The following is a 72,089-nucleotide window of genomic DNA, read 5'->3' as shown; positions in this document are numbered from 1 at the left end:
GAGGTCAAAATTATTTTAAAAACTAATAATAACTCAATATTCTCGTTTCGACACAAAATTACAACAGGAGCTAACAAGTCATTTAATTCTGGAATGCATAAAATTTAATTTAACGTCTGTCGCAAACAGTACATTGGACAAACGTGAAGTTTTAAATTCGCGTAGGAACCATCTGTAAAGGGTGTACATTAATAAAAACCGACGAACTGTAGAGATGGATTCTGGATTCCTAACTGGAAATTGAAGAAAAAAAAATTCTATGACCATGTGTGCGGAACTGGGCGCTCTGCGTGCAACGACAACAAATCGTTGCCGAACACAGTATAGAGCTGCAGTGTATCCACACCTCAGCATATGTTCAAAGTGGCCTCCATTGGATGCAATGCATGCGTTTACACGTCGCGTCGTGGATTGCCGACTCATTCGCACGTTCCGCCCTCTCTCCGAATAGCATCAAAGGCGTCCTGAATACGCTGTTTAAGGGTCTGCACTTCTGGAGTCGGTTCGTCATACACAATGCTTTTCAGATGCCCGCAGAGGTAAGAATACGGATGGTTGAAGTCTAGCGATCTAGCAGCGCATGCTACAGAGCGTTTGCGTCCTGTCCAGAGCCCGGGGAAGATGTTGTTGAGGTGTCGGAGAACAATAACCCGGAGCAGAGGGGGGAGTTGCTCCATCACGCAGAAACCACATAACCTGTCGTATTGCCAAAGGCACACTCTCAAACAGCCCCAAGAAGTCCAGCTACGTTCCTCTGTCCAGCCGTTGTGGAAACAATTCCCCGAGTCTGTAGTCCACGGATGACGATTATTGTGGTGTGCGTACTGTAAGACCTTCGGTACACACACCATCAGATTATTTGACTTGTCGCTCTAACGAAGTAGGCGAATGTCAGCAATATGTCTCGTGGTCTTATCGTGGCGTGTTTATCTTCTGCCGTTAGGTCAGACGATAGAAATGCCACTTGCACGCTTAGAGTAGCGGATTGACGGTGACCAACTTTAAACAGAACTTGATTAATTTTCACACACATTTATTAAAATAATAACAATCATAAACCTCACTTAACTTGATTCTGGATGTTATTTACAATTGACAATCTGTAGTTCCTTTGGTCTTGGTACGTTAATCTTATTCTCATATATCTCTGATACTTGACGAAGTGTCTATACATTTCTCTTCATGGCTGTGTACAGGAATATGACAATCTTATTAGGCGCAGACTGAAACTTGACTACAGACTAGTGCAGACTAATGCAGACTGATGCAGACTGACTAACCGGAGGTCTGTACACTCGTTATAATACCTCGAGCGTTCAGGTATCACTGCGCGAGTGTGATCCGCGAGGAGAAAAGGTTCTACGTTAGCAGCAATCTCATTGGCTGCGAGACATATTAATACCCGGATCGGCGGAAGCAGAATTTGGTCCGTCTTTAAGGCAGCGCCATCTCGTAGTGCGGAGACGGACGAGTGCTGTGCCTGTGCTGTTGTGCTTAGCGGGGCGCGCTCTATTGGGAAAGTTGTGTACGCGCTGACTACGCGGAACTATGTATACAACAATTATGTAAATTGATGATGTCAGTTCTGCTAAAGGCTGCTTCGTCAATAAAGAGGACTGATGTCAAAAATCCCATAATTGTGGTGGTCTGGTGGAAAAATCATTGACAAAATCGTTTCCGTACAAGGGAATCTGCTGCTGATAATCGTTGTACTCGTTGCAGGCGGTGGAGATAGAAGCAGTTGTCATTCAGGGTATGCATTATCTTACTTTGCCTTACACCATGTTGTCGGGCCAGTTGCCTGGAGCTTCTACTAGGATCCGCTTCAACATCCTGTAGAACCAGGTCCTCCAAATCGGGTGTACGCACAGTCTAGTTCCTCTCTGCACGTTCGTCTGTGTGAAAGGACCCATGATCACACAAACGCCCAAAAAGGGCTTGAAATATTGTGTGATGTGGTTGATGTCTGTGAGGGAACTTGTTTTGATATAGCCGTGTTTCTCCACCGTTTCCGTCTGCTTGGCCATACACGAACACCATCTCGTCTTGTTCCCGACATGAATACCGGATCATTCTAGAGTGGCCGAGCGATTCTAGGCGCTTCAGTCTGGAACCGCGCGACAGCAACCTAATGACATCACACACATCCATGCCCGAGGCAGGATTCGAACCTGCGACCGCAGCGGTCGCGCGGGCCCAGACTGCAGCGCCTAGAACAGCTCGGCCACTTCGGCCGGCACCTCGGGCATGGGTGGGTGTGATGTCCTTAGGTTGGTTAGGTTTAAGTAGTTCTTAATTCTAGGGGACTGATGACTTCAGATGTTAATTCCCATAGTGCTCAGAGCCATTTGAACCATTCTTCACCGGAACATTCTCCTGCTTACAGTCCGCTGTGGCCAGAAGAACTCTCATTCGTCAGTGCCATCTATCGTGGCAACGATGCATTTCCGGACACATGTTCAGAGGACCCTTTGTCCTCCACTTCCAGGCGTGAATCCGTCCCTACACTTTGTCGTTTTTATGAAAGTTCACGTCAAAAATAAAGTCGTTCCAGTTACCCATGTGCTCACACAGTATCATAAATGACTGACGTCTACTAGGTTTTAAATATAATACATGAAGCTAGTATGCGTAAGTGCACTACTTCCACGTAGTGAAGCAACTGTTGTACAGTGGAATGAGAATAGCTCCACAAAAACTGGAATGAAAAAATTCAGTCATGACGCTTCGCATTTAACTGTGTGTACAGCGGTGGGAGTAGGATCACGCAACGTAGTACGAGAAGTGTTCACAAAATCTCGGAGCCAAGTGTACACACACACACACACACACACTCACACACACACACACACACACACACACACACACACACACACGAGCGCGCGCGCGCTCACGAGCGCGAGCGCACGCACGCACACACACGATTGGATCGTTCAGATGGCTCTGAGCACTATGGGACTTAACATGAGGTCATCAGTCCCCTAGACTTAGAACTACTTAAACCTAACTAACCGAGGCAGGATTCGAACCTGCGACCGTAGCAGTAGCGCGGTTCCGAACTGAAGCGCCTAGAACCGCTAGGCCGCAGCGGTGGACACAGGATTGGAAGCCGCCTGGAAGTTGCTTCCAATAGTCTAGGAAAGAATAAATGGCCCTATATGGTTTCGGTTCTTTTACATTGACGACCCCAGAAAGTAACAATAATACAGATTTTTTTCCCGCACTGGAAAAGAAAACATCTTTCAAATGTCTTTCGACCGGGTCAGATGTTAGTTGACTTCCGCGATGTTACAAGGACATGTGGGGCATCAAAAGGGATTCTCGAACTCCTGGTCCAAACTCGATATTTTACTACATGAAAAGGCTAGTAGTCAGTGTGAAAAACGGACCTGAGCGTCGCACCAGAGGACAATAAATTTGTTCATCTGGTTATTCCAAACGGCTACGCGGTGCAGATACAACCGAAGGCCGTTGCAAGAACTTGTAATATTTCTGGCTTCGCTGCCATCATATTCAGGTACAAGAAGCTCTTCTTAGAGCAGCTGAGAAGGCAGATGTGGTAAGATGACGTAATGTGGTGGGGCGTACCAGTGGCAGATGCTTTATTCGGTACGGGTATCATGAGAAAGACCGCCTAAATTGTGGGCCTTCTCCGCGATTAGCTGCTGCGTTCGGTAGTTGCGTGCGCGCCAAAATGACAATCTTCTGTTATTAATATTAGACAGTCTAAACGGCGTACTTACTTGCATTTAATATTTAAAGCATTTCTCAATAGCGTGCTATCATTCCATTACTTGACAAGTGTTAATAACAAGTAGAATAATAAACAACTGTTAACTAAAAGCCAGACGAAGGACTTCGGTGATTTTCGGTTTGCGCCTTACTTGGATGGCGAACGAAGTGGTTCGGCTGCAACATAAGAGCTATTTCGGCGGTGTCGGAGGACAGAGTTGTTGTCTGACCCGGTTGGTGTTAGTTAAGTCCTTGTTAGTAATCTATAGTTTCTTAATAGAGCTGGTTGGGAAACGTCGGAGGACAGACATGTTGTCTGTCGCGGTCAATGTTAGTAATGACTTTTATTAGCAATGTATGGTTAATTGGACATATACAGGGTGTTACAAAAAGGTGCGGCCAAACTTTCAGGAAACATTCCTCACACACAAATAAAGAGAAAATGTTATGTGGACATGTGTCCGGAATCGCTTAATTTCCATGTTAGAGCTCATTTTAGTTTCGTCAGTATGTACTGTACTTCCTCGATTCACCTCCAGTCGGCCCAATTGAAGGAAGGTAATGGTGACATCGGTGCTTGTGTTGACATATGACTCATTGCTCTACAGTACTAGCATCAAGCACATCAGTACGTGGCATCAACAGGTTAGTGTTAACCACGAACGTGGTTTTGCAGTCAGTGCCATGTTTACAAATGCCGAGTTGGCAGATGCCCATTTGATGTATGGATTAGCACGGGCCAATAGCCGTGGCGCGGAACGTTTGCATCGAGACAGATTTCCAGAACGAAGGTGTCCCGACAGGAAGACGTTCGAAGCAATTGATCGGCGTCTTAGGGAGCACGGAACATTCCAGCCTACGACACGCGACTGGGGAAGACCTAGAACGACGAGAACACCTGCAATGGACGAGGCAATTCTTCGTGCAGTTGACGATAACCCTAATGTCAGCGTCAGAGAAGTTGCTGCTGTACAAGGTAACGTTGACCACGTTACTGTATGGAGAGTGCTACGGGAGAACCAGTTGTTTCCGTACCATGTACAGCGTGTGCAGGCACTATCAGCAGCTGATTGGCCTCCACGGGTTCACTTCTACGAATGGTTCATCCAACAATGTGTCAATCCTCATTTCAGTGCAAATGTTCTCTTTACGGATGAGGCTTCATTCCAACGTGATCAAATTGTAAATTTTCACAATCAACATGTGTGGGCTGACGAGAATCCGCACGCAATTGTGCAATCACGTCATCAACACAGATCTTCTGTGAAAGTTTGGGCAGGCATTGTTGGTGATGTCTTGATTGGGCCGCATGTTCTTCCACCTACGCTCAATGGAACACATTATCATGATTTCATACGGGATACTCTATCTGTGCTGCTAGAACATGTGCGTTTACAAGTAAGACACAACATGTGGTTCATGCACGATGGAGCTCCTGCACATTTCAGTCGAAGTGTTCGTACGCTTCTCAACAACAGATTCGGTGACCGATGGATTGGTAGAGGCGGACCAATTCCATGGCCTCCACGCTCTCCTAACCTCAACCCTCTTGACTTTCATTTATGGGGGCATTTGAAATCTCTTGTCTACGCAACCCCGGTACCAAATGTTGAGACTCTTCGTGCTCGTATTGTGGACGGCTGTGATACAATACGCCATTCTCTAGGGCTGTATCAGCGCATCAGGGATTCCATGCGACGGAGGGTGGATGCATGTATCCTCGCTAACGGAGGACATTTTGAACATTTCCTGTAACAAAGTGTTTGAAGTCACGCTGGTACGTTCTGTTGCTGTGTGTTTCCATTCCATGATTAATGTGATTTGAAGATAAGTAATAAAATGGGCTCTAACATGGAAAGTAAGCGTTTCCGGACACATGTCCACATAACATATTTTCTTTCTTTGTGTGTGAGGAATGTTTACTGAAAGTTTGGCCGTACCTTTTTGTAACACCCTGTAGTAGAGAACAGTGTGATACTAATTACGAAAATATGCAGTTCATCTATTTGTTGAAAAATAGAAATAATTTGTGACTCTAAAGTGAAATGAAATTTTGTCTTTTCTCGTGTTCCACTAGTAAAAAGCGAGTGTGCATCCGGTGTAAACAAACTCGTTGGAAATTTAATCTTTTCTAAAACAACAGTTCTTCGCTAAGAGTTCCTTAAAGCCTCAACATTACAGATTCACGACCTGCGTGCTGTTTTCTGCGCAGGAGCAACAACTGTAGCAGACGGCAGGTTGGTGAACATTTGCTAGAACTTAGGCATTCCACTCAGGGCGGTGGAATCAAATAGGCGCCCCGCGTGTACTGCAGTCTTAGTACAAATGAGATCAGTGACACGTCATCTGTGGTAACAAAGAGTAGGTACGAAGAATAGAAATATTTTTGAGAGAAAGGGCTCATCATATGCAAGTACATACTACTTCTCCCTCACTGTCTTTTTTCAACTTACCTTAAATTTTGTTAGAAAATTTTAGTTTGTTGAATGACTATGACGTCAGTCACCACTTGAGAAACAATATAATCAAATTGCAGTCACTAGTTCTATTTATGGATCGTATGTGCAAAACGGACAGAAATAAGTTTTGTGGTAATCTGTAGCAATTACAGGAAAACAATAATGGATTATTATTCGGCAACGGAAGCGCTTATGGCTAAACAGTACCACCGGAATATTTCAAAGTTTTTGTAGAAAGCATTAAAAGCCGGTCACCACATTTAAGCCGGCCGCGGTGGCCGTGCGGTTCTAGGCTCTTCAGTCCGGAACCGCGTGACTGCTATGGTCGCAGGTTCGAATCCTGCCTCGGGCATGGATTGGTGTGATGTCCTTAGGTTAGTTCGGTTTAAGTACTTCTAAGTTCTAGGGGACTGATGACCTCAGATGTTGAGTCCCATAGTGCTCAGAGCCATTTGAAGCATTTGAACCACATTTAATTTTAACCAATTAATTCACAAGATTCTATGATCAAGATTTTAGTGTCCTAAACCATCTCACTTTATACGGAGTGCACAACATCGCGGTCTGACCAACTTTAATTTATATACTGTAGTGACCAGGAACTTTCTTACAGTGCATTGCAGTACTGAAAGGGGAACTTAACATAAACTAAACCGTAACAAATTGAATCCATAAGTTTTACAACACCTCTCGTGTACCTGCTTCCCATTTACGTTAATGAATAATTTTTTGCAGTAGTGATTCATGCAGTGCAAATGTTCTAGCACATTGTATGCTACAACACATAATAAATTGAAATGCGTTTTTGCGATGGGGAAGTATCGACGTCTTCGTCACTATGACCACGTGCCTTGATGGTCAACTGCAACACGCCATTGCCTTGTTAGCTGGAAAAATGCATTTGAAAATAAAAATCTCCTCTGTACTGAACGTGGTTTATTCTGTTTCCTTCCGAAACGTAATAGAACATAATGTAATTTTCTCGTAACGAGGTCCTTAAATGACCAAATGTGAGGATATGAATAGAGATCGGAAGAGTGGTAAATCACTTCGTAAGAGCCGCAAATTATGTGAACACTGAGTAGGCATGTATATGCAAGGGTGTTTCAAAGCTCGACAGCAAATCTTCAGGAATGAAATCATCATACAATCAGAAGAAAACAGACTATGTGAACGTGCTTGCGGAAATTCATCATTACAAATTTATTCGACCTTCAGTTCCTACAATCTGCCCTGTACGACTGTAACGATAGCCGGCACATTCTCGTTACGTATCAGAGAAAATCTTCACAGTGACTCCTCTTGCTTGAGTATAGGCCTCCGTTCGTCGCTTGACTGAAATCCGCCCGCGATGAAGAGTGCCTGCCATAGTTCGTGCTGTCTAAACGGCTTCCACAATGTGTGCATGGAGAGTAGGTTCATCCATAGCAGCAGTCGAACACATGAGAGACTTTACCTGTTCCCGCATGTGAAGGGCCAGTGGGTCTAAATCAGACTAATGAAGTCACCAAGCAATCGGTTCATCTCTGCCTATCCAGCGCCCAGGAAATTGTGGATTCAGGTGCTTGAGCACCATCGTGCATGAAATACAATTGTTGAGGTGACGCAAGTGCCATGAGTTCTACGTAGAAGGGCAATGCCGCGTGCGAGGAATCTGTGTAGTTCTGTCCAGTAAGTCTCCCATGAAGGACGTAGCGCCCCAACAAGAAATTGCCAACGACGACTGCCCGGATTTTGATAGAGAACCTCTGTTGGTGAGATGATTGGATAACTGCATGGTGATTTTTGTTTGCCAACACGTGCTGGTTATGCAAATTCTGGATTCCGTCCCTTGTGAATGTCGCTTCGTCTGTGAATAAAACCACAGCTGCGAAGTTGAGCGTCATGGCCCATTCCTGCAGGAACCATTGGAAGGAAGTTACTCTAGGGGGATAACCCATGGTAACAAAAGGATTGTACACGCTCCAGATTGTATGGATACCGCTCATTTTCACGTAAACGCGCCCAGAATGTCACTTGTGCTACATTTCTCTGCAAGCCTAGTCGTTTTGGGCTAATTCCAAGACTTCCCTCCACTGCAGACCTTCGTCATTCTCTGGTGTTGTACACGTCTTGACCTGCTGCCGGGTGGGCGCTTGAAACTCCTGTATTTAAAGAGGCAGCGATTAATACCTTCAAATGCCTTTCGCTCAGATGGTCTGTGTAATGGGTAGCGTCCAGGTACAGGCGACCTGCCTGCAATGCTTTGCCATGCACCAAGTCGCACAAGTCGTGCACGGTCACGGCCTGTTGGTTGGTGTACATTTCCAATCAGCAAACCATGGCCACAGGTAACTACGCGCCATCCCCTTACGCATCTTTGCTAATGACTTCTAACATCTTTAACGTTTCAGGTACCCACCTTCGTGTGTGTTACTTTATAGCAGACTGTACACAACAATTACGACGGATACGGTGATAGCTGCGTATTTTATTATCTATCATTCTATTTTGTCTGCGCGTGCTGAAGGATATTCAGGCCATGTGGAACACCTGTAAGAAGCGTCGTACATTTTCCTCGGGCAAACAGCCCTTGTCAACATGCTCAGCGTCCGTCCCCGGTAACTGGGTGGTCAGCGCTACAAAATGTCAATCCTAAGGTCCCGGTTTCGATTCCTGGCTGGGTCTGAGATTTTCTACGCTCGGGGACTGGGTGTTGTGTTGTCCTAATCATCATCATTTCATCCACATCGACACGCAAGTCGCCGAAGTGGCGTCAAATCGAAAACTTGCACCCAGCGAACGGTCTACCAGACGGGAGGCGCTAGTCATACGACACGGACTTAACATTCTCAGCGCAACAGTAACATACTCGAATAACTAGGTACCTATGCATTTAAGAACGCATGTTAACATAGCCGTTTTTTCGTCTTGTTATGAGGAAACCATTCCTGCAGTTTTGCCAGCTCATGATAGATGATACCCTTCTGATATCACCAGACACAGAGCATTGTCTTCTTTGCAAAGCGATTTGGACTTGCAGTCGATATCGATGGTTTTCCTGGATTCACCCATGACTTACGATGCTTAGGATTCTCAAAATATATCCATTTTTCATCACCTGTCACTATTTGATGGAGAAACGACTCTCTTTTGTATCTGGAGAGCAGCGTACCGCAAGTGGCCTTTCGATTTGCTTGCTGTCTTTCATTCAGTTCATGCGGAACCCACTTTCCCACTTTCTGCACCTTTCCCATAGCTTTCAGCCGAAGAGAAACGGCTTTCTGTGTCAGATTCAATTGTTCTACGAGTTCCTGTTGAGTCTCAGTATCATATTCATCCAGCTGCAAGTCTTCGAACTTTTTCGGTAGTTTCCCACGCTCGTCGTTTCTCACGTCAAAATCACCACTTTTGAATTTTTTAAACCACTCGAAACACTGTGTTTTCCCAAGAGCATGTTCGCCGAAAGCATCGACAGGCATTCGATACGATTCTCAGATATCTTCAAATGATAACAGAAAACCAGTGCTGTCTGCAAATCGTAGTTCGTAGGCACACAACTCGACATGTTTATAAGTTTGAAACAAAAACTTACTATGGAACTTGGGTACTGCGTGTTGACATTCGTCGTCAGCCGTTACAGGCGGCAGATGGTGTTGCAGATGCGATCTCAAGAGCCCCACATCTTCGGCTATCACCATCTATAGGGAAATTAAGGTTTTCTAAGGTTCTTCTACACCTGGTAAGTGCTTATCCGTCCCAAGCAATGCAATTGGCTGGTTAATCTCGGTAATCTCAGTGTTTGGATGAATTGCTTAAGGCATGCCTATGCGGTTCCCAGTGAAAGATATAACTGATCTAGCATGCAGAGAGTTACTATAGGTTCCTTGAGACATGCAAATGCTATCGATATGTCGTATAAATGCACAGCATGAAAGCTGGGCAAGGCAGATGGCTTTCAAAATCACCGAGAAAGCCTCTAGAATATTGTGATAAGTTTTCGAATGAAGAACAGCAGCTTTTCAGGTGACAGTACGGATGCAGCTCGGAATGGCTGTCGTCCTTACACCAGCCTGCTGCGAACGAATCCTGCGGAGAGAGGCGGCACATGTCTGAGTCGGCCCCGTTCCCACAGTCGAGCACGTGGCTACGCCCCTCACCCCTCAACCCTCAACCCTTACTCCTCACCCCTGCGGCTATTCGCAGCTAGGTCAGGGATACGCCACAGACGACTTAAATAGCTCCACCGAAAGACATCCTCGTGACTGCTATTGGAAAGCTATTCCCGTCACGGTATTTGATAGCAGCGTTCAGCGACCCGGGCCGTTGCCCGGCGGAGAAACGCCGCCCCTGAAAGATCGCGCGCGTTCACACACTGTCCACGTTACGAGCCACAGCTGCCTTCTTTCCTTTTCGCTTCGATATTTTGTCTTTCTTAACTAAACATAAGGAATCACTGAACTATCGCTACTCAGAAAACATTTTTTAAATTAGAATATTTCTTAATGAGAACCATCAGAGATGACTTGTTGTTACAAAATAAATGTTCATTATCAGTCTAGATCGGGAGCATACAGGTCAAATCGATATTTTGGTTAAAATGACCAAATGAAAAGTTAATTACACACATTAAGCATGAGGCTTAATAGAGCAAACGTCTCAAGCTGAACTTAATTGCCGAAAGTTTCATTTTGACAAAACATTTGTGTGTATCAAATAAACACGACTTGTATATATAACCAGAACTCCCTCCCCCCAACCGAGCGAGGTGGCACCGTGGCTAGCACACTGGACTCGCATTCTGGAGGACGACGGTTCAGATCCGCGTCCGGCCATCCTGATTTAGATTCTCGTGATTTCCCTAAATCGCTTCAGGCAAATGTCGGGATGGTTCCTTCGAAATGGCACGGCCGATTTTCTTCCCTATCTTCCCCTAATCCGAGCTTGTGCTCCGTCTCTAATGACCTCGTTGTCGATGGGACATTAAACAATGGTCTCCCCCTCCTCCTCCTCCTCCTCCTCCTCCATCCCTCCCCATCCCTGTTCACCTGATGCTTGAAGGAATGGAACTCCCACGTGTAAAACAGCTTCTAGCATCTAATTACTATGGAAATGTGTTCATAGTTTTAGTATTTGACGTTCAGCATGTGAAACTTTCATGGCTGAAGGTAAAAATCTTAAATATGTTGGTCTGATTAGTTTCAGATTATTCATTGGAATAGTATAGCCTCGGTAATTTCCGATCCGTTCTTTTTAAAAAAAAGCTAGTTTTTTTACGTATCTTTGTGTTTATGACGTCCTGAACTATATGTCGTACAATTATACAATTTTGCGAGTACGTCAGTGGTATATGTGGATGTTGTCTGCAAAATGTGTTGGGATTAGAGTCCGTAATAAACAAGTAATAAATTAAAACGTCATGACTCATAATGAAGTTTTAATGTATGAACGGCGAAAATGTAGTAAGCGTTATACATTTTTTCCTCTCATTATTTTGTGTCAGCAAGAAAAGTTTCATAATGGTTTGAAGTTATGCGTAAAGTTTCCTGCTAGTTGGTGAGTGCTTTCATTCTCAAACACTGGATGACAGTAGTCTGGGTACTTTGTGCGTAATGAACAGAATGTAATCCTCTCGTAACGAGGTCCTTAAATGAGCACACGTGAGGATTTGAATAAAGATCGGAAGAGTGGTAAATGGATTCGTAAGAGCAGCAAATTGTGTGAACACTGAATAGACATGTATATGCAAGGATGCCTCAACTTTTATTCACACTTACTGATTTTAATTCTAGACTTATTGAGATAAACCTTTAACACAAGATTATACCTTTTAATGGGTAGATCATAACATTTTACATTTTTAAATTCGGTCTGTAATTATATGAAATATTAAAAGCCAGTTTTTGTTGCCCCTGGAATTGATTAGGCAGGCAACCTTCTACTGCAACCCGGCTAGTGTTTTAGTCGCTTTCTGACATAGATTAACTCGTTTCGATCTGAAGACGGTAATCATTACGAAAACCGGCCATTAATTTTGATCTTGTGATCAAGAATGTTAATGAATAATTCCTACTACATTAAGTACTGTAACGGAACTGAAATGATGGTGGGGTGACAGTAATTTGGAGCCCGCGCGTCGGAAACGGGCGCGCTGGTGTGAGACTGCCAGGGAGTGCACCCTGATGCCATCTATTGGCGAAACTGGGAATTAGCGCTACCTGTCAGACAATGCACTAAGCTCTCGGAGTCAAATGTATTCTTTTTCTTGGTAATTATAAATTATTACTGTATGATTTAATGTTATAAAGCACTAGTAGTAAATTATTATGACTGGTATGAACTCCAGGGTAATAAATATAAATATTCTTAAATACTAAATGATTTCAGTAAAAAGGTGGTAGGGGAACGCCCCCACTCTTGGTGATACGAGCGTAGCTAGGGGTAGCTGGAGACACAGGGACTGAACAATGGATTGGCCTGTGGAGTGTTGACGTGATCGGACGTGCGTAACTGTGCTCACGCAAAAGCGATTGTGCAACAGCGAAGAGGCGAATATCGTCGCCGTTTGTGGAGTACAACGCGACGAATGGTTGTTGAAGCCGCCTCTATGCCACTGGGGCTGATTGTAAGAGTTCCTGCGCCCAGATTTTATGGCGGACATGCAGTAGCTAATACGAGTGCTACAGCTCGTAGTTCCAGCCGCCATTAAGGGCATGAGGCGTGAAGAGCTGCGTTAGCCACATGCATCTCACCACCAGCACCGACACGTCTACCCAAGGCAAGACTGCTTGCAATTGTTAAGTCGAACTTTGTATACATGTAAAAGGAGAATACCAGTTTTCTTTTATACAAGTGCAGAGAACTGAATATAGCAATGAGTAAAATTACGACGCATGTTGTTCGTTGTAAAGTGTAGTAACCTCAAACATAGAATAGTGAAATCAGACTGAGGCCACCATCGCCTCTTTCATTTACAATTCTTTAGGTTGTAGAATACTTTAGCGTATAAGAATGTTGAAAAGAGCAATGGTCACACCAGAATGAGTCGCCTATTTATAGTTACTTAAATTTTTCAGAGTAACCTTTCAAGTAAAGTCACTTAACTAATTCTATATCAATTGTCCAAAGAGTATTATCCAAAATCATTAAATAAGTTGAAGGATAGCATTTTGTTAACCCAAGTTGCATAAATTGTCTTGGTAGTAATTACCAAGCCAACTCACAGAAATTGAGAGAGTATTTGCTTTGTAGAATCACCTAGAATGATCAGAAATAGTAATATTCAGAATTAAGTTTAAATTCAACTCAAGCTGTTTCACTTTGAAACGAGCCAAAAATTGATTTATTCTTTTGCTCCTTCAGAGCTGGCGACCGTAGTTATAAGTATTTTTAGGAGGATTCGACGGTAAGTCTGCTGCTCTCGTCGTGCTGATAGGATTATCCACTGCTGCTAGCAGTGGTGATTGGATACATAAGCTCACTACCAAGTTAAGTGGGTCAGGTAGGCAGTGTTACCGTGTGAACTGTAGGGCACTGTAGGCCGTGGATCTAACCCGTTCAATCATCACAGCTCTTTGGGAAATAGTCCGGTTAGGAGTGTACTAATCATTAGGCAAATACTGGCGAGTAACGGTCAAAAATGTATACGCAAGTGAATTTAGCAAGGTCCACGTAGCACCTAGTTAATGTGGTGCAATGGCGAGGGTAGGAGTGGAGTAAAAGTGAGCTGAGCTTGTGGCAGCTGTGCTGTATTCAAATATTAACAACGTGAATTCACTACTACCTCTTACCATTAGGACTGAGCTATTTACGGTTAAAATACGTAGCAGTAAGCGCAAAGGCGTGACAGCTACAAGTCCGTATTGGTTTTATAGATACGGAATTAGGAAGCGGGTCATTCCGTCAGTGGAGGGGGTTAAAACAACCGAGTCAGTTGAGAACATACCCCAATTACTGATGGAAAGATTCGGCGGTTCGGTCGCAGTATATTGGTAAAATTCTTACACCTTAAGAGACAAAAGAAACGACGTGCAGCAAAGGAATTATCTGAACGGGATGGAAGTCGGTAGATGTGATGTACAGTTACAGGAAAATAAATTATTAATTTTTCAGAAACATTGCATGATTTACTCAGGAGAAAGAGGTTCACAAATCGAGCATGCCAATGACGCGTTGGTCCACCTCGGGCCTTTGAGTAAACAATTATTTGGATTGCCACTCATTGGTGGAGTTGCTGGATGTCCTCTTGAGGGGTATCGTTCCACATACTGTCCAACTGTCGCGTTAGATCGCCAAAATTCCGAGAATGCTCCAAACTTTGTCAGTTTCGGAGAGATCCGGCGACCTTGTTAGCCGAAGTAGGGATTGGCATGCACAAAGACAAGCAGTAGAAACTCTCGTTGTGTGCGGGCGAGCATTATCTTGCTGAAAGGTAAGCCCGGGATGGTTTGCCATGCAGGGCAACAAAACTGGGCGTAGAATAGCATCGACGTACCGCTGAGCTGTAAGGGTGCCGCGGATTGCAACCAAAGGGGACCTGTTATGAAATAAGTGGCACTCCAGAACTTCACTCCTGGTTGTCGTGCCGTATGGCGGGCTACAGCCATGCTGGTACCCCACCGCTGCAAGGTCGTCTCCAAACACGTATATGGATTGGAATCTCTTTGACTGGAGCAGAAGTGTCACCAGTGATGCGTCCCGCTTCGAACTGAGAACTGACGGCGGGCGAAGACGTGTCTGGAGATGCTCCGAACAGCGGTGGGATGCCAGCCTATTAGTGAAGCAATTTCTTAGATTACGCTTTCAAGGACGTGATATACTACAACAATTTCTGATTTCGTAGGACACACAAGATGCGAAAGTTTATCAGTTGTATCAAAAGAAACCCAACAGAGTTGAAACGTATGTTGGAAGCATTGTTGCTACAGAGAGGTTTATGAAGCCTGTCCTTTCAGGACCTCTCTCATAGGACGATAAAGAATTGGATGTAGATAGGCAGCGAGTGCGGTGACACAGTGCACTAGCAAGCCGGAGAACACGGGATCGAATCTCGGTCAGACCATCGAGACCTGCGTTCTCCATTGCTTCCGTAAATCGCTTTAGGTGATTGTCAGGTTCGTTCCCTTGAAAAGGATTTCCTTTCGCATCCTTATCCAACCCGAGCTTCTGCTCCATCCGTTATTGTGTTATCGTACACAGGAAGTGGAACCGTAATCTTCACCTTCTTTTTTAAAAAATCCCGAAGTAGGCATCTAATCATGAGAAGGGCAGTTAACTTCACTGCTGTGCCACTTTTGTATTGTACTCAAAAATGCCGGCCGCGGTGGTCTAGCGGTTCTGGCGCTGCAGTCCGGAACCGCGGGACTGCTACGGTTGCAGGTTCGAATCCTGCCTCGGGCATGGGTGTGTGTGATGTCCTTAGGTTAGTTAGGTTTAAGTAGTTCTAAGTTCTAGGGGACTTATGACCTAAGATGTTGAGTCCCATAGTGCTCAGAGCCATTTGAACCATTTTCTCAAAAATATTAACATGGGCTGAAATCTATTGATTTGTTTCTTTCCACGTTCGCGATTACGCGATTTCCCTTGTCACTTACTCCACTATTTTCTACTCGAAATTTTCCGAATCTAACGAGCCTGTGGGTACAACTACATCAGCAAACAATAAGACTTTGAATGTATCTCTCCTGTCTTCTAAAATAAGTCATAACGATATTCCCACAGAAGCGCTGAAATATGTATGACACGATATAATGTAACGTCAACAGCGTGGCCGATTGAGACAAACCATGATGTAGGAAATCGGGAGGACTGTTGCAAAGAATCCATCGGACATGAGGTTGATGTGATTTAGAGAAATAATGAAAAACCACCGTCAGGGTGCCCGTACGAGGGTATGAATCCGGTTCCTCATTAATACTCGCTCAACTTGTTAGCCACTACGTCAGCATGGCGAGTAATATGCCGCAATACCCATATAGAAAACTGTATTTTCCATCGTAAAACTCTGGCATTATCATATTATTATACTTTGTAGCTCGAGCATTTCACAACTTGATCATTTGTAAAGGCTGCCTGTTCATTTTGACCACCCCAAATATCTTTTTGTCCACAAGCAAATTTAAAAAAATCGGTGAAGCAAATACTGTTTGTCTACGAAGGGAACATTAACCACAATGACTGCCTTTCTCGTGACTTTGTTCGTTACGAAGATATAAAAAGCAATACGTCTTTTCCAGATACTACCCTATATTTTTTATTTGGTAGTCACTTCTTTCCCTCAAGTAGTTTACAATACCATATCACACGTATTCGCATGAACATGACGTTATTAAAAACATAACACAAAACTGACATTCACTCTCCGGTGCTAGAACACAGTACAGTAACTTATCTGCCTGCTGCAGTTGACATTTAACAAATGAAAACACAAGAAAAGTGCACATCGATGTCATATGTCGACGGTTTTTGTTAGTACAAAATAGACCAACGAGGCGCAAGCAGAAATCACAGTCTAACATAACAGTCGCGACACTCACTACTGTAAAAGTTGTTAACGTTTGACAGCTGGAGCGACACTAGCGCTCCAAGCGGTGAGAAAGGAGAACGTCACATGCGTTTCTAAACATAGTGTTTGTTTTGCATCCCTTTCCTGCGTATTTTAGGAAATATTTCAATTACTTTCTTGCCTCCAAGAGTTTGTGTAATATCAGACGATATAGATATTTCTAAAAATGCTTCTAAAGTAAGCGCGAGTAGGGATAAAAATCATGAATGCCATGGCAAGCTACAACACATAAGTGAAGAAACACTTGACTTTGGATAGAACTGCACCTTGCCACTTTGATATCAAAACATTATAAACACACAGATTCACTCGTAAGAAGTACAGACTTGTACCACTAAGTGCATAAGGGATCGGCGCCCTAATTGTCGTTCCGTAGGCCTACTGTGTTTTAGTCACTTTTGCCTGTTGCCACATTATGCTATTTTAAGTGGGACAAGCAACTGCCAACTAGTGGGAGATATATGCTGTGAGTGCAAACCCTAAGACCTCAAAGCCAATAACACTGTCATAAGTGCTGTCGTATGTTAAATTTGTCATTAGAGACATTTCATGCAATGATATATTCACTAGTTTATCAGTATCGGAGAAATGCTGTACCTTCTGCTTTAAAAGGTGGAATGTATTGTCAGCTATACACATTTCATTTGTATGGCGTCCACATACCTCTGTAATGTACGTAATAATGGAAGCATAAAACATTCTGACGAAAGCTGTCTGCCTGAGTGCTGTAATATATAATCAATTTTGAGCAAGCAACTTATTTTCCTCTTTCTATCTTACAGCTTGTACCTCCTTCAATGGCATTCCAATCTGGCTTAACAACAAGTGAAGGGCATCTTTTTGTACATACCAGGGGATCCTATAGTCTTCGCAATTTGTTTGTCCTTCTTCACTTGATCCTTCCTATGCAGTTTCTGTTGCTGTCAGTGCTAGGCACTTTCCTTGTCCCGTAATAGTTTTGCACGAAGTCTAGTCATCTGCAGATTCTGACACTTCACACGCTTTTGCAAGGCACGAACAACTGCACTTAATCTAAACACTTCATCGTCAAAGCAGGTCTGTGTTGACGATTCAGATGAATCTGGCACTGATATATGAAGACCTGAACTGGCTGCTTCTTTGCCATAGGACTGTTTTACAGCTTTAGACGGATTGTCGAAACTTTGTGGCAGTTTTCTCTTCATCGTCAGTTGAAGTGGCTTATTCGGGATGTAAAACAGTGTGGGTACTGCATTTCTCACGATTTTATTACTGTAGTCTTTCATGAACTGCTTTTGTTCGAAGTGTGGCGAACAAAAATTAACATTATTATCAAGGTAGATAGGATCCTTTTTCATAAGATTGTCTCGTCTGCTATTCACTAGCCATTTTCTGTTCCTAAAACGAAACATTAATCATTAATCCACATGTAGTTTGCAAGCGAATCGTAACGATACAATTTTAGTAACATGATGGCATATATCTCTAAGGGTCCTTAAGAAACGTAAAATAAACATTGTTCAGACCAAAATAAACAACTACTATTCGCTTTCGCTTTCACGATCGCACCGAACTCACAGTTTTACTTTCTGGACGCTTGGCGCGCTGCTGGGGCAGTAGACAACAAATTCGAGACGATACTTCGCGACTGCTACGTTAGACTGCAGTAGAAATGCTGCTTATCTGTGGAGAACATAAGTTAGCGTAACAGTAACGATCGATGTGCATTTTCCTTGTGCTTTGAATCGTTTACTGTCTATTCCAACCGGCGGACGGGGTAAGTTACCCTAGACAGCTTCACTATGCGCCAGCACAGGAGATTAATAGTCAGTTGTGTGTTACCTTTTTAATAGCGTCACGTGGTACATGTTATACGTTTCTGAACACGTCCTCAGAAGAGGAAGTGCATTACCGAATAAACAGGTAGTATCCTATTTAAAAACAGGCATACTTCTGTTCGTATCTTCGTAACGAATCAAGAGTTAAAACTATTAAAGCTTTTTAAATAAAACAAACTTTATTAACATTCTACGTCTTCATTCCCCTTATGTATGTGTTTTCAGCTCTCTGCCACTACTGGGCGCCGGATTATTCCGTGTAACATAGCGGTGTTAACATTTTGCCGTCCGCACATCTCGTACAAATTTATTCGCTTGGCGCCGGCAGCGCTAATTCGGATTACTTGGATTGTCGCCGGCCGCTTGTCACCTTTCCGTTGATGACAAGCTTCAAACACATTGACCTTTGCGCGCTTTAATTTTCCAGAAATCCTTTACTTTCTAGTATCGCTCCACAAACTCGAATTTTCTTTTCAAGTAACTTCTCTGCAAGTTCTACACTGTTATAATAATTATCCATACGGATATGATGCCACTTTCTATCAGAAGGTGTCAATAGTTCCATCACTGTTTTTGCTAAAGGCTGTCCAGCGCCGGTATATATATCTTGAATGAGGAAATGAATCCCGCACTCGAATCACACAGCATCCGAATGAGTACGCCGTATTTCGTAATTTTCGACGGATTATAAACTTTAAAATTTAACGTCCACGCCACAGTATCATCCTTTCATCATCTGCGATGTTTTGACTTAAATTAAATGTTTCTTTAAACTTTTTGGAAAAATAATCAATTACGAATTGCACTTTGACAAGTCGGTCGGCATTATCTGGTTTATTGTTGCTGTCGGAAAAATGTAAAAATGATAATATTTGTCTGACTCGTTTGTGGGACACCGTTTTCCGAAATATCGGTGTGTCTGTCAACGGATTCGTTGACCAATAATCATCGATCCTTGCTTTTCTTTCAGTTCCAGTAACGACAGCTAGCCAAACCATTTTCTACGTTCGGTTCCCGTAACGTCGACAAATCTGGCATTTTTTAAAATCCACTTTCCTTCTATTGCAATTTTGACTGTAGTACTTGTTGGTTTCGTTGCTAATATATCCAAGTAGTCCGTTCCCAATACACAATTCTACGATATCCTCGACGCTCTACTTATCTTTGGGAAATATGTTTGGACCCGGCGATCCTTTATTATTGGTCCTCGGTAAATCAAAGTCTGACCACTGTGCACTGTCTTCTTCATCTGATTCAGCCGAATCAGTTGGCAACCGTAGTGTTCGCCGAATTCTTCTTGGACGTATTTCACTATCTTCCTACGATTCTGCTTCACTTTCATTTTTTTGATACCCAATGTCTTCTTCCCAATCGGCCAAGTCGTTCGGAACGTCAGACATGACGTCTGCGCATTCATCGTAAATAATCCTAGTCTCTTTCGTCAAAAAAAAAAAAAATGGTTCAAATGGCTCTGAGCACTATGGGACTCAACATCTATGGTCATCAGTCCCCTAGAACTTAGAACTACTTAAACCTAACTAACCCAAGGACAGCACACAACACCCAGCCATCACAAGGCAGAGAAAATCCCTGACCCCGCCGGGAATCGAACCCGGGAACCCGGGCGTGGGAAGCGAGAACGCTACCGCACGACCACGAGATGCGGGCAGTCTCTTTCGTCCGCCATGATGAAAGGTCACAGGTACTTATAAAAACAGAAAACTTGTTGACGTGTGTAACTTATTGTTACTTAAACAAAACACCAACAGAATGCAAAAGATACTAAAGTGCTGTCGCCGCCACTGCGCGATACTATGCTCACGACACCACTGTGGTGTCGCCGGCCACTGAGCGATACTGTGCACACGACACCACTGTGGTGTCGCCGGCCACTGAGCGATACTATGCACACGACACCACTGTGGTGTCGCCGGTCGTTGAACGCTATTTCGCGCACGACACCACTGTGGTGTCGCCGGAAGGCAGAGTGTTAATGTAACTATTTTGGTGCGCGAGAAACAGCGTGCTGTAATCGAGTTTAGAATTCGAACAGTTCGACCGCACATGGAAAACCTTGTCCTCAGTATGACAATGTCAGACAACATACTAACGCTGAGACGTCTGCAACAAGCCGACGCCTTGGGCTGGCTGTCATAGATCACTTTGCAAAAACTCCCGATTCGGCCCCATACAATTTTCATCTATTTCCGGAACTTAAAGAACGCCTTCGAGGGCTTCACCTTTAGAGTGATGAAGCTATGCAAGCAGAGTTGAAGTTTTGGACCCGTCAACAAAATTCAAACTTTCTACAGTAACGGTATCGACAAACTGCTCTCTCATTGGGAGGAATGTGGTCGTCGACAGGGTGACTATGTTGAGAAATTAACATGTAGACATGAAGAATAAAGACGTAGAACGTTAACAACATTTTTTTTTTAATTTAGAAAAGGTACAAGAATTTCCACATAATAATTCTTAGGCATTACTTTTCAGCACACCCTCGTACTTGTACATTTACCGGACAGATAAATTTGTTTCAGAAACAACCTTCGCTTCAAAACGATTTTCAGAAGTGAGTAATACTGTTTATCTGTTCCATTACCGCTATAGTTGCTGCTTCATGATAGTTGTGACAAAATAATGAAGAATTCTGGTCCTATTCCCACAGTGCAGTTAGTTTAGGGGTCTCAGGAAATAATGTCACCACACTTAATTCTGATTTGTGCATACACAGCAGATACTCACCACGTACTTGCAACATTAATTCTATTAATTTTAACCTTAATTATATTAATTATAAAGTATCAACAAAGTGAATAATCGAAGGCATAGCAACTGAACAGCTGTTCACAGTATCAAGTTGCAGGTAGTTTTGGCACCTGTATCAGAATTGTTTTCCTCTACGATTCTTTCATTTTTGGAAGACACAAAATAAGATGAGAAGAGCAATGTCATGTTTTCAAAGATTCTTCCGTTGCTGGAGGGGAGATTCCTTCAATGCTGTACAGAAGACTTTAGGAATGAGAAAAGTAAAGTTAAATTGAAATTTCCTCATCTACCACGACAAAAAATTTATTGAGTAAATTTCGACTTTCTTTCTGTTCTGGCTCAGAGTTTCCCTTCTATTTCACAGTATAACAGAACAAAATAAACAAGCCATTGTCTTCTACAATAACTGAGGCATATTCCAATATTTATTAATACCTGCACCTTACATGACTTAAAATACTCCGCAGATGTGTAACCGGAGTGAGAATATTGATTCAAAGTTGTCAGCAAACTTACCTGCTAAGACAGGAATAAACCTATAAAAGAAATAATATATTAATTCCAAGAAAAGATTTTACACTCCCTTACTATTTTTAGCAAGAGGCTTGCTTGAATGGTCCACGCGATTGTTTACGCCATTACAATTACTTTATGTAATGTTTATTCGTAGCTACTGTATGAAACAGATTTGCTCCCTCTTACTCCGCCTACAGTTTTTTCAACACGAAGTACTAGGTATTTGCTCCATCCAGCTTACTAACTACAGCAGCGGTGCTTAACGTATGTTCGCGAACCTGCATGTAAGGGTGACTCGACAGTAGGACATAAATAAAACACCGTATTTGCTGTTATTTGCTTTATTGTGCCACATCATTTTTTTAAATACAGCTGTAGATTGCATTTGTAAATAAAAGTTTCTTAGTTATGAGTTTGGCAACTGGCGTTATTTCTGTTCAGTGAAACTGTTATCAGAGGTTCAAATCTACAATTATCTTCACAGTTGATGAAACATTTCACTACGCTCTGTGTTTTTGAGTCTGTCTGGAATTTTTTTTTCGCGAATACTGTCTCCCTCCTCTGCTCCTGCCCTGACGTTTTACAACACTCTGCGATATTTCTCACGCTTTCTGTTTATTATCGGAGGGTAAGTGAGCAAAATCACTTTGAGGCCGAAGATACGTGTATCATGGTCGCGGCCAACGCAGTAAAATGCTGAAATAATAAGCAAATAGCTTGATAAAAGGCATAGGTGCAGGTCAGAGGTGGTTTTGATGTCACATCGGCACGTATGGTTCTCTCTTAAAAATATATTTGGTTAATATGTGACAGTAATAGAGGGAGGAGCTGTTCTCGTCGAGTGTTAGTGTTGCAGAAGTCAGGTTACGCGAAGCTCTCGTTTACAAAGCGTACACGCTGAAGTACACGACGTGAAAGTAAAACGTTCGGTATTTTTGCTGAAAGATAGGGAGAGTTGGATTCAGCTACCTGATAGTACTCCTTTCTTTCACCGCACTGATACGATTCCATCGCGAATTGTTAGTGTGCTGATTACTGCAAAATCCTGCGTGATGTTTGCATATTGAACTAATGGGACGAATCATTACTGATAGCAGAAATGGAAACTAGTACCTGAGTTGTAAAAATTGAGGAAAACGTGCCGAGAGGGATTGGCGTAGTCCGTCTGCATGCGGGGCTCGGTGCTGAAAATCAGATTAAATATTTACTAAGAATTTTTTTTTTCTACAGACTTTAATACTGTGTGCGGCTTTGTGTTATAGCTAGAAGCCATTGAGACACACTGCGCTACAGGTGGGAAGGGTCTCAGATGTTTGTGTACAGAATGCTAATGAAAAACGGTATAAGGGAGTTCTTAGTTATTGTCATCTACATTGATAATTGACATTAGTGGAACATACTTGGTGCAATGGATATAAGTGCAGATACATTTAGTGCTGATACATTTTGCTGGTACTTTAATATGCTCACACATCAACGTGTTGGTTGTACTTTTTCTGCATGGTCATACTGCGCTGCTAAGTGGACTACAGCGGTCGGTATTGATTAACAGTTCTGCGTCCACGCGCCCACACATCATCACCTGGCCTGCTACCCAGGGGAAAATTAACATTAATAACTTGCTCTTGTCATACATACCTGGAGGTACTAACCAACCTAAATGGTTACTATACCTAATGGCTACAATTAGTAGTATGGAAATGACGAAAATATTGCATTCAGTACACTGTCGTCACTCACCAATAGAAATATCTGCACTTGTACACGTTACATCCTGTATGTATATATATACGATATGAACAATAGTTTTTCAGTTTATGACGACAATGTTTGGACATGGTATGCTTCGTACCTAAACAAATACGCCATTTCTCAGTCAGCAAATTCCATCGTCCCAACTGGTCAGCAGTAGGACTTCTGAGATGTGTTAGAGTGTCTGTTATTCATAATTGCGAAAGAGAAGTGAGAGTGTGTAATCTGATGACAGTGCATAGCCAACTGGTATACAGCTGCACCGACGTCGCACCTTTTCTTGGAGAGATTGCTACCGACCGAGTAAAATACGGTGACCATGAGGGACACTGGGGAGAGGTTTGTGGTTTGAGGCAGCTTAGTGTTCAACAGCTGCAGTTTAATGGCTCTCAACCCAAAGGCCTGGAACGTGCTTCCGCCGGGTTGAGCTCGTCTGTACTGGCGTGCCTTAGCCATCTCATCTACCAAAGTTATGAAGATACAGCATACGAATACTGCTGCGGCAGAGGCAGCTCCTAGGGGGAATTCCGAGCATAAGAAGTGCATCTGCGCGCAGCCAAAGCGTGGATAGACGTGGTGGGCGAAATGAAACTGGTCCAGGAAATATTTAGTGCTCGTTGAGACAGGCAAAGAAACTTACTTCATCCCCACCCACAGGAGGTGATGTAGGTTGGGTCGCAGGTCTCAACGTGCATGAAATGATCATTTTGCCCACTCTGTAGTTGGAGGGAAGGGCAGAGTTAACGTACATAGATGAGGAGGCGTGTGAAATTGCTCGGGGAGGGCACAGCTATTATATATAGACAAAGAGGTGTAGACAGCAAAGGAGTGACCAGTGGGTGCGGCGCCACTATTATGGCTTCACATGCTGAGTGATGATCGATTCCAGAGAGGATGTGGCAGCGAATCAAACGGCTGAGCGAACGGGCACTGGTCGCGTTAGTCGAGGGGCAGCTGGTAGTCGAAGATGGAGTCGATGTCGCAGTCCGGGTAGAGGAGGTCGCAGTCCTGGGCGGCGGCGTCGGCGTCGCGGCGCCGGCGTCGGTGCGCCTCGTCGTAGTGTCGCATGTCGGCGCCGTCCAGGTCCCGCCCGCGAGCCTCCGGCAGCCTGGAAGGTCACCAGCGCGTCACGAACCTCACAGAGCTCTTATCGTAGACGAACATTGTTCAGTAGGTACTTATCTACCGTATATCGCTAAACAGCTTAAACGTTGAACCGACAAGTTGCTCCCAGGCACAACAGCGATAATTTGATTTACAGTATTTCATATAATTATCAACCGAATCTAAAAATCTAAATTCTGTTATAATCTTACGTTAGAGCTTTAAGACAATAAGATTAGTATTACAGTGAGAAACTGCATTTCTGTTTGAGACAGCCTACCACATGGGGCGCAAGTTACCCAAACTACATTCATCCACTAGTTGAGAACGAGAGTATTTATCCACTTCCAACAAACTATATACATAATTTCAAACTTTTTCGATAATTTTTCTCGCTGACGTTCTCCCCCCTCCCCTTCCCCCCCTCCCCACACAAGGAACGAAAGAAAAAAGTATCTATCAAACACCACGTTTTTCGCCCTTTATGCAGTAAAATTTCAGCATCATACATAACCTTTTAATTTATTACTTATTTGCTAACAACTCTACATGAAATACATTTTTCAGACTCTTTGTACTTATGTATGTATACGAATGAATGCACGTACAAACTCATATCCTTCGACTCACAGTACACGAGATACGATGTCATAACACTGATTACAATAAAGGAAAGGAAGACAGTACCTGTCCACTGGGCGTTGAAATACATCAATGGGATTTGTCTCTTTCTCGCGAACGTTCGCCTTGACCGCCTCGGTCTTCATTTCCCTCGTGCCAATGGATACAGGTCCATTCATTTACTTACTTATTCAATATTTACGCTACGACGTAATTTATTTTTGCATTACGCATGCTACTCATTTAAGAGATATATTCAGTGTGACATTAATGTAAACTTAAATTTGGTCCTATGTGAATTAGATTCAGGGTCCCATAAAATAAAATAATCGGATATATCAAATATATTAGCTAAAATCAATAGACTAAACGAATCAGAGGCACAATTGCTAGATCAACCGTTCGGTCAATTATGTCAGTATGACGTACAGTACTTTCCTTAATCAACAGTAAATAACTTTTCTTCAACAATCAGAGGATAAGCCACTCATCAGTGAACAGTTTCTTGGCTATACGACAGGCTAAAATGAATTTAATCACGGATGAAACCTATAGTTAATAAAACATCCAGCGTGTTCCTACGTAGATTACTATATAATGTGAATCTTTACTAAATAAGCCAATAAATAAATAAATAAATAAATAAATGGACCTGTATACATTACCCCAAGGGAAAACTCTGTAGGATGTATCATACAGAATACGAGTAAAAACTGAGGTGTGTAAGAATAATTATCAGCAGTAACAGTGAAATTCAATTCAACCTTCACTAAACATTTAATAAGTGCAACACATTTAGGAAAGCACTACACATTTATACAAAAGCGTAATGGTTGATGGTCCTCTCTGAAGTACACATGTGAACGCAACAAATAATCAGATGCGTTGTCTCATGGGCTCGTAAGTCATTGGGTTCTCTTAAAATGGGGATAACTTAATGGTATGGAATCACACAAGCGCCTCTCATTCATACTAACACCGCCCAGAAAACAGAAGACAGACTAGAAGAACTGCAACATGCATCACAAATACATACATCCAGTCGACAAGAAGGTTTGCTCCACCGACTGACACAACTTGTAGAACTCAGACCGTGGAACACGACGAGAATTACGATCCTGAGCTCAGATCAGTCGGAAATCCATGTAAGACACAAAACACATGTGCAGGTAATGTAATTTGAGCCCTACCAGTACAGAAGAGGAGCTGGAAACCGACGAGCTCAAGGCTAGTTCGTTTTTCGAACATGTGGTCCAAGACACAAAAGCCAGACCAAGAGATAAATATAAAAATTTCGAACAGTCGGTTAATCCGTGGAAGTAATTGCCTACACAAGTAAATTACCGTGAAATAACTGAAAGATAAATCAGTTCCAAGAACTGAAGGCTCTCCAACCGACGACGAACACTTGGGCTTGAACAGACAAAGACACACGTGCTAACGGGTAGAAATTACAGAATATGTGTGGAACTAACAAAACAGAAGAACTAATACTGCAAGAAACGCAAACCCACGGACATTTACCCTGTAAAACATGAATTCTAAGTGACATTAAGCACAGCTCCCACACTAGGCTCCCATATTCCGAATTTCTGGTAATTAAATCAAGAGTCTAAGCTGTCGACAGGCGCTGATGTACATCAACGGGGACAGTTGAAAATGTGTGCGCCGACTGGGACTCGAACCCGAGATCTCCTGATTACAGGGCAGACGCTTTATCCACCTGAGCCACCGAGGGCACAGAAGATACTACGACTGCAGGGATTTATCCCTTGCACGCTTTCCGTGAGACCCACATTCCCAATTTAATGTCCACACTGCATTCGTAGTGCCGCTGCCCATTACACTCATTACTCGCGGCAGGCAATCTTACCGAGTCTCGTAAGAGTTCGGGCAATGCTTGTGCATCCAGCACAGAAGAAGAAGGTCAATGGCCGGTTAGCCTTACCTATATGAAGATGGTATCTCTTCTTTCGGACAGATATTCTGCATGTTTGCAAAGGTCTGAAGCTGCAAAAGCAACAGGTTAAGACTTCTCTCAGGCTGAAACTTACACAAATTCAGTTGCCATACCTACTGCTGCAATCGAGCACCCACGAATAACCTCTCTTTTGAAAATCTCAGGAACCAGTGAAGAACACCCAAGCCAAATCGGGGTGCACACACATAGAGGAAGTAGTCGGAGGAAGCCCTTTCCGTACCCTGCCAACTTAAAGCACAATAGTGCTTCTACCAGAAGCAACGAAACCTCTTTCTCTGACTCTAAGCTTACTAGATGACGAGAAGTTTATCCTTCACCAGACACTATGAAAACTCAATACATAAACGCATTCACTCGCTCTATCATTCAAAGAGGGTAAGAACTGGAAAGAAGTATAGGAGTACACCGTTAAAACATTATGATCAAGCGTGCGGGAAATGGAAGGAAACAAACACACATCGTAAATCGACTTACACTGAAGCGGCAAAGAAACTGGTATAGGCATGCGTATTTAAACAGAGAAATACGTAAACCGGCAGAATACGGCGCTGCGGTCGGCAACGCCTGTATAAGGCAGCAAGTGTCTGGCGCTGTTGTTAGATCGGTTGTTGCTGCTACAATGGCAAGGTTTTCAAGATTGTAGTGAGTATGAACTTCTTGTTATAGTCGGTGCACGATCAATTGGACGCAGCACCTCCGAGGTAGCGGTAATGAGGGGATTTTCCTGTGAGACCATTTCACGAGTGTACCATGAATGTCAGGAATCCGATAAAACATAACTCCCCGACATCGCTGCGGCCGGAAAAAGATTCTATAAGAACTGGACCAACGGCGACGGAAGAGAATCATTCAATGTGACATAAGCGCAACCCTTCGAATAATTTGCTCCAGGTTTCAATGCTGAGTCATAAAAAAGTGTCAGTGTGGAAACCATTCAACGAAACATCATCGATATGGGCTTGCGGAGCCGAAGGACCTCGTGCACGACGCAAAGCTTTACGCGCCGCCGGAGCCCATCAGCACTGACGTTGGACTGTTGATGACTGGAAACATGTTGCCTGGTAGGACGAGTCTCGTTTCAAATTGTATTGAGCGGTTGGTCCTGTAGGGTATGGAGACAACCTCATGAATACATGGACCCCGCACGTCATGCTGGTGGAGGCTCCGTACTGCTGTGGGGCGTGTGCAGTTGGAGTGACATGGGACCCTTGATGCCTCTAGATACGACTGTGACAGGTGACACGCACGTAAGTGTCCTGTCTGATCACCTGTATCCATTCATGTCCATATCGCATTCCGACGGGATATTCTACCAGTAAAATGTGACACCCCACACGTCCAGAATTGCTACCGAGTGAACTCCCCATACATGAACGTTATTGAGCATATCTGGGATGCCTTGTAACGTGCTATACAGAATAGATCTCCACCCCCTCGTACTCTTACGGGTTTATGGACAGCGCCGCAGGATTCATGGTGTCAGTTCCCTTCAACACTATTTCAGACATTAGTCGAGTCCATGCCAGGTCGTGTTGCGGCACTTCTGACAAGGAAACCTCCCCATCGCACCCCCCTCAGATTTAGTTATAAGTTGGCACAGTGGATAGGCCTTGAAAAACTGAACACAGATCAATCGAGAATACAGGAAGAAGTTGTGTGGAACTATGAAAAAAGAAGAAAAATATACAAACTGAGTAGTCCATGCGAAGATAGGCAACATCAAGGACACTGACAGTTTAGGAGCGTCGTGGTCCCGTGGTTAGCGAGGGCAGCTACGGAATGGCAGTTCCTAAGTTCAAGTCTTCACTCGAGTGAAAAGTTTAATTTTTTATTTTCAGTTTATGTGACAAACTCTTATGTTTTCATCACTTTTTTGGGAGTGATTATCACATCCACAAGAAAATCTAAATCGGGCAAGGTAGAAGAATCTTTTTACCCATTCGCTAAGTGTACAAGTTAGGTGCGTCGACAACATATTCCTGTCATGTGACGCACATGCCGTCACCAGTGTCGTATAGAATATATCAGACGTGTTTTCCTGTGGAGGAATCAGTTGACCTATGACCTTGCGATCAAATGTTTTCGGTTCTCATTGGAGAGGCAGGCCCTTTCGTCTACTAATCGCACGGTTTTGCGGTGCGGTCGCAAAACACAGACACTAAACTTATTACAGTGAACAGAGACGTCAATGAACGAACGTACAGATCATAACTTTGCGAAAATAAAGAAAGAAAAATTTTCAGTGGAGGGAGGACTTGACCCAAGGACCCTTCGGTTCGCAACTACTCATGCTAACCACGGGACCACGGCGCTCCTGAGCACACATTCTCCTTGATATTGCTTATCTTCCACATGGACTACTCAGTTTGTATATTTTGCTTATTTTTTTCATAGTTCCACACAACTTCTTCCTGTTTTCTCGATTGATTTGTGTACAGTTTTTCAAGACCTATCCACTGTGCCAACTTATAACTAAATTTGAGGGGGGTGCCATGGGGAGCTTCCCTTGTGAGTGCTCGCTGGGGCCCTACAAGATATCTGGTGGGTGTACCAGTTTCTTTGGCTCTTCAGTGTGTATGCTTGTAAACTAGATACAGAACGCACATGCTTCCAGGGAATGTATAGCTTTGTGAATGATAATGACACCTTGAGCTGTTGACCCTCCATACCAGTCTGGTTTATGAAATTCCCTTGAAGTACGAGATTCTAAGGACATGTACTTGTTGGTTGATTGCCAGTGACTGTTCAGCAGTCAGCTGTTGTGGTCTGATGAAGGAGTGAGTACTCACGTGAAAATCACCCTGAGGATCTCCTGCAGGAAGGTGCCGGTGCCGGCGACGCGCTGCTCCGCTTCGCACAGGAAGCGGTACACACACGAACGGCCGTCCACGCCGAGGCTGCAAACACACCAAGCGCGTGCTAATAATATAAACAACTTTTAGACCCCTTTGCAAACAAACCTCTCCATAACGACCTCTGAACCTTCATTCCCGCCTCTCCCCAAATGGCAATACCATCAGCAAAAGCAAAAGCACGGAGATCTTAATTTTTTTACACACTTGATATCTCTCATTATTGTGTTCATAAGTCTAATGAAGAGCAACGGGGAACGTGAACCGCCTTGCTGAATATCTCCCTTTGCCTTAACGCATTTTGGTTTTCTACCTCCAACTTCTACACTGCTTAAACAAATTTCATACAAAATGTGAGCTGTTTTAATTAATGAATCAGCAACGTAATATCTGATCAAGCATTCGCATATTTGAGCCCTTGGTACACTGTCAAATGTTTGCTCCAAGTTCAGGAACACTATTATCAGTTCCTCTCATCTTTTGCAATACTTCTCCATTAACTGACGGAGGGAAAAAATGAGTTCTGTCGTTCCATTGTTACTTCTGAGGCCACGCTGTTGTTCCTCTGTCTCTTTCCTAAACAATGGTATTATAATTCCTCTTTCCCAACTATCCGGTACTTTGTTCTCTTTGCGTATTAGCTTTACTAAAATTCCTTGCTAGACATGGTAGCCCTTTTCGTCTATACCACCGTGAGGACTTCGGAAGTCAGAACGACAGTATGCGATGAAGTAAATCTAAATCGTTTCACAACGTACTACATTTATTTGATATTTTTACTGCGGTCTTCAGTCCTGAAGACTGGTCTGATGCAACTCTCCATGCTACTGTGTCCTGCGCAAGCCTCTTCATCTCTGCAACCTGCGTCCACTTGAAATTGCCAACTATACTCAAGCGCTGGGCTGCCACTACAGTGTTTACCCCCACTCCTCTCAACGTTACCAAGATGATGATTCTTCGATTGTTCCAAATTTGTCCGGCAAGTTGAACCGTAAATTTCTTTCCTTCCAGTTTCAAGTCTGTGCCTCTTGATTAGTTATCCGCTTTACCCATCCAGTCTTCAGCATTCTTATACAGCACAAAATTTCAGAAACCTCTGTTCTTTTCTCATTTGAGTTGTCAATCATCCAAGTTTCACTTCGTACAAGACTACACCCGGACACCTACATTCAGAAGAGTCTTCCTAACCTGGTAGAGTTGTATCTTTTTCGGAAACATTTTCCTTGCTATTGTCACTCTGCATTTTATACCTCCCTATTCCTAGCCATTGTCAGTTGTTTTGATCCGCAAATAGCAAAACTCGCTCCTTTCTAATTCCTCCACAATAACCTGTTTTAATCAGACTCCATTCCGTTACCCTTCTGTTAGTTCTGTTGATATTCGTTTATAATCGCTATCACTTCCGTTTAGCTAATATCCCATGTCCTTTGTCGTCTCTGGCAGAAAACCCAAAGAGATTCCGGTCATACAATAAAGCACACCAGTGGCAAGACGCAGTCAATACCTTCACTGCGTGATAACAACGGCGAAGTCACTGATGACAGTGCCACTAACGCGGAGTTGTTAAACACGGTTTTCCGAAACTCCTTCACCATAGAAGACGAAGTAAATATTCCTGAATTCCTGTCAAGAACAACTGCTAAGATGAGAAACACACAAGTAGATATCATCGGTGTAGCAAAGCAGCTTAAATCACTTAATAAAGGTAAGGCCTCCGGTTCAGATTGTATACCAGTGAAGTTCCTCTCAGAGTATGCTGATACAATAGCTCCATATCTAGCAGTTAAATACAACCGCTCGTTCAGAGAAAGATCCGTACCCAGAGACTGGAAAATTGCTCAGGTAACACCAATACCCAAAAAGGGAAATAGAAGTAATCCGCAGAATTACAGGCCCATATAACTAACATCGATTTGCAGTAGGGTTTTGTAACATATACAGTGTTCGAACATTATGAATTAACTCGAAGAAAACGATTTATTGACACACAGTCAGCACGGTTTCAGAAAATATCGTTTTTGTAAAACACAACTAGCTCTTTACATTCGTGAAGTAATGTTATCGACAGGGGATGTCAAATTGATTCCATATTTTTAGATTTCCAGAAGGCCTTCGACACCGTTCCTCACAAGCGTCTTCTAACCAACCTGCGTGCCTATGGAATATCGGCTCAGTTGTGCGACTGGATCCGTGATTTCCTGTCAGAAAGGTCACATTCCGTAGCAATAGACTGAAAGTTATCGAGTAAAACAGAAGTAATATCCGGCGTTCCCCAAGGAAGTGGTACAGGCCTTCTATTACTGCTGATCTATAATTAACGACACAGGAGAATATCTTAGTAGCCCTCTTAGATTGTTTTCAGATGATGCTGTCATTTACCGTCTTGTAACGTCATCAGATTAACAAAACGAATTGCAAAATGATTTAGGTAAGATATCTACTTGGTGCGAAAAGTGGCAAATGTCCCTGAATAAAGAAAATTGTGAAGCTATTCACATGAATACTAAAAGAAATCCGCTAAATTTCGATTACGCGATAAGTCATACAAATCTGAAGGCTGTGAATTCAGCTAAATACTTAGGGATTACAATTACAAATAACCTAAGCTGGAACGATCACATAGATAATATTGTCGGTAGAGCAAACCAAAGACTGCGATTCATTGGCAGAACAATTACAAGGTGCAACAGGTCTATTAAAGACACTGCTTACACCACGCTTGTCCGCCCTATCCTGCCGTATTGCCGTGCGGTGTGGGATCCGCATCAAGTGGGACTGACGGACGACATCGAAAAAGTTCAAAGAAGGGCAGCTCGTTTTGTATTGTCACGAAATAGGGGAGACAGAGCCACACACATGATACGTGAATTGGTGTGGCAATCATTAATACAAAGGCATTTTTCGTTGCGATGGGATCTTCTCACGAAATTTCAATCACCGGTTTTCTCCTCCGATTGCGAAAATATTTTGTTGTCACCCCCTACAGAGGGAGAAATGATCATCACGATAAAATAAGAGAAATCATGGCTCGAAAGAAAAATTTAAGTGCTCGTTTTTCCCAAGCGCCGTTCAAGAGTGGAACGGTGGAGAGACAGCTTGAATGTGGTTCATTGAACCCTCTGCCAGGGACTTTATTGTGAATAGCAGAGCAATCACGTAATTGTAGATGTAGATGTTACTAGCTGAGAAACCCTTCATTACCCGGGTATTTACTTAGCCATTTTCTATTAGAAACGAAAACAAAAAATGAACTGTATTAGTAGTATAAATTTCATTTCCACGTATTAGTGGAAACACCTTGCGAATTATGAAACAGTCGTACAAAAAAATACACATAATGTTCAAATATCCAAGTACAGGTGCTTCGTGTACCAACAACATGATTTTGTAAACGTTCCTATGGCAGCTATGATCAAAAGTATCAAGACACCACGCTGAAAATGACTTACAAGTTCGTGGCGCCCTCCATCGGTAATGCTGGAATTCAGTATGGTGTTGGCCCACCCTTAGCCTTAATGACAGCTTCCACCCTCGCCGGCATACGTTCAATCAGGTGCTGGAACGTTTCTTGGGGAATTCCAGCCCATTCTTCAAGGAGTGCTGCACTGAGGAGAGGTATCGATGTCGGTCGGTGAGATCTGGCACGATGTCGGAATTCCAAAACATCCCAAAGGTGTTCTGTAGCATTCAGGTCAGGACTCTGTGCAGGCCAGTCAATTACAGGGATGTTACTGTCGTGTAACCACTTCACCACAGGCCGTTCATTGTGAACAGGTGCTCGATTATGTTGATAGTTGCAATCGCCATCCCCGAATTGCTCTTCAACAGTGGGAAGCAAGAAGGTGCTTAAAACATCAATGTAGGCCTGTGCTGTGATAGTGCCACGCAAAACAGCAAGGGGGTACAAGTCCCCTCCATGAAAAACACGACCACACCAGAACACCACCGTCTCCGAATTTTGCTTCGGCACTACACACGCTGGCAGATGACGTTCACCGTGCATTTGCCATACCCACACTCTGCCATCGGATCGCCACATTGTGCACCATGTTCGTCACTCAACACAACCTTTTTCCACTCTTCAATCGTCCAATGTTTACACTCCTTACACCAAGAAATTACCAGCGTGATGTGTGGCTTATGAGCAGTCCCTCGACGCCGAAATCCACAAGTTTTCTCACCTCCCGCCTGACTGCCATAGCATCCTGATGCAATTTGTAATTCGTGTGTGATGGTGTGATAGTCTGGATAGATCTCTGCCTATTACACATTATGACCCTCTTCAACTGTCGGCGGTTTCTATCGGTTAACAGACGAGATCGGCCTGTACGTTTTTGTGCTGTACATATCCCTTCACGCTTCCACTTCACTATCAAATCGGAAACAGTGGACCTAGGGATGTTCAGGAGTGCGGAAATTTCGCGTACAGACTTATGACACAAGTCACACCCAGTCATCTGACCACCTTCGAAGTCCGTGAGTTCCGCGGAGCGCCCGTTCTGCTCTTTCATGACGTCTAATGACTGCAGAGGTCGTTGACATGGAGTACGTATCAGTAGGTAGAAGGAAAATGCACCTAATATGAAAAACGTATGTTTTTTGGGGTGTCCGGATACTTTTGATCACATAGTGTAGCTCTGCTGACGGCTGTTGTTCCTGTCTACCGCCGTTTACGCTTCGCCGTTAAAAGCTGTGGAAAGTGCTACCATCTGTTAGGGATGTCCTTAAGTTGACTCGACTGTAGGCGCGTCTTAGTAGAAACGAATAAATGTACTAAAACTACATGCGTAATGCGGCATCTTTTCACGTATCTCCACGTTAATGACGTCTATCCCTTGAACTATGTTTTGTAGAGTGACATATTTGTGTACGGTCATTCAGTGGCGTATCTGGATATTGTCTGCGAAATATGTTACGAATAGAGATAGCAGCAAAGAAGTAATAAACTTAAACGTTACGCATGATGCGGCAGTTTTTCATTAACCTCAGCGTTTACGACATTCTATCTCCTGATACATATGATAGATAGCTGGTTCTTACAGCCACAGCGATTGTTGCCTGACACAGTACCAAGTTTGGTTCAGATCGATACAGTACTTTAAGAGGGTACGTGGAAGTTACACACACACACACACACGCACCCACACGCACACGCTCACGCAAACACACACATATTTATATATATGCATCAATTTTTATAATACGGATGGATTATATCCAATTGTTAGTGTTTATATACATCAAATGGTTCAAATGGCTCTGAGCACTATAGGACTTAACATCTATGGTCATCAGTCCCCTAGAACTTAGAACTACTTAAACCTAACTAACCTAAGGACATCACACAACACCCAGTCATCACGAGGCAGAGAAAATCCCTGACCCCGCAGGGAATCGAACCCGGGAACCCGAGCGTGGGAAGCGAGAACGCTACCGCGCGACCACGAGCTGCGGACTTATATATATCAATTTTTTAATTCATAGTATTTATATTGTGTTTCGAACACATGATTTATTAACCTAACGGTTACAGCGCTAATGAGGCACGCAAAATTGGGGTCGAGATAAGTTCCACCAAGAGCCGCTGAAGCACATTAGTGAAATACGAGAACCAAATTGTATATTTCCTTAATGAGTCCCACTGGATTGGAATTGGTAGTCACGAGCAAATTAAAACCGCCTCATAACAGTATCGGAATATCTGAGTGGACGTTAATGAGCGGTGGAATATATTGGTGCTTGGGAATGCATGACAGAACTTGGTACAGAGAAATACTGGTGTTTCGTGGTGCCGTAATTGTTACGTATTACTTAGTGCTTTACATGTTGAATAACTTAGTAGAAGACTTACGTTTAAGCAGTGCAATACCTAAAATATCACCAATTGATTAACGCGTGCTTTTTTTGCTGCGTATTATGGTGAACTTTAACCATGCGTTCTTGTGTCAACTCGCACGCATAAAGTTCGCCTCCTGTTGCGTGGGACTGACGACATTTCGGATGCAAATTGGTACAATACCATTAAAGATCATTTCTTGAAGTCCATGTTGAAGATAGTACTCCCTTGCTTGTCTTTGTAATTCACCATTTGGTAATTAATGAAAACATTTCGTTAGAACTTAATGCACGTACTTTTCACATTTATTATTTGTTATTTTAAAGGATTCTGATGAATTGAAAGCTAACAGCTGCACAAATAAATTATGAAGACAGCATGAAATTACTGCTGCATACGACGAATGCTGTTAGATCCCAGGTTTCGAGGTTAACGTTTCTTCAACAACGGTTTACTCTTCAGATACGGAGGACTGTGTTGAGCAGCGCACTGCTGTCCTTTTGAGATGTGAAACTAGCATTCAGGTCAAGTGACTGAGTGACTCCGCGGAAACACAAATCAAGTTGGCAAGATCAAAATTTGAGCCGCTCTCTTTTTTGGGTCATCGGCATCTTTCTTCTGACTGGTGTGATGCGGCCCGCCAATAATTCCTCTCATGCGCCAAACTGTTCATCTCAGAGTAGCACTTGCAACATACGTCCTCATTTATTTGCTGGATTTGTTCCAGTCTCTGTCTTCCTCTACAGTTTTTGCCCTCTGCAGCTCTCTCTAGCGTAATGGAAGTCATTCCCTGAAGTCTTAACAGATGTCCTATCATCCTGACCCTTCTCCTTGTCAGTGTTTTCCACATATTCCTTTCCTCTCCGATTCTGCGCAGAACTTCTTCATTCCTTACCTTATCAGTCCACCTAATTTTCAACATTCGCCTGTAGCACCACATGTCAAACTCTTCGATTCTTCTCTGTTCCGGTTTTCCCACAGTCCATGTTTCGCTACCATACAATGCTCTGCTCCAGACATACATTCTCAGAAATTTGTTCTTCAAACTAAGATCTGTGTCTCATACTATTAGACTTCTCTTGGCAGGAATGCTCTTTTTGCCAGTGCTACTCTGATTTTGTTGTCCTGCTTGCTCCGTCCGTCATTGGTTATTTTGCTGCCTAGGTAACAGAATTCCTTAACTTCATCGAGTTCGTAACCATCAATCCTGATGTTAAGTTTCATGCTGTTCTCATTTCTGCTGTTGCTCATTACGTTCACCTTTCTTCGATTTACTCTCAACTCATGTTTTGTTCTCATTACACTGTTCATTCCATTCAGCATATCATGTAATTCTTCTTCAATTTCACTCAGGGTAGCAATGTCATCAGCGAATCGTATCACTCATACCTTTTCATCTTGAATTTTAATTCCACTCCTGAACCTTTCTATTATATCCATTATTCCTGCTTCGATTTACAGACTGAACAATAGGGAAAAGACTACATCCCTGTCTTACACCCTTTTTAATCCGAGCGCTTCATTCTTTGTCGTCTACTCTTGTTACTCCCTCTTGACTCTTGTTCGTATTGTACAAGAGTCCCTCCGTATAGCTTACCCCTATTTCTTTCGGAATTTCGAACATCTTGCACTGTTTTACACTGTCGAACGCTTTTTCCAGGTCGACAAATTCTATGAACGTGTCTTGATTTGTCTTTATTCTTCCTTCCATTATCAACCGCAAACTTAGATTGCCTCTCTGCTGGCTTTACCTTTCCTGAATCCAAACTGATCGTCATCCAACACATCTTCAATTTTCTTTTCTGTTTTTCGGTATATTATTCTTCTTAGCAGCTCGGATGTATGAGCTGTTAAGCTGATTGTACGATAATTCTCTCACTTGTCAGCTCTTGCAGCCTTCAGAGTTGTGTGGATGATATATTCGAGCTGTATTGCTCCAAAATGCTAGTACGGCAGTGACAACTGGACAAATAGGAAGAGTTTAGCAAAGTGGCCATGGTGGGCAAAGTGGCTATTGAAGTCCAGGAAGCTATGAGGGGGCGGCATCGCGCGGGATATGCCTTAACCAGTCACCCCGTGAAGCACAGTCTACTGTGCCGCTTCTCCGAGCTATAATATTTTTTGTGGATTTTAGCAGTCCTGCTATAAGGTAAGTGTCTCTTTTTGTATTTATTATTGAGAGGTAATGCGACTTATCTTTTTTTTAATGAAATTGTGTTGACTCCATCATCATACTCTAGTTACTGAATATTCGATCGTGCTATTAGAAGGCAAGTTTCCGCAGCGATGCTTAAAGCAAGTCCTTATGACAGTTACTTGGAAGCGGCAAATAAAGAAAGTTAAAAGAAGGAAAAACGGAAAGCAGCCGAAGAGAAGAAAGGCACTATAAAGAAGATTACGAAAAGCAGGAAATCCAACTCTGGAAAAGCTCTTTTTGACAACAAAGCTGAAGACATAGAGTGCATGCTTCGCGAAGAGAAATATTGAAATTCAAGACCAGAAGAGCAATAATTTATATACCAACTTACTCCCTCTGGTGTCACGAACTCTATACTGCAGTTGAGGAAGACAGTTTGACGTTTATTTGTGAAAACTGTAAGCTGAATCATGTTTTATTGTAAAATATTTTTAGTTCTTCGTTAAAACAGTTTTTTATCCCTTCTTTTTTGGTTCCACGCTAAGTAGCTTCTTTTCCTGCTCATGTACTTAAAGTACTTAATTTGATCCTAAGATAAATAAATTCCTTTAGCTGGTGCAGCGATCATTTGATGTAAATTAGCCGACAGCCTGATTCGTTGAGACAGGTAGCGTCAAGTTCGGACATGTGAATCGGCGGCTAGAAACGCTGGAGTGGGGTTGTGTTTACCGTTTCAGTCGCGCATCGTGGATGTCGAACCACGCGAGAGCATTACGTCCTGTTCTAAGTTCCAAAAAAGTGCCAAAGAAATTCATGGAATGTTGAGATTAGTTTATGGCGAAATATCTGTAACTCTGAAGACTGTTTACAAGTGGTAAGAGTGATTTAAAAACGGAAATGAGATGGTAGAAGACGAGCAACGATCGGGACGACAATTAACCTCAAAATCTGAAGAAAATGTACAAAAAGCGGCAAAAATTGAGTGATGAACAGACGGAAAATCATGTGTGAATTTTTACGGAGTTGAAGGATAGTCTTCATTCAGATCCGAACTTCATATCCAAAATTGTAGCTAGAGATGAGGCTCGTGTCTATGGGTATGACCGTAAGACGAAAATTGAGAATTGCTAATGGAAAACCAGTAAATCTACTTGTCCTAAAAGAGGCACGTCAGCCAACATCGAATATCAAAGTCACTTCTTTTTTATGCGTATTGAGGGTATTGTGTGATCAAAGTTGGTTCGAAGGGGAACAGCTGCAAACGCCGAATTTTACAAGGACGTACTGCAAAGTTCACGAAAAGATGTACGAAGACCAGAAGAACGGGCCAATGGCTTCCTTCTTCATCACGACAACGTGCCACTGCATGCCTCGCTTTTTATTCACGAATTTTTGGCCGAAAAAAATGTTCTTGTCTGTTCACATCCGTCGTACTCACAATATTTAGCGCCACGCGGCTTCTCGCTTTTTCCAAAAAATTAAAACCGTGCTTAAAGGAAAAACGTTTAGACACCATTCCTGACGTTGAAGAGGCCCACGTCAGAGCCGCTGAAAGCCCTTCCAGAAGAAATGTTCCAGAAAAGCTTCCAGTCAAGGATTCAGCGCTGGTATAAGTACATTGCTAGCCAAGGAGAGTACTTTGAAGGTGATAAAACGAATTCCATGTAAGTTTATTACGTTGTTTGTAGTAAAATTATTCACCCTGTTTTTGATCAAGTTCGTATATTATACTTCAATAGTTGTAGATAGTAATCACTGACTTGTAAGTTTATATATATTTCCTTCCATTGCTACCCAACATAAAATAATTGGAATACCTTAGCCTGGCGACTTTGCCGGGCTCTGCCCTACTGCCAGTCCATGATAAACGATAAATTTCAGATATCTTCAACGAAAGCATAAAAATCAAGCTGAGATGCACTATCTCTTGAAGGACAGGTTGGAGTCTCATGCCCTCAAACGGACTGTGTTAACACTAAACCACGGTTAGTTAACCGCTTGCAAGAGAACGCTGCAGGAGACAACATCAGATTTCGTGGACAAGACGGCAGAGAGCGGGCGTAGCAGACAGTGGATCCTGGAGCGTGCGGAGGCCGAAGTCAGCTGGTGCGGACGAAGCGGCCCTACGCGGAGTCCCCGGGGCGCCCTTGATTAGCGGCTTGTCGGCCACACCGCCCTGGGGACGCAGCCAGCCAGCCCTGCGCTGTCTGTTCCGACCACAGCAGCCCGCATCCCTCACCCTCTCCCGCTACTCACACACATACACGAGCAAGACACATTACTGTGGCCACACTATCCCGCTGGCTTTATCTCACACCTTCCAGTTTTCTTGTTTTTAATTTCTCTTAATGATCTGAAACAGAATGGCCAGAGGTCTCGGTCGCAATAATGATACCAATTGATAGATAGAAGAATGCCAAAAATGTGAATAACATATTGAAGGGCGTCTACTGGGGTACACTTGCATGTGGCACCTGAATATGATATTAACAGTAATGTAAACTAAAACGAAACTATTATGTTGTAAGCGATATATGTCTCTGATAGGCTCTATAAAGCGGATCGCTGACTGTGCACGACTGCAGAGCCGAAGATACTGCTCCTGGTCTGAGATTGTAGTACTGGAGTCAGAGAGCGTTGGCGCATAGTAGTGGGTAGTGGTCTGTGAGCGAAAGAGGATGGAGTATGAAATTTTTGTGGTGTGCTCTGTGAACCAACCAAGAGTTAGATTATAATTTAGGTGTTGTGAGTACATGTATTATTGGAAATAGAAACGTGGAAGCAGAAGTCTTCACGCAAGCAAGGTAAAGATGTTAAATATTTATGACTTACGTTTTGCCAGCGTTTTGGTGTAGATAAGTTGGCTGATAATTTGTAATTGTTGAGTAACCCTAGAATGTGCGTAAACTGATTTGCTGAAAAGGCTAGTTAGGTATTTCCCTTTTTTAAAGTTTCTAAGATTTGTTAACACAGGTATATGTAACTTGATGATTTTTATTTATGCTCTTTTACTGAGGGTAGATAATAATTTCTGTATAAATCTCATTGTTTGTGGATCAATTGGTAAATATGATGTAATCTGCTGAGTAAAGTAATTTCAATTGTAAGATGTTTTTGAAAAGTCAAACTTAACTTGGAATATAATTCATTAAAAAAAATCAGCGTTAGTAATTCACCGCAATCAGTATCGCCTCCCTGTCCGCGTCATACGTTTTCCAAATACATTGAATTTTTCTCAGACGTTTTTATTTATCAGCCAAAAGAATTTCAAAGTACTGGTTCAGAATGGCTCTGAGCACTATGGGACTTAACTTCTGAGGTCATCAGTCACCCAGAACTTAGAACTACATAAACCTAACTAACCTAAGTACATCACACACATCCATGCCCGAGGCAGGATTCGAACCTACGACCGTAGCGGTCGCGTGGTTCCAGACTGTAGCGCCTACAACAGCTCGGCCATGTCGGCCGGAAAAGTATTGGAAATTTGGAAATTTTTGTAAGTCCTATGGGACCGAACTGCTGAAGTCATCGGTCCCTAAGCTTACACACTACTTAATCAAACTTCAACTAACTTACTCTAAGGACATCACACACACACTTGCCCGAGGGAGGACACGAACCTTCGACGGGGGGATTCAAGGTATTACGGCCAGCATTGCACACAGCTGAGTCTGCAGCTAGCACATTTTAATTTTTAATGAGAGACCAGAATATATCGCGTTCCACAGTTTCTGCTTTAGAGGTAAGTATGTGCACGGGGACCAATGTTAGGACCAGAGGTTTCAGTGCCTAAGGGGCTGAATGTATTTTGCGGTGACTGTGTTTCTTTCTTGGTATTGGGAGTTGCAGTGCCCAATCAATTAGTATAAAGTATTTGCTAACAATAACACAGAGCAAGTACACCATTGCAGTGAGAACACACTACACGATAACTCGAGTTATGTAACCAGTCCATAGTTCAGGCATTCATTTAACGTAATCACAAAGATAAATATTTAAAGAACGTTACAATATGACTTTCAGTTCAGGACCAAATGCAGCCAAAGAGTTGTTGAGAGTAGTCAACATATGCTGATATGTAAAGCTAGTTTGGAAAGGGTGAAGGAAAACTAGTGCAACTGGTAAAGTATCGTAGCGATACATATTATAGAAATGGATTTCTATATGTGTGTATGATTTATGTTCCACATCTCCACCTAAACCACTGCCCCGATTTCAAACGGATTTGGTACACATATCCTTTACTGTCAGGCAACAGTTTCTGCGGGGGCAAGACTCACCTCCCACTCATAGTTCACGAGATATGACGTCACAAACACTTCCACATTGTGCATGGCATTTAAATGTATTACTTCTTTGCTACTAACTCCAGTCCCAACACATTTTCTAGACAGTGTCCACATTTGCCGCTGAATGTACCTAAGAAATTGTATTACTATGTGACACTGACACATCATGCATAATATTTAAAGTCACTACTTCTCTACTACTAACTCTGTTGGCAATGTATTTCTCAGCCAGTATTCTCATATGCCACTGTTTGGATCTACAGAAATATATAAATGCACGACACATACTGCTAGAGATATGACGTCACAAACACTGAGATGCCTAAGAAAAAGGCTACATCATGAATGAAGTTTTAATATATTTATTCTTTACTATTAAACAGTTGAGTCAACCTAAGAAAATCCCTGACACCTAGCAGCGATTTTCACAGCTTTAGATTGTGAAGTGCAAATGGCTGTAGGGATGAACAATAGCCATGTATAGAGCTATGAAGAGGCATTGCCATAGGGATCTTTAGAAAATCGCGTTGTAGACATGCGAAGCACCACTAACCAGAAACTGTAGCGATACTGTTTTTATACATTTGTAGGTTATGCGTATTTACTTGTACGGCTGTTTCATAATTTCAAAACAGTTTTCACGAATACATGGAAATCATTTTTTTCGATATTACATTATATACACAGTTCATTTTTTTGTTTTCGTATCTGATAGAAAATTGGCAAAGCGGATACCTGGGCAATTCCGGGTTTGTCAGCTAGCGTCCTATAAAAGGGAGACAAAATTATATTGCAGTGATGACTTCGGAAGACTTTCGACATAGTGCAAAAAGCAAGTTGGTGAGTGTTTTGAAGAAGAAAGGAGTTGATTCGAATAAGAGGAGATTGCTACAGAATTTATATTTAGAACAGAAGATAATAGTTGTAAATGAAATTTCTGAGCAAAGTATGATCGGGAGGGAAGTAAGACACGGCTGCTATTTCTCCTCATCTCCCTTTAAATCATATCTAGAACAATTTTTTTTATAAATGATTAGTTGGAAGAAGTGCAGTTTGTGTTGGAGGAAACAGAAGATAATGTAGTGGAAAAGGGGGGGGGGGGAGCGGTAAAGTACTAGCTCTAAGGAAACTTTAGTTTTCACTAAACCATGATTATTCATATGAGCTTGACCCTAACATATATGAAATTTATCTGTTGCATAGTATCACACCAAATATTTTAAAGTAAAGAAGAAAATATGGAAGAAGTATAGGCACTTTTTTGAAGGCTTACTTGGTGGCCACTTCTGCCTCCCTACAGGGGTTATGTGGCTAGTGCCATCGCAACAGCATCCTACGTTTGCGATTCTTATGTCGGGACATATTTTCTGGGGATCTTGATGCCCTACTATCTGAAACAATACCAACCGGCTTGAGCACATCGTTTTCAATCGGATGTTTGTGTTAGGCCAAATGTAATAGAACAGAGATAGTTTTAATTAATCCGACATCGTTACAAAGGGGTAGAATGACGGATGTTAGATTGTATGTAAATTTCGCCAATCTTGGGGTTTTGTGTTCTTTTAAATTTGAAATGTTCTTGCTTCTGCAACAGTGTTCCGACCTGTTTAGTCCGTTATAAACTCTCAAACATACAATCCGTATTAAATTTTGGTATAAGAACAAAATTGACTATTGTAAAGTTTTACAAATGCTGAATATTGTGTTTGCTGAGTTTGCTATGAACAAAACAATGAATTACGAGTGCAGAAACGTCTCCAAGGAGACGGCGAAGACGCTGAAAACGACTAGCTCCGTTGATGAACCTGCGTATCAACAACCAGTGAAATCGTGGTAAAAGTGAAAGAAATCATTACGAACGATCGTCGAATCCCAATCATAGAAATCTGTAATGTACGTATGTAGATTGGATTACGCCATGAAGTTTTTTCGGGTGTTTAGGTGTGAAATGTGTGACGGCAAAATGTTCCAAAATTGATAAATTTCTAACATAAACAAGGACGAATGTAGTTTGTTCAGGAGTTACTAGATCAAGACCACAACGACGCAGAAACACTGAAACGCGCCATAACAGCTGGTGAAACATGAGTTTACGGACGTTCTGTCGCAACTTTGTCTCAATCGTTCCAGTGGACGCATTCTGGACCGGCACAGTCGAGGAAAGCTCGACTATTTTGGGAATTATACTCACTGCGTTCTTCGATTTTAACGGCGTGATACACCATGGGTATTTCCCACGAGATCGAAGGATCAATAAGGAGTACTACTCCCAAGTTCAACGCCATTTGCGTGAAGCAATCCAAAAAAGTCTCCCGGATTGTGATGAAACAAATCATGGCTTATGCACCACAATAATGCATCTGCTCAAATTTCGTTGGTAGTTCGTGAACTATTGGCCAAAAATAATAACGGAATGGTTCCAACATTCGCCACACATGGTCCCCATGTGACTATTTTGAGTTCTCAAAAATAAGGGAAACAGTTTTACAGACATAGATCGGTTTCAAAACATATCGTTGAGAGAGCTGAAAACTATACCAGAGTTCCAGAAGTGTTTCAAAGATTGGAGAAAGTGTTGATATAAGTGTATAGTATCTAATATGGACTATTTTGAAACGGGTAATATTGATATAGACGAACAAATAAAATTATTTCCAAGAAATGATATTTCCCGTTGTTTTTTGAACACATCTCGTATTTTATTCCCTCTCTCCGCAGACAACTGAGGTTTAAATTACTTTAACGGGGTTCATAACAAAAAAAAAAGGTGTACACTTACATCTAGTTTATAAATTCAAATACAGATCACTTCCTTGGAGCGATTTTTTAAAATATAAAGTACCAATATTTGTGTTGGTGATCTTGATGGTGCAAAGATGGGAGAAGCGATGGATGACAAAGGGATTTGTTGAGTTTGAGGTTCAAGTTGCCAGCAGTGTGGGTTTGGTGTAAAGGGCAGGTTTTCTGTTGGTTGGTTGGTTGATTTGGGGGAGGGGCCAAACAGCGAGGTCATCGGTACCATCGGATGAGGGAAGGATGAGGAATAAAATCGTCCGTACCCTTTCAAAGGAACCATCCCGGCATTTGCCTGAAGCGATTTAGGGAAATCACGGAAAACCTAAATCAGGTTGGCCGGACGCGGGTTTGGACCGTTGTCCTTCCTTATGCGAGTCCAGTGTGCTAACCAGTGCGCCACCTCGCTCGGTCACTTTTGTGTGAAGAGCCTTTCAGGTAGGATATGATGACGCATACAACCGACAACCATATGATTAGAAAAGAAAACAGAGAAACTTACATTGGGAGAAAAGGACTGGCTCTGAGCACTATGGGACTTAACTTCTAAGGTCATCAATTCCCTAGAACTTAGAACTACTTAAACCTAACTAACCTAAGGACATCACACACCTCCATACCCGAGGAGGGTTCGAACCTGTGACCGTAGCGGTCGCGAGGTTCCAGTCTGTAGCGCCTAGAACCGCTCGGTCACGCCGGCCGGTGGAGGAAAAGGATTATTCGGTTAAAATATTTGGAACTATCAGCAGATCTTTAGACGAATTTTATGCTCAGGAAGACGGAGGTGACTGAAGTCTCTTTAGCATAGGACGTGTAGAGTATGTAGGCGTATGGCTAGGATAAGTACTTGTATAAACACTGCAAAGTATGGAGTTTGGAACACAAACAGGGAAAACTGGAATGGTTTATGTCAAGTTTGCAGAAATCCACAGCCATTCGGTGTGAAAAGCAGACACAGGAAATTTAGAAAGCAATAAAAATTTCATATGGGCCAGGACAGATTGGTGCAGTAAACGATGCAGAGAGCTTGGTGTTTGAGGATTTGGAGACAGCAATACAACAATCGCAAAGTAGAAGACAGATCCTAGTAACCTTCAGCCTTCTATGAGCCTCCTATAACACGTTGAATAGGTGTCTAGGATTTGTCTGAGGCATGTTAGTGAGTCATCCAATTTAACTAGTCGATTGTAAATGACGAATTAGAAGCCATTAAATCTTTAGGAGATTAGTCGTGACATGGCTGGTATTGAAAAGCCACTGCCTACTCCAAAAGGTGAACTGGTTGAAATAGAAGGGTAAAAGGTACTTCTGGAGGGTTGTGCTCATGTTCCATTTTGAAGGGCACATTATTATACGTAACTGGTCGCTAGATCTCCATCTATCTTCTTTAGTTTACATTTTCACTCTTAGATAATTTACCTAATTCTTCAGAATGGATGACGAAGAGATTTTTGTTTGTCGGAATCTTTTCTCTACAAGATATGAGAGTGATTTTTAATGACAATTTTAAACATACTATGAAACCCGGAAAGAGAGGACCGAAAGGGCAGCGTGATGAAGTAATGCGATACAAAGAAAAAAATCCATGTTCAAGGTAGTTATTATGAGATTATGAACTGCAGTGGTGCTATTAAGTGCTTTCTAGAAGGTGAACCTGTAAAAGCCATTTACATCCATCATAAACATAGGGGTAGAAGAGTGATTCGTGCCTCTATTTTCTCCTCTAGATTGATACATACTATATTAATGTGTGTGCGGGAATTCCCGTAATTACCCTATCACGAATTACAACCATCGTATCCAACTGAGTAAAATAAAAAAACTAAATAAACTAAAAATACGTCCGGTAACCTAAGGCCAAACTGACGCAGAATACCCATCTACTAATAATGCAACAGAAATCCCAGGAAAAACTAAAACTACGAACCTTCATAAGCTTCGGCTACAGTGCCTCAATCCGACATATTCTGCTGTACGCCAGTGTGGCGCGAGATTCCCGCCCACCAAGGTTCTATCACTCCAAATCCTCGAACGCCGTGTGTATTCCACATTCTCTTATCCGAAGCAGACCACTCTTCTGTGATTGTATACCAGCACCTTCGCCTCCTTCCATCTTCCTCTTCCTGTCTTCTAATCTTACAATTGCTCAATACCCACAACTTACACGAACGAATTTCTAATCATTCTACCTTCCTGATTACAGAATCCATTTAGAGATCTTCATTTTACATCTAACAGAAAACTCTTTCTCCATGTCACGGCTGCTCTCTGCATCTACTACGTAAGCCACCTAGTCGTGAGTGGCTGAGGGTAGTTTGTGAACCATTGTGACTTTCCTCCCTTTTTCAATCGCGATCAGTGTACAGGGAAACGACCGTTGCTAAACCACAGTATGAACTCGGATCTCTCTATTTTAACTACGTCGCGAGGTATATGAATCAAGAAATAGAATGTTGATTGACTCGTCTAGGAATGTTCGCTCTCGAAATTTTAACAGCAAACCACACACTCATGCTCAAAGTGTATATCAAGCCACTTGAGCTGGATGAGCATCTCCGTGGCGCTTTCTCTCTTACTAGCTGAACCGGTGGCACAAGAGGCAAGGCTTAAAAAAAATCTTTCTTAGTTCTCTAACAACCCTACCTGATCAGAGACCCGCACAGACTTGTTTATTAAACGAGAGTTTTGGACGTCATCTCTCTCATGTTTGTGTTTTTTCTAGAAATTCTTCCAATAAACCTTTGTTTAGCATCTGCTTTTCCTCCTCCTCACTTATTTTCTCCCCTTTCCAGCAGCCATTTTCAGATTCCTGTTCCTTATCATTGAACCCCCTCCGTCTATCAAACATTGTCTCTCGAAAATACCCACTGATACGTTCAACATACCTCATCCTCGAAATAAAGAGAAAGGCTCTTCTCCTTCTTCCCAGCAAAACATGAACCACTGCCATCGCCAACAACGGTAAAGTCAGTCTACGACCTGCTTGTACGTACTGTTCAACGAAATATGGTTCTCATCTTTTGAAGGTATGAAGACATCTTTCTCATTCTGTAATGGATTCGCGTACTGAACAACTGCGAGATACCTTTCGAGAGCACAATTCAACATCATTGTGCGTATTAATTAGTACAAAAGTTGCACATTGTAGGTAAATAATCATTAAATAATGAGATTATCGTCGTATGAAGTATGAATAGGACTGCAATATCGTATGAGGGACAGTAATGAACAGACGGGTCAATCAAGTCGTGATTGATTGGGTGAAGAGAGGAGGGAGGATGGGAGGAGAGGAAGATGCGACGCTCGAACGTCTTCTTCATCCATTCCATGCATGAAGATTTCATCTACATTCAGTACAATGACATGTTCGAGCATACTCAGGATATATTTAAATAAGTATAGCGATAAGCCCGTTTCACAGCAAACGACGCCATTTTCTCCATTTAATTTGAAAACCTTCTCATGCAGGTCGTTCTCTTCGCTTTTCAACCGTTACGGGTGGACGTGCGTGCGTGTGTGTGTGTGTGAGCGTGTAGTGAGGGGATGTGAAGGTATTGTTTGTTCTTATCATTATTTCCCTTTATATTAATTATGTCATACATTAATTTGTTACAGTCAATCCACTGCAATATTATACCGGATAAATAACCAATATGAAACAAAATATTTGTCTAGAAACAAATTTATTCGTGCCTACCAGTGAAATATCATCAGGCGTACATCTGCTTAAATTTTCTACTCACTGTTGGAAGAAAAGTGAGTTTTGCTTTGCATCCTTGTAGGGCTTTGAAAATAAAGGCTCGAAAGTAACGTTTCTATCATCAGATTAATGTCGTCAACATCTCCAGATTCCAGTGTCTTGATACAACGATGCACACGTGTTCATACACGTGCTCAAACAGTGCTCGACCCAGATGAGATTTAAATCGAGACAAATGGAGCAAGACAGAAGTATAGAAACCACAATAGCAGAGTTTCGGAAAAATGTTGAAATATATTACTGGCTTCTTCGGAACAAAACGCTCCTTCGTTTTCTCTCACGTTACCAGCAACAGGCGAACCGATTTGCTAATTGCAGCAATATTTTTAATGCAGTTCACAAGAAACTAGGTTTTCGGGTTTCACTGATATATTAAGGAGAGACTAATTTCTCGTTATTAGTAACAATGAATGAAATATTAAATTATGTACGGTTTCTCTTATTGCGCGGCATGAAGAATTTTTGGAACGCATACTACAGTATTCAAACTGTCTTGCGAGTATTTGTATCAGACTAAGCGTACAGATACACAAGTTTTTGGTGTATTAATTATGTTGTTGTCGTGATTAAATAGGATTTTAGTGGATAAGTAGCGGTAAAAATCATAGCTTCCGAGTAAAGACACAGACGCACACAGATTACAATATTTTACAAAAATCATACATAAAAATATTTACGGGGAAGATACACAACATTTTTGATAAGTACGAAGGTATATGTGGGTAAAACAGGTACAGCCGCTAGCAAATATCGAAACCCGCATAGGAAGTGTAGTGGACTGTTAAGGCAGCCAGTCCACAGTGAAGTAGCCGAAAGGGCATGCGTCAACTCACGCCGTCTGGCGTTAAGTCTGGAACAGGATTCGTAATGAATGTGATAAAGAAAAGAACGTAGCTACTAGAACACTTAACTTTTATATTGTCCTTTGGTATACAGCATTCTGGATGATACAAGTGAGACTCTATCTTGAGGTACATGCAACGTTACAAATGGTTAATGGCGCCTTGCTAGGTCGTAGCCATTAACTTAGCTGAAGGCTATTCTAACTGTCTCTCGGCAAATGAGAGAAAGGCTTCGTCAGTGTAGTCGCTAGCAACGTCGTCGTACAACTGGGCGAGTGCTCGTACGTCTCTCGAGACCTGCCTTGTGGTGGCGCTCGATCTGCGATCCTGACAGTGGCGACACGCGGGTCCGACATGTACTAATGGACCGCGGCCGATTTAAGCTACCACCTAGCAAGTGTGGTGTCTGGCGGTGACACCACAGGAAGTAATATTAATATGGCTTTGTGCTATTGCAGTGCAAGGGAGCGTGTTGTACGCAGGTAGTTTACCCAGGAACACACGATTTTTTCCGGGGCGCTGTTTCAATCTATTGGCCGATTTTAGAATAAAATGAAGGAAAGCGCACAAGAGACACTATTGACAAGATTTCCTCGATTGCAACTATTTTAAGACTGAGTAGAATATTTGTCCCAGTTACATATCATGATGTACCCGAGAACCATTTTCACATGTGGAAGGGCTTTATTTTTTCCGAGTAATTTCCGTAATTTCAGAAAAAGACTGCAGCGCACATAAAGTGAATGCCGTCATTTCGAAACGGGATGAGCAATATATTGCAGTTCTATTACAGAGTGGCTAGAGACGAAACTGTTCTGAGATAGACCGTTCTCCTATAGTAAAATGTGAAGCGATCCTTCTTGGACTTACTAGATGAGGTTCGTATAGTTATCTCTAGTTGAGACGAAACTAGGTTTAATATTTTGGAAACCTTCTACGAACGACTGAATAACTTGACATGACACACTGACCGAAAAAAAGGCGCAACACCAGAAATCGAATGTAGAGTAACGAAATTTTGGAAATATATTTGTGTAGATAACATATTTAAGTGATTAACATTGCAAGATCCTAAGCTAATGTAGGCGCGAGATAAGCTGCTGCAAATGTGAAATGCTGGTACATTAACAACCGGTGTAAACAGCCAGAATGCTGAATGCAAGCATGCAAACGTGCATGCATTGTGCTGTACAGGTGCCGTATGTCACTTTGATGGTTGGAGTTCAAGGCTCGTTAGACTTAGTCGGTCGACACAGGAACGGTTAATGCTGGTTGTGGATGAAGTTGGATTTGTCGTCCGATGATGTTCCTCATATGATCGATTGGAGATAGGTCTGGTGATCGAGCAGGCCAAGGCAAAATTTCGACACTCTGTATAGTGTGTCGGGTTACAACAGCAGTACATGGGCGTGAGTTATCCCGTTGGAAAGCACCCCCTGAAATACTGGTCAGAAAAGGCAGCACAACAGGTAGAGTCGCCAGACTGAGGTACAAATTTGCAGTCAAGGTTCCTGGGGGAGCCACAGGAGAGCTCCTGCTGTCATAATAATTGGCATCCCAGATCATAACTCCAGGTGTAGGTCCAGTATGTCTAGCACGCAGACAGGTTGGTTACAGGCCCTCAACTGGTCTCCTTCTAACCAACAGGCGGCCACCACTGGCACTTGAGATAGAACCAGCTTTCATCAGAAAACACAACAGACCTCCACCACGCCATCCAATGAGATCTCGCTTGACACCACTGAAGTTGCAAATAACGTTCGTTTGGGGTCAGTGGAGAGCACCATACAGGGCATCTGACTCAGAGCTGCTCTCGATGTGATCGATTTGTAAGAGTTGGTCGTGTCACTGTGGTGTCAACTGCTGGTCATATTTCTGCTCAGATGCAGTATGATGCGCCAGAGCCGTACGCCGAACACGATCGTCTTCCCTCTCACCGAGCGAGGTGGCGCAATGGTTAGCACACTGGACTCGCATTCGGGAGGACGACGGTTCAATCCCGCATCCGGTCAACCTGATTTAGGTTTCCCGTGACTTCCAGGTAAATGTCGGGATGGTTCCTTTCAAAGGGCACGCCCGATTTCCTTCCCCGTCCTTCCCCAATCCGATGAGACCGATGACCTCACTGTTTGGTCTCCTCGCCCAAACAACCCAACCCCTTCTTCCCTCTCGGTAGTTCCACGTGGTCATCCGGAACTCGATCTTTTTGCCATCTTACGTTCTCTTGGCCACCACTGCCAGCAATCACCTGCAGTGGCTATATTCCTGCCAAGTCTTTATGCAGAAGGAACATCCAACTTCCTGTAGCCCTAATACAAGACCGCGTTAAACTGAGGTCTTGATAATAGTTTCTTTGCCGCCTTAAAGGCATTCTTGGCTAACATCAACTCATCATGTAAAATCTCTAACGTAGTTAACGCTCACGACATTTACAGCGTGTATTTAAAGCAAAGTCTTATGCGAATGGCGCGAAATTTGCGCAGACGTCATCTTTCAGATACAGAAACCTCCCTACAAGCTTTCGTTTATGTTGCACAACCGCTCCTTGATGTTGCGATTTCTTACCTTCAGTGTAATTGAGAGGATTCCAGTATTAGTCTGTTTTCACACTTCCACAAAGTGTTCTTTGTGTGAGTCTGCGAAGTGGAACAGCTACGTAAATAAGGACAGTTTTCATTTTTTTAAGTGTATTGATGGCTGTGGTACTGCGCTCTATTGACCTACCTTATGTTGAAGAACTGTGCAGTCACCACAGATTTGAAAATCTGTATTTTCGAACTTATTAAATGATTTGCATTTGTAGAACGGTGTTTTAATTTCATCTTTTATTGTGGTCTCCATGATGTGTTGTTGTACGATTTTGACTTTTTAACTGTGTCACTTCAAATTTTCTTCCTGGACCAGTGACTCACAATCGGACGTAATGTGATCAGTCGTCTTAGAAATACCCTTGCATCTTGTGCAATTGTCACGTTGGAGGCGAATCCACAGGATAAACTATCGACGGTTTTTTGAAGACAGTACCACATACTGAAACGGCAAAGTGGAACCCTGAGTTACTGCGTATAGATCGCCTTTGATTTAACGATTGTTCAGGTGATATTGGTGTAACATATGGTAGACAACAACCTTACAATGGATCTGAAACCCATTCTTCCACACTACTCGCACTTTCGATTCGACAGACTTCAGAATGAGCGGTCAGCTGTCGCACGGTGTTGTTTCCTTGAGTGTGTCTTAAAACAGTCAGCAGTAGTTTTGAAATGTGAGCCTTATATCTGAAAGAGCTGCGTATCTTCTTTAAATGAAGGGTTTGAATGTCAAGAGATCGAGCGAGCGATGTGGCGTTACACTGGATTCTCTTTGAGGTGGCTCAAATGGCTCTGAGCACTATGGGACTTAACATCTGAGGTCATCAGTCCCATAGAACTTAGAACTACTAAAACCTAACTAACCTAAGGACATCACACACATCCATGCCCGGGGCAGGATTCGAACCTGCGACCGTAGCGGTCGCGCGGTTCCAGAATTCACGGCCGGCCTTTTAGGTGGACACCGATTCAGAATCACTCCGGACATCCTACATCGCCCGAGGAAAATGTCGGGACAGAATGAAGTGAAAATCAAAGTCTTTTTCTGTGCCTCCTGTTTGAAGTTTAATTCATTTACATTTCTCCTTGCTTTCCTTCACGGTGAATAACATCAGGGATAGGTTACAACTCTGTCTCACCCACTTCACACCTACTGTGTCCTTTTTAGATCCGTTGACTCTTAAAACTGTAGTCTGCTTTCTGTACAAGTTGTGTCAAACTTCCACTCCTTGTATTTTATCCCTGTTAGCTTCAGAATTTCAAAGAATCTAACCCAGTCAACATTGTCAAACGCTTTCTCCAAATCTACAAATGCCATAAAGGTAGTTTATCTTCCATTAAGCTATCTTTTAAAATAAGTCATAGTGTGAGCGTTGACTGGAAGTCAAACTCAACTTCCCTGAGGTGAGACTCTAACAATTTTTTTCCCTTCTTCTATGTTGCTGGTACATACAGCGTGTAACCGGTATAACTGCAGATCGTTTTATATGAGATACCTAAATATGTATACACATCATTGTGTAGGTTTTTTTTTTCTCTCTGCGTCGAGCAGTCTTCCCACAAACACGCCACAAACTTAATGGCCTCATGTTTTCTGCACTGTCGAAACCACACCACTAAGTGGACTACACCTGCCAGTATAGACTAATCGCTTTGTGTTCACGTGCACACACTTCAACACTTGACCTACTGCCCAGGGGAACATAAGCATTAATGGCTTATCTTGCCACACGTACTTGGAGGTACTAACAAACCAAAAAAAATACAATTTGTAACAGCTATAATTATTACACTGCATATGATGTAAAGACTGATGTAATGTTGTTCAGTACATCGTCCTTAGTCACCAACAGATATATCTATACTTATACCCAATACACACTCTATAGTAATTGGTGATGTCACGATGGTGTGTAATGGTCTCCACTGGAAAGTAAACGCTTTTCTGCTAACAAAGGTGTATCAAGTCAGAAGCAGTCCTGGACAAGGGCAGCATGCCGAGTAACATCCGGAGATGAAGACTGCCTGTCCATACTCTGCACTGTTTACAGTTGAAAATACTAATCCAGTAGACGAACCCTGTGTGTTCAAAGCTTGTCTTGTAGCATAGCATCAGCACTTGTTGCAGTGGAATAAAGATGTATATTCTCTAGAGATTAACCGAGTGTCGTATCGAAGTGGTGACAAACTGGACTCGCACTCTGGAGGGCAGCCATTCAAATCTCTATCCGGCCATAAAGTGTTGGGTCTTACATAATTTCTGTAAATAGTTAAAGGCAAGTGCAAGGATTGTTTCTTCGAAAAGCGCTCGGTCAGTTCCTTTCCTTATCTTTCTCCCGTTCAACTATGTGCTGCATCAGTAATAACAAGTGTGCCATGGGACGCTGAACCACAATCTTTCTTCTACAAACTTGTGCAGTCACAAATCCACACGGACACACGAGCAGAACTTTGCATCCACCTAAGGTATAGGCCCCTACTGGCAGGCAGGGGGTCGTACAAAGACACCCCTTTGAGTTTTGAGGGAAAACTGCCTACTGCTGTTCCACAAATAGAAACTTCTATTCTGTCAAGTTCATCAGTAAAGAGAATGGACTGCGTCTCCATTCCGGCGTTTTTCCTTAACCGTTTTAGAAACCACGGAAAACCAAAATAATCATGTCGGACGGTGGTTTGAGATTATGTTCTCCAGCGTACGAATTGAGTCTCTCATTCCTGTGTCGTCTTGATCGGTCAATTTTATCGAATACGTAACAGGCTATGTAGCAGTCTCCGGTGCTCTTTTTAGGCCTTGGCCGTAGTTAACTGAACTTTCCAGATAACGAAATAGTGGTATGACATTTTTGCTACAGCCTATGAACGGTTGAAGACATTAATACGAAAGCCGAAAATTTAAATTTCGCGGTTAAGAAATCGTACAAAGATGCCGTCGATTGATCATCGAACAGACTCCAGGATGGACGACATAGTAATACGCATCCCTCGCGTAGAGAAACAACTGACAGAGTTGACAACAAATAACTCACCACGTCCGAATGGAATCCCAATTCGGTTTTACAAATAATACACATAATGCCACTCCAAAACAGCAGGGAACCTCCAACTTGCTGCACTCGCTGGACAGTGTGTCTAAGGTGTTCAGCCTGACCGGGTTGCCTCCAAAGGTGTCTCCGACAATTGTCTGGTTGAAGGCATATGTGACACTCATCGCTAAAGAGAACGTGGTGGCAATCCAGAGCGGTCCATTCGGCATGTTGTTGGGCCCATCTGTACTGCGCTAATGGTGTCGTGGTTGCAAAGATGGACCTATTGCGCACAGTTTGAGTCCTAACACGAAGTTCTGTGGCTGCACGAAAAGCACTGTTCAACATTGTGGCGTTACTGTTAGGGCTCCTCCGATTCATAATCCGTAGGCAGCGGTCATCCACTGCCGCAGTAGCCCTTGGGCGGCCTGAGCGAGGTATGTCATCGACAGTTTCTGTCTGTCTATATCTTCTCCGTATCCGAACAACATCGCTTTGCTTCAGTCCGAGACTTCTGTACACTTCCCTTGTTGAGAGCCCTTCCTGGCACAAAGTAACAACGTGGACGCGATCGAACCGTGGTATTGACCGTAGGCATGGTTGAACTACAAAGTCCGCAGCTCGTGGTCGTGCGGTAGTGTTCTCGCTTCCCACGCCCGGGTTCGATTCCCAGCGGGGTCAGGGATTTTCTCTGCCTCGTGATGACTGGGTGTTGTGTGCTGCCCTTAGGTTAGTTAGGTTTAAGTAGTTCTAAGTTCTAGGGGACTGATGACCATAGATGTTAAGTCCCACAGTGCTCAGAGCCATTTGAACCATTTTTGAACTACAGACAACACGAGCCGTGTATCACCTTCCAGGTGGAATGACTGGAACTGATCGGCTGTCGGACACCCTCCGTCTAATAGGCGCTGCTCATGCATGGTTGTTTACATCTTTGCGAGGGTTTAGTGACATCTCTGAACAGTCAAAGGATCTGTGTCTATGATACAAAATCCACATTCAACATCTATCTTCACGAGTACTGGGAATCGGGGTAATGCAAAACTTTTTTTATGTGTGTATATAATAATGATTACGCACTAAATACTTTATGTTAAAATTTAATGTAAACCTAATGAAAAAAATTTTAAACCCATACCACCTACCGCCTATCATGAAAGCAGGAACGCTCACTAAAGGTCGGTAGGGATCAGGTTGACTACCATCGACATAAAGCGAGTTTTACAATCGATTACAGTGATGTATGGTTTATGAGGAGCTGCTCCACAATTGTACCCCACGCTTTTTAACTCCATGTGCATAGTCATTATACTAGATGGAGTGCTGGTAACATTTTGGAACTCACGAGTTATTCCTTCCGCTCCTTCCATACCATTTTTTTTATCACGACGCTTTGCAATGCTGGAAGGCCATTGTCGGTGACTACCTGAGGCCTGCGAAGTTTAGGTTTGGGTGTGGTAGTTCTTTCGCTTTTTCACTTCACAGTCACGTCACAAAAAGTCGAATTGGACCGCTATAGAAGAGCTGAAACGTCCCTGATGGATGTGTTACTCAGGTGTCACCCAATGACTAGCCCACTGTGGCAGTCACTTAACTTGTCCCACCTTGGCGTTCGTGGTTCTCTACTCAAAACACACTACTCGCTGCCCCCTTTCGTACTGGCTGACTAGCCTCTCGTGTCATCTACTGGTCAGTTTCGCATCACACAGGGCTGTCTGGATACGGCGCACATACTCTCAGGCCACCTACAAGTTATTCATTTACCCTTCCCACTACACTGTATTCGCACGCCCAATACGTAAAATTTCTTTTCTTTTCCGTATTACCAGGGATATTGGCAAAGTACACTCCTGGAAATTGAAATAAGAACACCGTGAATTCATTGTCCCAGGAAGGGGAAACTTTATTGACACATTCCTGGGGTCAGATACATCACATGATCACACTGACAGAACCACAGGCACATAGACACAGGCAACAGAGCATGCACAATGTCGGCACTAGTACAGTGTATATCCACCTTTCGCAGCAATGCAGGCTGCTATTCTCCCATGGAGACGATCGTAGAGATGCTGGATGTAGTCCTGTGGAACGGCTTGCCATGCCATTTCCACCTGGCGCCTCAGTTGGACCAGCGTTCGTCCTGGACGTGCAGACCGCGTGAGACGACGCTTCATCCAGTCCCAAACATGCTCAATGGGGGACAGATCCGGAGATCTTGCTGGCCAGGGTAGTTGACTTACACCTTCTAGAGCACGTTGGGTGGCACGGGATACATGCGGACGTGCATTGTCCTGTTGGAACAGCAAGTTCCCTTGCCGGTCTAGGAATGGTAGAACGATGGGTTCGATGACGGTTTGGATGTACCGTGCACTATTCAGTGTCCCCTCGACGATCACCAGTGGTGTACGGCCAGTGTAGGAGATCGCTCCCCACACCATGATGCCGGGTGTTGGCCCTGTGTGCCTCGGTCGCATGCAGTCCTGATTGTGGCGCTCACCTGCACGACGCCAAACACGCATACGACCATCATTGGCACCAAGGCAGAAGCGACTCTCATCGCTGAAGACGACACGTCTCCATTCGTCCCTCCATTCACGCCTGTCGCGACACCACTGGAGGCGGGCTGCACGATGTTGGGGCGTGAGCGGAAGACGGCCTAACGGTGTGCGGGACCGTAGCCCAGCTTCATGGAGACGGTTGCGAATGGTCCTCGCCGATACCCCAGGAGCAACAGTGTCCCTAATTTGCTGGGAAGTGGCGGTGCGGTCCCCTACGGCACTGCGTAGGATCCTACGGTCTTGGCGTGCATCCGTGCGTCGCTGCGGTCCGGTCCCAGGTCGACGGGCACGTGCACCTTCCGCCGACCACTGGCGACAACATCGATGTACTGTGGAGACCTCACGCCCCACGTGTTGAGCAATTCGGCGGTACGTCCACCCGGCCTCCCGCATGCCCACTATACGCCCTCGCTCAAAGTCCGTCAACTGCACATACGGTTCACGTCCACGCTGTCGCGGCATGCTACCAGTGTTAAAGACTGCGATGGAGCTCCGTATTCCACGGCAAACTGGCTGACACTGACGGCGGCGGTGCACAAATGCTGCGCAGCTAGCGCCATTCGACGGCCAACACCGCGGTTCCTGGTGTGTCCGCTGTGCCGTGCGTGTGATCATTGCTTGTACAGCCCTCTCGCAGTGTCCGGAGCAAGTATGGTGGGTCTGACACACCGGTGTCAATGTGTTCTTTTTTCCATTTCCAGGAGTGTAAGTTCCGATAGGTCGCGAAATGGAAACGGCAAGTGAAAATCCGACGAAGTTTTGTACAGATGTTTTGCGCTGTGTCTCCAGTACGCCTGTCGATCGCGTCACGTCGTTCTTCTCAGTTCTGAACAAACAGACAACACGTAAAGATCCCTAGAACAATTGTGTCGCCCGCCAAGTATGGGTGCCTGCTCCGAGGTTTCGCCTGATTTTATGCTATCCCACACAATTCCTTCTTCATGGCAGTTCTCAGCCGCGCGCTGCAGGGCACCCACCATATCCTGCTCACATGAACCGCTGGTTATGTAGACAGCATTTTGGCACAGACAACGAACTGCAGATCAGCGTAAATAAGTGGCGGAAAGCACAGGCGGCTGCCTTCTATAACGACGGTATTGGAAAGGTAGTACAACGCTACGAGAAACGCCTACGTCGGAGCGGCGACTATGTAGAGAAGTAGCTGGAAAGTGTAGCAAACTGTTGAAATACTTGTACTGTCACAGGTGACTGTCGGAGAAATTGAGGCTCACACGGAGACCTAACGATAGTCGCTGTTACAGTTCACGATTCGCAGGCAGAATAGAGAAGGGAGAAATTTCAGTGGCACTCGATGTCTCCTGGGCCTCGCAGCGCAGGGAGGCACGCCGAATACCCATGTAGATATTATTGTTGTACCGGTGAATTTTCTACAGTTTACAGAAACTCATCCGAATAAAATCGACGCATGCTTCGCATTTGTCGGCTAAGCCTTATCGCTACAGGTGCCTCGAGCGGCGGGTGCGTGGTGCGTGCGCCGAGCTGCACGCATTGTTCCCTCCCCTCCCGCCGGCCGCGCCGCCACTTCCGCACGAAAGCACACGCACAGTGGATCGCTCTGACGCACAGCAAACGCATCACGCCGCAGCACGCACTGCGTCCCTATAAATCAGCAGACCCCCGCGTATACCACAAATTTTACTCGTAGCTGCAGCAGCGAGCGCTCTCAGAGGTAAAACTCTTTCGTGACGCACACGCATAAGATCTCGTGTGGTGCCAAGAGCGAGCAGGTCCACGAAGTAACGCCGAGTGCTTCGCTTTACCGCACATACAGCGAAACCACTTTTCTATCGAAAAAGTTTTCCGATGTCCCCATCGTTTGTTCGACAATAGTACCTACCGACTTACGCAGTCAGATAAAGGGATTCTTCTAGAGATCAGATCTGAAGAGAAAGCAAAGAAAGTAAGCACATTGCGCTCGTGTCTGGTGGAGATCGGCCACAAGAAAGTTAATGTTTTGGCTTCTGTCGTATATCTTCTGCTGATTATCTCCTTTAAGTTTCTCCTTTAATTAGTAAACCAGTTTAACTTTGGAATGCAGACAAGATATAATAATAGACCTTAAAAAGGAAAATCTTGATATGCAATTCTCATCTAATAATACCCGACAAATCAAAAAAATAATAATGTTTACGTTAATTAATATGCCCAAATGTGATGTATTCTTTATTGTTTGCAACGGGAAGTTATAGCCAGCTGTAGAATAGTTTTCTGCCTATTTGTAAGAGCAACCATCAACATCATCGCCACCACCGCTTTCCACTGGATCGCCATCAGAGTCTTTTCTTTTCTAGGGGAATCAAACAAAGAGTTTCTTTGGCTTCCCTACAATTCGTTCATCTGGCTGCATGCCCCACCTATATGCCCATCATATTCATACATCCTTCAGTCTGTCTTTTCCTTGCTGTACACCTTTGTTTGCTTCTCCCGTCTATCGGTCTCAGCATGCGCTCTGAGCAACAATAAATTTTTAATTGATTTCGCATTCAGAGATCATGTCTCACTGTCATATGTCATTGGCTGTTATACGCATTGATCATAAACTTTTCCATTCAGGCATTATGGAATCTTCGTCAAAGACATGTCCAAATACTTGTACAATTTCCTCTTTGCTGTTGTTTCCCTTGACATCTGCTATCTTGACTGACAAAATACGATATCCACCCAACGCAAAATTCTCTTTTGTTTCCTTCATATTGTTTGCAGTTAATAATTTCACCAAGCTGTTGTTATACTTTATATCCAATGGAAGACGTACGCTGATAGTTTAGTCCAGGACATTCCATAATCTTCCTGTTTGAAACTCTCCCGTTCTCTTTAACAGTTCTAACATTAAATTTTATTTATTCATCCGCACCTCGAGGGAGACAAATTCAATTGCCAGAACACATTAGTACACTTGCATGTAGCCATTGTCAGTCTTGTGAAATAAATTAGATGACAAGATGAATTTTTTTTAAATAACTGAATGAGGCAGATAAAAGTGAACAGTTTGAAGTCACATTCCTGTACTATACAGGAATACTCTTATGTTCGTTGATTAATCACAGAAATCGAAAAGCAAGTCTTGAAAATCGAAGAAATACGTGAAATCAAATGCAGGTGTCGTAGTTCAAACTGGAACGACTTTGGAGATGTCCAATTCCGGCAAGGGGAACCGTAGAAAAAATTTGCGTTTGGGATAATAGTGTTACAGTGAGAATATAATTCGACACATGTACATGTCCAAAGTCAGCTGTTTGGCAACAGAATACCGAAAAGAAATAATCGCATAGAGTATGACTCAACCAGAGTAAAACCAGTCTGGTCATACGCTGCCAGTAGTAAATGTTATAAAACAAAAAAGTAGCACAGCAGACTATTACGCTTACTATGAAAAGAAAGAAACTGTGTCACACACAATTTATGTGCTAGTCCCCTGACAACCTGTTCGTCAATATTAGTTCAGTATAAAATTTTCTTCTCTTTCTTCCACCTCTGAAGCCTTCTGGCGCACAGCTCATTCACAGAGCGCTATACCAATTTTCAGGGGGCTGCAAGGAGCGGAGGAAGCACTCTCAGCACATGGGCTGCCGAGGGCGGTGCGGGGTGAAAGAAACCATGCTTAAGGCGGGCAGTGTTGCTGGCACTACACATGTGCTTGCTAGTTTTACACGGCACGGATGACAGTCACTTTATAACAGCTACGGCACACAACGATTTTGTATCGTTAAGAGGCCAAAGCTGGCAGTGGGCGGACACAAAAACATCAGCAGGCCTACGTCGACAGATTTTTAGAGACTTTTGCCGATCCAGAACTGAGGGCGTTGTGCACAAGTAGTGTTTGTATGTACGTTTTCAATAACTCCTTATCCTCTTTACTGTGCCACTGGAATAGCTAACAGTGCCTGCTAACTGCTCAAGGAAACCGTTTAATGAAATATTTCCTCCCTTGTTTGGCTCTACTGACAAATTTTAATGACATCGCTCCAGAAGTTGATTTACCTTTCTGGTTCACAACTAGAAGCTTGAATGTTTTGATCTCCTCTCAGGTATTTGTTACCTGAACTTTGATTTGACGCAGAAACAAAAAGCCGGTTTTTATATGCCATGAGCAGCTTTTGATGTGTAATATCATGTGATTATGGTCTTTCAGTGTAGCCTGCGTCGATAAAAAGTCCAAAATCTATTTTCATATGGAGTTATTACGTTCAAAATCTCTCAGGTAACAAGACGCTTTTGAAGAGGAACGAACCACATGATTTCATTCGTTCCTTAAGTCTTCTTCCTGATACAAGTTTTCAAAAAAAAGAATAAGAAAGAAAAACGGTACAATGAATGTTTCGTGGAAAAAATATTTGTTGGTCATGCGGCTTTTAGTTAGAGATGTCGTGCAATCGTGGAACGTTTCCATCAATTTTCGTGTACTCCCAACGAACAGGTAGATAAAGTACTATGACATACTAATAAATCTGTCGAAATAGATGAAAGAGCGGGAGCATGTTACCAGAAGCCTTCTACCCGTGTACAGATAGCTTGACGACACACAATGTGAGGTCAGTGTGAGTATAGTGCCAAATGGACCTGGTCCCGCTGCACAAGGCATGGATAGGAACGGGAGAAGACAGTGTGTGTCAACTTGCAAGGCGTTACGACGTTCTGTGGTGGCGTTCTTCATTATAACATAGCCCGGAGACAATATCTGGAGGACTTCGCATGGAAAAGAATCATCGGAAAACTGGGAGGAGGACGAAGTGTGACGTGTAGCCCAGAACTTTGGTACTGCTCACAGCATGGGGATCCTTCCGAACCACAGGCAGTGCTTCCCGAAGCAGAGGAGGTGGTCGACCATGGTCAGCTAGACCAACAGGTGACCGCTTCATTGGGCAACAGGCAAGAAGGAACAACTGCCAAACAGCGAGTGAAGTTGCAACCCCATTTAACAGGACCGCCAGGCATGCAGTCTCGCGCTTGGCAGTACCGCAGGGACTGCAACTGCTAGCATCTTCACCAGACGACCAGCATGGTGTGTTCCGCTGACACCCGCACATCAGAGGCACTGTTTCTCATGGTACCACGAGCAGAGGTTGAGGACCAGCGAGGAGTGGGGCCGAGTCCTTTTCTCGGACGAGAGCTGATCCGGTCTGAGTAGTGATTCTGGAAGTACCATCATATGGTGAGAGGTGGGAGCAAGTAATGCATTCCGGAACACTGTCGAACGTGATAGTTTTCGTGGCCCAGGTGTTACGGTGTATGGAGGCACAAAGTTGCATTGGCGGACTGAAGTCTAAATGTTTGAACACACTGGTCAACGTTATTCTGACACTGTGCTTCTTCGCTATGTGTATCTTTTCAGTGTTGTTATGGATGACAATGCGTAACCACATGCAATAGCACACGTCTGGAGATCTTGGAATGAGAGGACATTGGGTGAATGGACTCGCCTGCCCATTCCCCCAACTTAGATCACACCGGAAGTGTCTGAGATGCGTTGGGACGTCCACAGGCACCAATGGCCATCCAGCAGTTATCAGCTGCACTGGTGGACGAACATAACGCAGTGCCACAAGAGGTCCTATACCAGCCTGTGGCTAGCATGGTAACACGTTGCGGACAGTGCATTGCTGTCTGTGGTAATCACACACCCTATTAGGAATCACGTTCCGCCTTCTGCAATGTTCAGGAACCATCATAAATGGTGGCGACTTCAGCTTACGTATTGTCTCTGAATAAAACTGTCATTTCTGTTCGTCTCATTGCGCGTTTCTTTCAGTTACCTTCTGCACTATATTCTGCTCTATCAGTTCTTTTTATGTACGGTCCAACTTGCATCGACCTATGTTACTTAGCAGTGACATATCATGCGAAAGTTCATTTCGTCCTTAAGATTTGCACACCAATGGACAAAAGAGACTACGAATACAAGCGCAGCTGGCCCTTAAGTTTACAGACTATACTTTGTTGGCCACAATGCCCATAACTACCAATGCAAATTCAAAGTTTAGTCATATGAATCGAAGACATAAAGCTCGCATTTCTGTGCGTTTATAACAGTACACGGGAACTAGATAACGTCGGGGGATATACGTACTATTGTTGAAGACCCTCAAATGGATTTCCATTCTGGCAGTTTTCAGTGGCCTTAGGAAATTATTCGCTGGTTACTGTAGGTAATCTAGATCATTACGTGTCCCACGATGCATCAGTGAACATATTCACACAACAAATGTTACAAGCACTTATCAAATGGACAAAAGATTCATAAGCACCAGTAAAATCTGTTTTATGTAGCTACATGTAGACAATTTAGAGATTGAGTTAGAAAGGGAGAGAGGGTGGGCAGATTCAGGAATCCCGAATTACTGGTATAGCGAATTGGTGACGGTTTTGTGTTGCCTTCCAGCGGCCTATCGTGAAGTGTCTGTGTTATGTGGAAGTGTCTGTGTAGTTTGGGAGACAGTGATGAGAGCTTGTGCAGTTGTAATGTTGTGTTGGTATGAAGGATGCATAGAGAGGGGGCGAAATCCAATGCCAGCACGTACTCAGCTCCAGTCGAGTAGCACAAAGACGGTCGTCAAGCTTAGGGTCTTCACCTGGCAGGCGGAACGGTTAAGCGCCAGTACTTTCATTGAACGATACACTGCAGACAGGGTATTAATGTGGAAGTCTATCGATCGGGAATTTTACTGTACAATCGCTCCACTCATTGCCAGCCAAATATTGGTGATGAAACTTTTTCAGACGACCAGGATTTGAACCGGCTCTGCGCATGCGCCATGGTAGGATAGTGGCTGGCAAATCCAAGACCTGAGTCGGTCTGTGAAGTGTGGTATGATTCCCATCTCAGAGAGTCCAATTTTAATACTGGTCTGAGAAACACCTTTTAGCTGTCAGCAACCCTGAACAGCTCATGCAAGCCGCTTCCTAGTGAAAAATCTGTTCATGAAACATTGCTTAGGGGATGGTTAAGCCATTCGTTGTAGGAGAAGGAGGAGAAAGATACACGACAATATTCATGTGATGTGTGAGAAGGTGGTTCGTTTGTGGGAGGGAACCAAACGGCGTGGTCATCGGTCTCATCGGGTTAGGCAAGGATAAGGAAGGAAGTCGGCCGTTCCCTTTCAAAGGAACCGTCCCGGCGTTTGCCTGAAACGATTTAGGGAAACCACGGAAAAATCTAAATCAGGATGGCTGGACGCGGGTTTGAAGAGTTGCCCTCCCGAACTCGAGTACAGTGTGCTAACCACTGCGCCACTTCGCTCGGTGTCCAGAAGTGACCGACCACTAAGCACCCAGCAAACTTTCTAACTTTTCTACACAAATTAAAAGATGCTCAAGTGTAGTTCCATAAACTAATGTGAAAGCTCAAAGATAACAGTCGGAGTTCTATGTAGCTCCGTCACCTGGTGCCACCTGCAGTGACAGGTAAATTTTGCTAAGGTGCCTCATGTGAAACGTGAGTATTCTCAAAGTACGGACGAGCACCTACCTGCTGAAAGCGCCTTCTGCCTTGGCGTAGAGCGTCCTACGATCTCTGCGGTGCATCAGCACCTCGCCCTGGTGCATGTGGTCGTAGCCGAAGTGGTGGCTGTACTCGTCGAACCCCGGATACCCGTCCCCGTGGTGGTCGTGGTCGTGGTGGTCCGGCGGTGGAGGGGGCGGCGGCTCGGTCGTGGGCTTGCGGAGCGCCTGGCGGAGCTTCTTCTTGTACTCCACGATCTGCTTGCCGTCGCTGGGCAGCTCCCACGCCAGGCCCAGCGTCCACCCAAACTTGAAGAAGGGCACCGGGACAATCGTGGGCACGGTCAGACAGTAGACCAGCTGCAGGGGAGAGGAACGCAACCACTGTACGACATTGTACACCTCATACACGCAGTTTACTTGTCCTGCTCAAACGTCTTACGAGTGGTTTGGAACAGAAGTGAACGGCATCACTATGAGGGCCCCCAGTTCGGTTATTAGTACCAACCATAGTGCTAGGATTCGTACAAGTTCCAGAAGCCAGGAAAAATTGCGGAGCGATTCAAAAGTGATCGACCCAATTGCTCAGACCATAAACATTGCTCAACGTACAAGCTCCGTATTCTTTTAAGTCCACAAATTTTGTGCGACATCGATCCAGCTAGTCTGGTTCCTAATTCAGTAATGCCCATACCGCTCTGCACAAGTGCTTAACCCTTTCCTTATCAGTAACAAACCATTTTAGTATTATTATTTTCGTAATACTACTACAATCTAGTAGATGTCAAATTAACATAAGTACAAGCAGGTTCAGAAACAGTATTTTTTGTGTACGTAGTTTCGCACGGAAACGACTAGTAAAACTAGAATTTTTTCATCTTGTACTATGCAAAACAGTTATTATTACCCATGCAGAGCCCAGTACTACATCTCTGGTACATTTATACGATGGGAGTAGCTCACTGTACTACATAATGCACACTTTTTTGTTGCTCCCTCACAGACATCTGTGCAGGCTGATTTAGCTGTTAAGCTTGTGTAACGTCTAGTTTGTAGCAGCTGATGCGTACTATTTTATTTGCTTTTATCGTTGGGAATATACGTATGTCTTCACACGTCCCCCAACACTAGCGTTAATCACGCCCAAACTCATTTTTTCTTCTCTGTTAATAATTCTGTTCAGTATGCTGACACTGACAATAACCACTTCACGAAAATTCCACGTTATATGGTCCCACCGTTTCAATTTCATTGCCACTTACCAGTGGTTGCACTCTGAAACTACACATGCTTTTTAAAGACGTATCAGTACTTACCATCAACAAAAACTGCAGTCCTCTGAATTGTATAATCACGAATAAGGAATATCTTCCAGTCAGCAGAGCACATGAAAGGCATGAGTCAGACAGGTAGGCAACAAACTGGGAAATTTGAGCTATTCAGTGCCGAATACTCATTGTGGTCGTAAGAGTTCAATAGCTGCCAGTAAAATTCAGGATTCCGCTACCACATCACTTCATATGTTGTTATTGAAGATAATAGAAAACGTGTTGCATTCTGTCGGAGATTCATTCGTTTGTAATGCTAGATGAGAAAGAACTCGGACATTGCTCTTGTTCTGACGTGACATGCCTCCACCTTGATGGATTTCTGAAACAATGGTGCTCAACAATATCGGACGTACCCTCACATCGCGAGAGGTGTGAACACACAATGCACCCAGGAACATTGTCGTTTTCGTGCTCCTAGTGTGAAGAAGTATAATGGTGCATGGACTTACTGACCTCCAGACATTTGAATACTGGACACACACCCGTCGACTGGTGTGTCTCTTCAGGAATGCATTCGGCCCTGAATTCACTTTTATGGACGAGAATCCGCGACAGCATTTAACAATGCAAATAGGGGAGCTCTTGGAAAGAGACTATAGTCGGCAAACGAACTGACTCGCCCGTTCGCTCGACTTAAAACCCGTCCAGCGCGTGTGGGATGTGTTGGGGAGTTGGGGAGAAGTGCTGCAGTTCGTTCTTACGGACGAACGACGGCCAAGCAGTTGTCAACCACGGTGGTGGAGACAAGAACCCCTTCTTAATCCTGTGGCCAGCATGGAAGCTTATACTGCTGTCAGTGATGATCGCTTACCCTATTAAGAATCATGTCCAGTCTTTTATAACGTCCAGAGGATCATAATGACTCGTGCTGGCTTCGGTATAGTAGATGTCTTCCAATAAAAGTGTTATTCCCGTTCTTCTCATTGTGAACGCCTTCAGTTAACTCGCGTACTGTACTGTACTCTACACTGAGGTAACAAAAGTCACGAGACAGCGATATGGACAAATACCGATGGCGGTAGCATCGCATACACAAAGTGTAAAACAATAGCTCTCGTTTGTACTCAGGTGACGCCTGTGGAAAAGTTTTCCCACTTGATTATGGCCGCTCGACAGGAATTAACCGACTTTGAATGCGGAATTGTACTTGGAGCTAGACGCTTGGGGCATTCATTGCAGAAATAGTTAGGGAATTCAGAATACCACAGTGTCAGTAAAGTGCCGAGAACACCACATTTCATGCATTACCTCTCACCTCGGACCACCCAGCGTCCGTCGGCCTTCACTTACCGACCTAGAGAAATAGCGATCGCGTAGAGTTGTCAGTGCTAACAGACAAGCAACACTGCGTGAAATAAGGGCAAAAATCAATGTGGGACGTACGACGAACGTACCCGATAGTACATTGATGCCAAATGTGGTGTTAATAGGCTACGACAGCAGACAACAGACGCGAGTGCCTTTCCTAACACCACGACATCGCCTGCAGCACCTGCCCTGCTGCCCTGGACTCGTGACCGTGACGGTTGGACCCTAGAAGACTGGAAAACCGTGGCCAGGTCAGATGAGTCCCAATTTCAGTTGGTAATAGCTGACGGTATTGTTAGAGTGTGGCACAGACTCCACGAAAACATGGACCCAGGGTGGTTCCTTGATGGTGTGGAGGGTGTTCACATGGAATGGACTGGGTCTTCGGTTATGTTCGGCTACTTGGAGACCATTTGCAGCTACTTACGGTGTTCATGTTCTCAAACAACGCCGGAGTTTTTATAGCGACAGTGCTCCATGTCACCGGCCCACAGTTGTTCACGATTGCTTTGAAAATCATTCTGGACAGTTCAGCCGAATGATACGAGGTGCATTCAAGTTCTAAGGCCTCCGATTTTTTTTTCTCCGGACTGGAAAGAGATAGAAACATGCGCATTGTTTTAAAATGAGGCCGCGTTCATTGTCAATACGTCCCAGAGATGGCAGCACCGTACGGCAGATGGAATTTTACCGCCGCCGGCGAGAATGAGAACTGTTTTAAATACTTAAAATGGCGACGTTTTCCTTACTTGAACAGCGTGCAATCATTCGTTTTCTGAATTTGCGTGGTGTGAAACCAATTGAAATTCATCGACAGTTGAAGGAGACATGTGTTGATGGAGTTATGGATGTGTCGAAAGTGCGTTCGTGGGTGCGACAGTTTAATGAAAGCAGAACATCGTGTGACAACAAACCAAAACAACCTCGGGCTTGCACAAGCCGGTCTGACGACATGATCGAGGAAGTGGAGAGAATTGTTTTGGGGGATCGCCGAATGACTGTTGAACAGATCGCCTCCAGAGTTGGCATTTCTGTGGGTTCTGTGCACACAATCCTGCATGACGACCTGAAAATGCGAAAAGTGTCATCCAGGTGGGTGCCACGAATCCTGACGGACGACCACATGGCTGCCCGTGTGGCATGTTCCCTAGCAATGTTGACGCGCAACGACAGCATCAATGGGACTTTCTTTTCGTCGGTTGTGACAATGGATGAGACGTAGATGCCATTTTTCAATCCAGAAACAAAGCGCCAGTCAGCTCAATGGAAGCACACAGATTCACCGCCACCAAAAAAATTTCGGGTAACCACCAGTGCTGAAAAAATGATGGTGTCCGTGTTCTGGGACAGCGAGGGCGTAATCCTTACCCATTGCGTCCAAAGGGCACTACGGTAACAGGTGCATCCTACGAAAATGTTTTGAAGAACAAATTCCTTCCTGCACTGCAACAAAAACGTCCAGGAAGGGCTGCGCGTGTGCTGTTTCACCAAGACAACGCACCCGCACGTCGAGCTAACGTTACGCAACAGTTTCTTCGTGATAACAGCTTTGAAGTGATTCCTCATGCTCCCTACTCACCTGACCTGGCTCCTAGTGACTTTTGGCTTTTTCCAACAATGAAAGACACTCTCCGTGGCCGCACATTCACCAGCCGTGCTGCTATTGCCTCAGCGATTTTCCAGTGGTCAAAACAGACTCCTAAAGAAGCCTTCGCCGCTGCCATGGAATCATGGCGTCGGCATTGTGAAAAATGTGTACGTCTGCAGGGTGATTACGTCGAGAAGTAACGCCAGTTTCATCGATTTCGGGTGAGTAGTTAATTAGAAAAAAAATCAGAGGCCTTAGAACTTGAATGCACGTCGTATAGCGACCCGGATCGACATAATCGAGATGTCAGTTGGAGCGCAAAATCATGCACCGATGACAGTTTCGAAGTTATGGACGCCTGTAGAGGCAGCATGGCTCAATATTTCTTCAGGGGCCTTCCAACGACTTGTTGAATCATTGCCACGTCGAGATGCTGCACTGCGCCGGACAAAAGGAGGTATGACGTCATATGAGGAGGTGTTCCATTACTCTGATCACCTCGGGGTACTGTAGCAGTTCTTCCTATGTATGGTCCAAGTTTCACGGAGCTACTTTACTTGGCTGTGACACACCATGCGAAAGTTACTGCCGTCTTTAAGTTTTGCACACCATTGTACTAGAGAGACTGGTGATAGAAGCATACTTTTTGGCGACGATGCTCAACACCGCGCCTGAACGGTGCGTATGTTGGACAACTGCGTGCTGTGGGACCTACCTGCAGGGAGCTGCCTTCCGGGTACACGAGGTAGCGGCGACGGCGCGACAGTATCCGGTGGCGAACACCGTCGCTCGCCGACTCCAGGTCTGCCAGTTCTCCGAGGCTAGAGTCGCTACACGCCGCCGCCGCGGCCGCCGCCAGCAGCGCCGCCACAGCCACCACATGCATCTTGCCTGGGCAGATTTCAGACTATAAGTGCATTACTAACAGGAACGTGTGATTGCGACTGGGAAATATTAGGTTCCAATGTCCCATCGACACTGGAGTCACTACGGATGGAGTACAGTTTCGCATTGGACAAGGATTTATTGTGGGTTGAGGATGACACGGCGGCCGATCGGTACCATCGGGTCTTCATGCCGGGAGGACTGTACCTTTTTTTAGACCTTGGAGGAAACCATTTTGAATTCAGGAAAAATGTAGGATCACACGAGACAATGCTAATACCCTATGGGGTCGCACACGCTCAGTATTTATTACCCAATAATACACTACTGGCCATTAAAATTGCTACACCAAGAAGAAATGCAGATGATAAACGGGTATTCGTTGGACAAATATATTATACTAGAACTGACATGTGATTACATTTTCACGCAGTTTGGGTGGATAATCCTGAGAAATCAGTACCCAGAACAACCACCTCTGGCCGTTATAACGGCCTTGATACGCCTGGGCATTGAGTCAAACAGAGCTTGGATGGCGTGTACAGGTACAGCTGCCCATGCAGCTTCAACACGATACCACAGTTCATCACGAGTAGTGACTGGCGTATTGCGACGAGCCAGTTGCTCGGCCACCATTGACCAGACATTTTCAGTTGGTGACAGATCTGGAGAATGTGCAGGCCAGGGCAGCAGTCGAATATTTTCTGTATCCAGAAAGGCCCCTACAGGACTTGCAACATGTAGTCGTGCATTATCCTGCTGAAATGTAGGGATTCGCAGGTATCGAATGAAGGGTGGAGCCACGGGTCGCAACACATCTGAAATGTAATGTCCACTGTTCAAAGTGCCGTCAAAGCGAACAAGAGGTGACAGAGACATGTAACCAATGGCACCCCATACCATCACGCCGGGTGATACACCAGTATGGCGATGACGAATACACGCTTCCAATGTGCGTTCACCGCGATGTCGCCAAACACGGATGCGACCGTCATGATGCTGTAAATAGAACCTGGATTCATCCGAAATAATGACGCTTTGCCATTCGTGCACCGAGGTTCGTCATTGAGTACAGCATCGTAGGCGCTCCTGCCTGTGATGCAGCGTCAAGGGTAACCGCAGCCATGGTCGCCGAGTTGACAGTCCATGCTGCTGCAAACGTCGTCGAACTGTTCGTGCAGATGGTTGTTGTCTTGCAAGCGTCCCCATCTGTTAACTCAGGGATCGAGACGTGGTTGCACGATCCGTTACAGTCATGCGAATAAGATGCCTGTCATCTCGACTGCTAGTGATACGATGCCGTTGGAATCCAGCACGGCGTTCCGTATTACCCTCCTGAACCCACCGATTCCACATTCTGCTAACAGTCATTGGATCTCGACCAATGCGAGCGGCAATGTCGCCATACGATAAACCGCAATCGCGATAGGCTACAATCCGACCTTTATCATTGTCGGAAACGTGATGGTACGCATTTCTCCTCCTTACACGAGGCATCATAACAACGTTTCACCAGGCAACGCCGGTCAGTTACTGTT

General features: G+C 43.8%; 1 protein-coding gene across 1 annotated transcript; it reads right to left on the bottom strand.

Moving 5' to 3' along the window:
• Nucleotides 1–24,527: 24,527 nt before the first annotated feature.
• LOC126199405 (uncharacterized) lies at nucleotides 24,528–70,552 on the bottom strand. The gene is made up of 4 exons (XM_049936324.1): nucleotides 70,382–70,552; nucleotides 65,642–65,799; nucleotides 30,084–30,191; nucleotides 24,528–24,696 (listed from the first exon to the last, which is right to left on the bottom strand). The coding sequence occupies exons 1-4, from the start codon at nucleotides 70,550–70,552 to the stop codon at nucleotides 24,528–24,530; spliced, it is 606 nt and encodes a 201-aa protein (XP_049792281.1).
• Nucleotides 70,553–72,089: the final 1,537 nt, after the last annotated feature.

Source organism: Schistocerca nitens, chromosome 8 (genome assembly GCF_023898315.1).
Source record: "Schistocerca nitens isolate TAMUIC-IGC-003100 chromosome 8, iqSchNite1.1, whole genome shotgun sequence".
Classification (NCBI taxonomy): Eukaryota; Metazoa; Arthropoda; class Insecta; order Orthoptera; family Acrididae; genus Schistocerca; species Schistocerca nitens.
This window is presented reverse-complemented; position numbering and strand designations above follow the sequence as displayed.

Excerpts from the sequence above, each read along its gene's own strand:
- LOC126199405 (XM_049936324.1), bottom strand. The coding sequence starts at position 70,552 with ATGCATGTGGTGGCTGTGGCGGCGCTGCTGGCGGCGGCCGCGGCGGCG. Across the intron at positions 65,800-70,381 it reads CGGAAGGCAGCTCCCTGCAG|CTGGTCTACTGTCTGACCGT; the intron begins GTAGGTCCCACA and ends TCTCCCCTGCAG. Across the intron at positions 30,192-65,641 it reads CGCAAGCCCACGACCGAGCC|CCTCGGCGTGGACGGCCGTT; the intron begins GCCGCCCCCTCC and ends GTGTGTTTGCAG.